At 44.4% G+C, this 72089-nt stretch overlaps 1 protein-coding gene across 1 annotated transcript; it reads right to left on the reverse strand.

Moving 5' to 3' along the window:
* Positions 1-7671: 7671 nt before the first annotated feature.
* On the reverse strand, positions 7672-11045 carry POU3F1 (POU class 3 homeobox 1). Its single transcript, XM_051987744.1, has one exon. The coding sequence runs from the start codon at positions 11040-11042 to the stop codon at positions 9699-9701; it is 1344 nt and encodes a 447-aa protein (XP_051843704.1). The 5' UTR covers positions 11043-11045; the 3' UTR covers positions 7672-9698.
* Positions 11046-72089: the final 61044 nt, after the last annotated feature.

Consider the following 72089-nt stretch of genomic DNA (forward strand, 5'->3'; position numbering starts at 1 on the left):
TACAAATATTATCTTCTCCCTTCTCCGGGCAATTGGGGTAAGTGACTTGTTCAGAGTCACACAGCTAGTGAGTACCAAGTTTCTGAGTCTGCATTTGAACTCAGGTCCTCCTGACTGCAGGGTTGGTGCTCTAACTACTATGCTACCCAGCTGCCCATATAGAAATTATTTCATTTGAAATAATAAGATATTGTGTATATAGCTGATACTTAGGAAGCACTGACTTAGTGAAGGAGGGAGTGAAGGAGCTTTAGGTGGGCTAGATGGCTGGGGTTGGAATGCAGAGAAAAATAGAAGGTAAAATATGCATCTACTTTCTTAAGCTCAAGGTGGGGGAGGGAAAGGGGGCAATTTTATATTCTTGCCTCGGGCTCAAAATTAGCTCATTATGGTGCTGAGATGAGCAGCCTCCTTCCTGGGGGCAGCTTTTTCTGTATTCTGTTGGGAAGAAGCATTCCTGGAGGACTGAGGCAGTGCTAGGGAGGTAGGGTCCTTTGTTGGGAGGGAACAATTGGGATGCCCCATGACCTACACTGGGAAGGGATCTAAGGTTGGTTGCTCACTGTTCTCAGCAAAAGATGAAGTTAAGAGGTTCCTTGATATGAAATGTTATCCTAGTGTCCCTGGGGATGTGCTTATGGGGAGACCATCCCTGAGCCTGAAATCCTGACACATCTATATGTTCTAGAGCAACAAATGGTAGCTATAGATCATCCTCTACTTCCCATTGTCCTCCTCTGCGGCCCCCTCCCCCTTCTAATCATGAACATCTTTTTTCTACTTCTTGGTATAGTTGTGTTGCCTATTTCCTTTCCAGCCATCTCTGCGTTGAATATTCCCAGGCTGTGGCCGAACAACATGCCTTGTATGTGTGTCTGTCGTAGCCTGGGAGATTTGGGTCTGGGCCAGTGTTCTGACTGACTCATAGGACGATAGATATAAGGACACTTACAGGATCCTCAAATCCAGCTCCCTGCGCTTCCCATATGAGGAAACTGAGACTGCGAGCAGTTAAACAACTCGAGGCTCATGGGTAGCCAGGGGTACCTGGTCTCGTGACTCCCAATCCAGCACCGTCTCCACACTGGCCCACGCCGTTTGATCAATAGTTTGATGGAAAGCGTCCTGGTGGAGCCCAGGAGAAATGGCCTGGGTGAGAATTCTGGCTCTCTCGTTTATTCTGTGTCTCGGTAGGGAAGGCTTCTCTGAGGCTCTGAAGCCAAACCTGTAAAATGGGAACGCTGATTCGTGTTCCTGCTGACATATTTGTGAAGGCCTAATGAGATAATGTGCCACGCAAGCAGAAAAGAGCTGCTATTAAGATGACTGCAACCCGAGAGCCTCGGGACAAGGACAAGGGCCCTGCCTGGCTGTGTTCCCCATCCTGGCTCAGCCTGAGGCGCGGCCTGGGATAGATCGCGGGGCTCTCCCCCATTCCCCATCTTGCTGTACACCAGCCCACCGCTAGCTAGCTCACCAGGCAGCAGCTTCAGCTTCAGGTCGCCTCCGTTGAAAGCCTGAATAATCAGGAGCCTTTGAAAAAGAAATTCTGAAAAGCCATCAGGAGTGAGTCATTGACTTGGGGAGGCGATGAATCAACGGGGAGTTCATGAAACGGCAAATGAATCGGGTGTGAGAGCAGAAGCAGAGGCTGCAAGTCCCCCAGCCCTCGGGGGACCAGGAGCCCAGTAAAGGGGAGGATTCAGAATGAGACACGAGCTCTTCCCTTCTCATCAACAGAAACCTACTTTCCCCCCTTGCTTGGGAGAGCCAGAGAGAAGGGCAGACACACAGACAGACAGACAGACACACACACACACACTCACGGTCAGGCAGAGAGCTTCACCATGGCCCATCCAGGGCCGCAGACACGGCAGGGAAGTCGCTGCATCCAGAGACGCGGCTCGCAGAGACAGAGACGGGGAGACATCCCCGTGGCGCTCAGGAGCGCAGAGGCCCCCTTGGCAGGGAACGTTCTCAGCTGTGTGTCCGTGCTACAGTGTGGGTAATTAGCCAACGCCTTTACCCCCCACCTCCCCATCTTTTCAGGAGAGCTTACAAGAAATAACACTGATTTTGACGAACACCCAAAATAATGTGAGATCAGGCACCAGGCGTGATGCATTATGCATGAGGTCTGATTTAACATGAACATTATTTCTTGTGTATGAGACCATATGCCTCAGTTCTTTCTCTGTAGCCTGGTAATAACCAGCCGTACCAGTGGCGGCTCGGGGAAGCAGCTCCGAAGCTGGGGGACCTGGCCCGGAGGGACCCTCACCCGGCAGGCGGGCAGGGGGCGATGGCCGCAACGCCGGGGACGTGCGAGAGCACCTGCGACCCAGCGCGTGTGCTGTGGGCGACTGTGTGAACTTGTGACTTTGAGTGAGACCGGGATCTCGATGATGGCGTGACCGAGTGTGTGAGCGGGGAGGGGTGCGGGGTGACAGTGGGCGCCCACACGTGTGTGTGTCTGTCAGGGTGAGTGTTGGTGACGGTCTGACAGGCGTGTGACTGACTGGGACAGACTGAGAGGCGATTCTGCCAGGGTGTGAGCGGGCGTGGAGGGGAGGGCTGTGTGAGATTGTGTGGCGCGGGGGGCACACCACGCTACACAAGGGCGGGCTACAACCGCGTGCTCGAGGGCCCGGCCGCGCGTGTGCTTTCAGCCTGGGCGTGTTTACGTGATTGATGTTGTAGGTAAGGCAGGGAGCTTGTGGAGACACAAACAGATAGTCCTTTGCTCTGTGTGTGTGTGTTTGCATACACACGTGCATATGGCTCTGTGGAGGTCTATGTTTAAAAAATAAGATTGCCCACATGCGCGTTTACTCGCTCTGCCAGCTATCCGAGGGGGATCAGGAGGGCCGCTGAGGGGGCTCGACATGGGCCACCAGCCCATCTAATAACGCCAAGGTCGCTGGAGGTGCTTGGAAACCTTCACAGATTGGGTCCTCGACAAGGGGATAAACACCGGAATCTCCCCATTCACGGCCTCTCTGAGAAAGTCTGGCTCTGACCCTCCATTGTTCCTGTGGGCCTTGTGCGTGCAAGGCCGACCCATGGTGTTCAAAAGGCCTGGGAAATGGGGAGAGTCGGAGGGGCTGCGAGGAGGGGGCGCGGGGGCGGGAGCCCGGCCGAGGCTGTTTCCCCTTGGGGGCAGGCTCGGAGCCGGCGAGTTTCCCCCACCACCCCGACATCTCTTTATCTCTGGAAAGCTCGGCTCCTCCATTCCCCCGGCTCAGAGACCAATAGAGGGCAGTCCTCTCCCACAAGAGCCCTGGGAGGCTGGAGGGGAGCGGATCGGTGCCGAGCGGGGAGCCCCAGAGCACGGCTGCCTCACTCCAAGAAGCACTCTCAATCCTCCCCAATCAGGATGGAGTTTGGCAGACTGAGGAGCAGCTCCAGACCCTGCGCAGAGGCCCCAGTGGGCCCAGACTGGGAAAAGGGAGCGCGGAGAACGGTGGGGGCCAAACCCATCTCCGTCCAGGGGATTCTCTCCCATCCCCCCTCCCTCAGAACCACGGCCAGGGAAAGGGGAGGGAGGGGAGGCCGGAGCAGACCCAGCCAGTCTGAATGCCTTCCGAGGCAATCATTAAACAGACCTCCAAGCAACCCTTGCCCCTCTCGGCGATGCCCCTTTGCAGACAACTTCCAGCCTGGGAAGAAGCTGCCTGGAGACAGGTGAGCCCCTGAAGGGGCCAGTCTGCTTGAATGTGGCCCCGGGGGTGAGATGAGAAACAGCAGCAAATGCAAAACCACAACGGGGCAGGCGCCCCAGCCACTGAGGGCTCGCAGCTCACCGAGCATCCCAGGCGTCTGAGCCGCCCTCGTTACTCAGGGTCCGGTGATGGGCGAGGAGACCCTCAGACAGGTCTCTCTGCTGGAATTGGCTTGGGCTCTTCGCCGGGGTTGCAGGGTCCACACACACACATAAACATGGCTACTAAACCTGCATCCCCAGTCCCACTCCTTAGTGACCGAAAGGACTCTGAGCTAATTCAGACAGCCTTATTTTGGTGAATGCTGCCTTCCCATCCTCCAAACGCCATAGCTGCAGATCCGGGAATATAATATTAACCTTTTCAAAGCCCTAAGGTTTTCCCCACTGCTTTCCTTCAGCCTCCTGCCCCGTCAGATTTGTGCTGGGGCCGGGGGACCCGTCTTCTCCTATATTCATCCACACGCACGCCACTGTTCAGAAATACATGCAAAAACATGGATGTCCATGAAGACACGCAGGCACACAGACACTCCAGGCAGACTCGTGAGCGCACACACCACTTGCCAATGTACCCCCAACCCATCGGCAGAGACACCGAGAGACCCACGCACCCGCCGAGGCTGTTTGCGCCAAGGGAGAGTTTCCTTCTTTGTACTTGTGCCCCCTCAGCACTATCTCATAGCAGGTACTTAATGAATACTTGCTGACTGATGTCTATATGGACAGAGATTCATGTACACACAAAAATTCAGATACTCACCCCCGTATCACACATGAACGCAGACTCACACCAGCAGAGGATGCATATTTACATACATGAACACTGGACTGAAGCCTCTTATTTCTTAAGCCGGCCTACCTCTTAATGGGTATAATTGATTTAAAAAAAATCTGAGAGGGAAATCTTTTTGCTGAGGAAATTTTGCTGTGTGTCAGAGCCCAGGGACATCTGAGTATTTGGGAAAGAATGAGAGGCTTCCCCCGAAGGTGAGTGTGTGCACACACAGACACATCCCTGCACAGACACGCATCCATGTGCATACCAATACCCCGGCACAGACATTGCTGGGCAGGAGGAGTAGGGGCTGGTACCTGCCTGTCTGCCTGACCCCTGATCCAAGGAAAAAAAACACCCTGTGGAAAAACAACTCCCATCTCGCTCACCCCAACGTTCAGGAAAATTCTAGTGAATTTGGTCTGCTCCCAACTGGGGAGCTGATGGGCTAAAAGGCCAACACAAGATGAGGGTCACTAGGCACACAGTGGGTGTCCGGGGGTGACGGATTGTGTCTTATTTGGAGAAATCCTCACGGTTCCCCAACCATCAGGGTATTTTCTCAGCGTCCCTTTTTTAAAAAAATCCTAACTCCAGCTTGGCTCTGACTTGGACTTTCCCTCTGGATAGTTCCCGTTCTGTTGCTTTTTTGCAGGTCGGGTTGTTCAAAAGGGTAAACCTAAACTCTTGCAAAGGACTAACTAGACAATTTAAGAAAGCAAGTGCCTTCAGAGCTATCTGCAAGAAATTGGGAGGGGAAGCTAGACCGGGGAAGTATTCTCAGTTTCTTCGTCCTCTTCAAATGAGAAGAGTCTCTATCTTCTTTTCAGCAGCGCTCTTATCCTCCCTCCAAACTGGCCTTGTGGCCCAAGAGAAGGGGATCCACTGGTAGCACCCTATTGTCCTCTCCTAAGACCCCTCTAACTCATTTCCCATCCTGGCCTAGGGATAGAGACACAAAGCAAGAGAGAAGGGAAAAAAAATCAAAAGAAAGGGGGCAAACAAAGAAATAATTTTGAGTGAAATATTCGGACCAAAGAAACCTCGGTTTGCTCTAAGGCCCTGCTGGTGCCAGGGATCTGGTACCAATTGGCCAGTGTTTTCTGGACCAAGGGAGGAAAGTCAATTTAGGGATTTCATTGTCCCATCACTGACTCGGCCTGCCTGCTCCCCCCATGCACACCAATAATTTCAGGCCTTGGGACGGCTGTTGAAGCGTCTATGCTGGTCGTCTACAAAGCCGAGACCCCAGGAGAAAAAGGACAAAAAAGAAACAGAGAGTCTGAGTTGGAAGCTTTGAAAAAACCAGCTAAGGTCTTTGTATTGAGGAGAAAGCCTCAGAACCTTTGGTGGGCGAGCATGGCCTCTTGACCTGAAACAGAGCCCAAAGGTCACTTAGGAAATACATCCCAAAGTAAGAGGAAGTATAAAAAAGGAGAAAAAGTCTTCCTCTGCCCCTATGTTAGACCTTTGCTATATCCGGGGACAGTGGAAGTTAAACAAGAATAAACTAAAACCACCCCAGTTTCAGTCATTTGTCTCAACACTCCCCCCCTCCCCACTTCTCTGGTGAAGGAATAAGTTCCAAGGCCACCCACCTGGCTACGGTTGGGAGGATGGAGCACTGTTAAGGGGCCCTGGCTGTTACTGTCACACACACACACACACACACACACACACACACACACACACACACACACTTCTTTAGGGCTAAAGATGAAAAAAAGTGACAGTAAGAAAAATATTACTGTTACTCGAGGCTTCTCCAAAAAAGAAAGACATATATTTGAAAGAATATTGAGACTGTTTATGAATTTAAGACCTTTGTCCGATCTTTGCTAAAGGGCTTTGGTGAAATTGTTTGGGGGCTCCAAATGACAGGATTTTGGACTAAGCCTTCTAATTTCCCAGCTCTGTTGAAGCCCCGGTCCCTGACCCTACATATTGTCCTTTTACAAAAATCTAAGCTTCATCAATACTCAGGCAGCTGCTCTTAAGGGCTTCCTGTGCTAAGGGCATAGGAAGGGTCTCCTAGCTTCATTAGCAAGTGTTTATGTTCCCCCTCAAATCAAATCAAATGAGATACTATTTGTAAAGTGCTCATTAGCACAATGTCTAGCACATAGGAGATTAATAAATGCTTTTTTAGTCTCCTGTCGCTTTCCCATCTCTCTATTCCTATTCCCTGGGTACCCAGAGTTTGGAGAAAAGCATCAGTGGAAACTGGGGATCTGCTCTTCAGACCTTCTCTTCAACCAGAGCGCCTGGAAAAGAACATGGGTATGAAGACACAAGTTGGCCCTTTACACTCAAATACCCCAGTAAAAAAAAAAAAATCCATTCAGATGGGAATCAAACACAGACATTTTGCTTCTAACTACAAAACTAGAAGAGAAAGACTATGAAAAGAAGAATGAAAGTCTAGGTTAGGGGTGATGGACTCTAGGAGTCTGAAGGCTTGTCAGCATTCTAACCCCTCCAGCTGAGCTGCTGAGGCATGGGAAACTCTAAGAGCCAACTTGCTTTCCATTTTAAAAAGTGGAAGTAGGCCTAGGAGAACATGAGGCTGCCAGTGGCCTGGGGGTGTGAGAATTTTTCAATTCTCCCATGACTCCCCAAAGAAGAGACTTTCCCAGGACCCGAATCAGACAAGGAAGGTGGGAGCACCATGAAGTTGCTTTTGTTTAGATTCTGGTAGGTGTGGCCTGAGGGGTTCAGAGCTGCGGGGCCAGCCAGTTGCTTGGCCCCTCAAAGTCTGTCTGCTCAGTTTTCTGGGACAGAGTGTCGAGAACTGAAGACAAATCCTTTTTAGTGCCTTCAAATCCAGAGGGGAAATTTGGTGTAGCTTTGTCTTTTTAAGCCTCCCATTTGAAACTCTGGTTTCTAATACTGTTAAGTAGGAGCTGAGCCCAACCTCCTTTCAGGAGAAGCCGGTCTGAGCAGTATTGGCTCTCTCCCGTCTCAGACCAGGCTTCCTAGCTCACGGCCTTGAGCACAAGATAGTATGAGGAGGTTGGGGGTTTTCTGGAAATAACCAGCGGAACCCCAGACTACGGGTCCTAGCGTGTGGGCCTGGGGATGACACCCCCTGTCCCAGGTTCCGATTCATGCCCATGGTACCCATGCCACCCATCCCAGCCCCTGCTACAGCAAAGAGGACAGGACACAGCCATGGGGTACATGTTTTATGAGTAATAAAATATTTACTATAACATAAATATAAAGGGGGGAACTTCCCAGTCTACAATTTTTAGAAATTAAAATACAGAATGCACCAAAATGTTGTCCAAAAATTAATAAAAATAATAAAATTAAACTTTAAACTGTAACAAACCGACCTAGAACTGGGGGAAGGGTATAGGGTGAGGAAGGGAAGGGAAGGAGGGGAAGTTCCAGACACATCCAGAAAATAAATAGGACCGGTCAGAAATCCGGAAATCATATTAAAATATCCTCTTCAGATTAGGCAGCGTACAAAATTCTCTAGGATGGAAAACCCCAAGCCCCCAAGATAAGTTCAGCACAGCAGATTCCTCCTTTTCCTCCAACCACTGGCCTGTGCATACATATCTCACATATTTACAGGGCTAGTGCCTCCCCCAAACGCCCCAAGCGGGACTGGACTTTTTTTTCCAGCTTTCCCTGGGCTCCCAAGCCCCCAGATTTGCAGCTGGGGGAGGGACTAAAGGGGGCAGAAAGGGAGTTGAGGGAAGTCTGGGGGTAGGAAGATTGGGGGGGGTGTTTCTGTCGCTGGGTTTAAAAACAATAATAAGAGGGATCTAACTTTTCCAAAAAGTGTTTTCAAAATGGGATAGGGACAAAGGGATCCCCGGGTGGTTGTGGGGATACTGAGGGGGTTGAAGGCCTTCTGTTCCCAGCCCTCAGAATCTCCCCGATGGGGTGAGGAAGGGGAATGGTAGAGCCCCCCTCCACCTGCAGGGGTGTAGAAAGATGCGGGTTCGGATAAAACGAAACAGAAAGCATCCCCGGGGTTTGGGGATTTCGATCCATCTTTTCTTGTTTTCGGTTTTCTGGGGTGAAGTGGGGGAGTGTGAGAATAGATAGGACTAGATGAAAGCTTTGGCTACTTCCTGTGTGACAGACACACAGACTCGGCTCTCCTCTCCCGGGCTCCCCCGCCGCCTGCTGCGCCCTCCTGCCCGCGCCCGTCGAGAGCCCCGATAAATACAGTAAACAGCGATTTAAATTAAGGACCCGAGCGGAGTTTGGCAAACCAAAAACGAAAAACATCTCAACGAATAAATAAAAACATAACATTAAAAAAAAACCCACCCCAAACAACACCCACCGACCAGGACGACTGGGGAGAGAGGGGTCAAGATTTGGGAAGGAAAAGAGGTGGAGGGAAAAAAATAAGGTCCCCTACCTCCACATCCCACCTCTCCGTGGGTGCAGGAGCTCCCCCAGGCATTAACTCTTTAGGGATCTCGCTGCCCCCGGGACCCCAACTGGGGAGGTTCTTCAGCATGTGTCTGACTGTGCCTGCGTAAAGCAGTGACTGTTTTGTGGAGGTTGCTGAGTGTATGTGTGTGTTTGTGATTGCAAGTGGGATTTTGTAAATATGCCTGAAAACACTGTGACAGAGTATATGTATTTGCGTGTGCAGCGAGCGCCCTCTCCTCTGCCCCTCTCCCCGGGATCCCCCTTCCCCCTAATCGCGTTACCTGTCGCTGCCGGGAGGACGCTGCCGGGATCCCGCCCGAAACAGCCGGGGGAAGGGAAAAAGGGAAGGGATGGGTGCGCGCCCGCCTGCCTGTGAGTCTGGGGGATTAGGGCTGCCGGGAGTGGGATGGATGGAGGTGGTGGTCCGTGGGTGGCGGGCTAGTTGATTAAGTCGGCTCGGGGTTTCGGTTCCTCTCTGCTCCAGCCCAGGCTGCGCCGCCAGTCCGCCATCTCCGAGACAATTTCGGGTCCTCGTTCGTCTGGTTCGGGGTCGTGTTATTTATTTATTTATTTTTAAAGTTTCTTTGCCTTTTTTTTTTTTTTAAATTGTAAAATCCAAACAAACAAAAAGTCCTGTCCGCGTGGGCTGCGGGCGAGATCAGCCCCTGACTGCCCTCTAGGTCTTGCTGTCTCGGGGGCCGCTCCCTTTTTTTTTTTTTTTGGAGGGGGGGTGTCGGCACGGTGGGCAGAAGAGAAGGAAGGGGCTCGAGTCCGGGCCCCGCAGGGTGAGGGGGGTCACTGCACGGATCCTTGCAGTGTGTGGTGGTGGTGATGGTGCAGCGGGGCGGGTGGTGGAGGCGGCGGGGCTGAGGGCGGCGAAGCGCCCCCGCCACCGGCCCCGGGGGGTCCCAGCTCACCTGGCGCATACACGTCGTCCATAGGGGGATGGCCGGCGCCAGCGGCCGGGGTCATGCGCTTCTCCTTCTGCCGCCGGTTGCAGAACCAGACGCGCACCACCTCCTTCTCCAGTTGCAGACTGTCGGCCAGGCCCGTGATCTCGTGAGCCGACGGCTTGGGGCACTTAAGGAAGTGGCTCTCCAGAGCGCCCTTGACGCCCACCTCGATGGACGTGCGCTTCTTGCGTTTGCGTCCCTGCGCTGCGATCTTGTCCAGGTTGGTGGGGCTGCCGGTGGAAGAGTCGGTCTCCTCTAGCCACTTGTTCAGCAGTGGCTTCAATTTACACATGTTCTTGAAGCTGAGCTGCAGGGCCTCGAAGCGGCAGATGGTGGTCTGAGAGAAGACATTCCCGTAGAGTGTGCCCAGCGCTAGCCCAACGTCAGCCTGCGTAAAGCCCAGTTTGATGCGCCTCTGTTTGAACTGCTTGGCGAATTGCTCCAGGTCGTCGGAGCTCGGAGCGTCCTCATCCGAGTGCTCCCCGACCGATGAGGAGCCGCCGCCACCGGCGCCCGGGTGCAGGTGACCCGCATGGAGCCCACCCGCATGTCCGTGTCCATGTCCACCCAGGTGGGGTGGCGGCGACGGCTCCAGCTGCGCCTCGTGTCCGTCTTCGTGCAGCCCATGGTGCAGGCCGGGCCCCGCGCTGCCCCCGCCAGCCGCTAGCATCCCCGCGAGGCCCCCGCCCCCGGCAGCTCCCGGATACGCGGCCGCTTGCGCGTAGAGCCCTAGAGGCTGGGGCTGGTGACCCCCGCCCGCCCCGGGTGACGGAGACATGGCCGGGCCTAGGTGGTGAGGTGTCCCGCCTTGAGCCCACGCCGCTCCCGCATGGGCCGCCCCCTGGTGCACCAGCCGCGCGTGGAAGCCTCCGCCGTCGTCCCCACGGCTGCCGCCTCCACCCTTCCCGTGGTCCAAGTGGGGGCCACTTGCCCAGTCGCTCCCGCCGCCGCCGCCGCCCGTAGGTAGCCACTGGTGATGGGCCAGGCCCACGGGGTGCCCCGCGCTTGCTCCCAGCCACTCGTGGTGCATTAGCTTCTGTACCTCGCGGTACGCGGCCCCCGCGTGGAGTCTTTCGGCCGCTGCTGCCGCGGCCGCCGCTGCAGCTGCATCCGGATGCATAAGCGGCCCGGCGCCCCCGGCCCCGCCGCCCGGGCCCCGCGGCAGGTACTGCGCGGTGGTGGCCATGCCGCCACCGCCGCCGCTGCCTCCGCTGCTGCTCCGTCTGCGGGCCCCGCCGCCCCGCTCCGCCGGCTTAAAGCCGGGACCCGCTCTGTACTCCGGAGCCCCACCCCTCCTCCTTCTCATTGGCTGGCCGCAGACACGCCTCCCGTTCCCCCCCAAAGCCCTTGGCTGACGCCCCCCTTCTTTCCTCTCGCCTGTCGGCCGGGCCCGGGCCTCCCCCTCACCATTGGTCTCCAGCTCCGGATGGTCCCGCGTGCCGGTCCCGCTGATTGGCCGCAGGGGGTTCATTCACCACCTCCCCCTTGTTTCCCACCCCCCAGTTCCCCGCACCTAACACTCACATTCACGCCCCCGGGGGCGCGGCCGCCACGTGGGAGAGAGGCGCGGGGGTGGCCTGGGGACCGCGCCCCGCTTTTCTCTCCCTACTCTTAGCGTGGGCCCTGCTTGCCACAGGCAGTGGAGACCCCGGGATAGGCCCACGGCCATGAGCAACGAACCCGGGAGAGTACAGATAACTCTTTCTGGGCAAGACCGGAGAAGGAGGTTCAGTCTCTCCTTCCGTTCCTCTGTCCAGGGGATCAGGGCTGGCTCTGGGAGGCGCTTAGGTTCCCCCAGAAGCTGCTCAGCCCCGCGGCTCCTCCTCTTCGAGAGGCCATTGCTCTGCTCCGGGACTGGCCCTCCCCATGCATCTTGAGTCCCTGCAGTGCCGAGATGAAAGGTAGAATCGCGGTCCGGTTCCTGCGCCCCCGGCTCGGGATTCGGGGTCGTTATGGGCTCCACTCGGCTTTGCCCGTCCCCGATTTGACCCGCACTCTCCTTTCCTGAGGGTCCACCCGTCTCGATCCTCGGCCGCTCGGGTTTCGATTTGGGTCCTCTGACTCCCCGGAAAAGGGGCGGCAGGCAGACTGGGAGGGTGCAAAGCGCAGGGAATCGGAGCTTTGTGCCAGACAGAGACAGAATCGGGGTTTCCAGGCCCGGCCGCTTTGGGCTGGAGCTCGGTCTCCTCCGTCTCTCGACGAAGTCAGCCCCAGTGCTGCAGCCCAGGTGAGTACCGAGCAGTGGCTGAGGGGCTTTGTTCCTAACTAAAGTAGCCACTGTCCCAGGCCTCTCTGGTCCCCTTTCAGCCTTTTCCCACTTACTTTCTGCTAGCGGGAAAGTAACTGGTGTCAGGGAGGGGCTCGGGCTAGAGCCCAGCCCCCGGGTTTTCCCCTGGGATAATGTCATTGGGCCCTGTGAAGGGGCAAGTTGCGAGGGGGGGGTGTTGGGGGGAAAGGGGGGAGCTCGTTGCCATGGGAAGGGGCCAGGTACTTAAACTTCTCCCTCTCTGGCCGGGCCCTGTCGGGGCTCTCTGGAGGCTGCCCCCAGCTTCACTTCCCCACTGGGCCTGACAGGCTCAGTGACTGGGGTCACAGTCAGGTCACTGCCCCCTCCCCCTTCCCCACGGAGACATTGTATAGCCTGGCAGGAGAGAAGGCTTGAGCTGGGGGCTTTTTGGTTGGGCAAATCTGCTGGGGTGGGGAGCTGTCCAGCCTGGGAGTCAGGCTGGGGGCCCAGCTCTGTCAGAGAAGCCTTGGAAACCTCACTTTTGTTCCTAGCATTTCTGTGAGTCCGAGGTCCTAGGTCTTCAGCGGGCTATGTCCTTCGAGCAGGACAAGAAAGGAAGGAAAAGGACCGACATCTTCATACACCTTCCCCTCAACCCCCATCAGGGTCAGACAGTTACAGCTAGGCCCAGATTCAGGTACCCAGACTAAGCCTACAGAGACTGGGGGGCTTTAGCACCTTTGACTTCAGGGTAAGTGAAGGGCTCTGGCCAGAGCTTGGCCATAGCAGAGTCCTTGGAAGTTTTATTGTATTCTCATTTCATGGAAGGGAGCAGAGGCTTAAGGGAGGGGCTCAGACTCCCAGGAACACAAGTTTCCTAGCTGCCTCTCATCCATCTTTTCCCTAACTGCTTCATCCGCTAGCCTTCTGTCTTTTCCTAGCTCGGAGATTATAGCCAGAGAAATCTCTGATCCCTAGGGATCCCAGGCTGGTTGCCGTATGTATGCTATAGGGACTGGCAGAGGGGACTTCATTGAAATTCTCATTCTCTTTCTCCTTTCCTTTCCCACCTCTCCCCTTTCCTTCCTCTTTCTCTTTCTCCTTCCTCCTTTTCTTCCCTCATTACTTCTTCCCTCTCTTATGAATTGATGTTAAGTCTCAGAGTGAGGTGAATGCGGGCTTTCTATGAACAGTCTATCAGATATCCTGCAGTTGCTATCCAAACAGGTGGTCAGTGCGTCATCTAAAGTGGTCAAATAAGCTTTGATAAGGTCTCAACTTCATGTCATGTTGGTAGAATGAGTATAGACCTTGAGTCAGGAGATCTAAATTGAGATTCCCCTCTGCTACTTGCTACTGTGGTGATCTTGGGCAAACTCCTTCCCCTCTCCCAGCCAGCTTTTTCAGCTATAAGCTTCATAATGTCTCAGATCATCTCATGAATCTGAGGATTTGAGTTTAAGTTATTCTCTCTGGGTGTAGTTTTCTCATCCTTAAAATGGGTATAACAATTTTTACGCTGTCTATCTTTCATGGTTTTCTGAAAAGCTTTTTGTAAACATAAAATGCTGTAGATGCAGTAGCTATTATTATGATTTTCTCTGTAGAATCCAAAGTGGGCTGGGGAAACTGACCATTCTGAGAGTCATCCACGACCCAAGTGGATTTGTCAGATGACGAATGAATCCTATGAAGGCCCTCAAAGGAGTCTCTTATGCTTCTCTAGTTACTGTGTAGGGGACAGTACTTTGGCTACTCCCTCTCCCTTGGAAGATGGATTTCCAGTCCTCTCCTGTCACCACCCCATAGTTGCAGGATTATTCTCTTTGACTCTATCTTAGACTCTTAACTGTGGCTAAGTCTGGGGAACTTGAGATCTCCTGGATAGCCATGAAATGCCTCCAAAATGTCTTCTCGCTCCAGGCCGTCAGATGGCTTTGCTCCTGAGGCCATGTCCTTTTGATGATATGAGGCAGAAACCTTCTGTGGGGTAAGTTTCTTCTTTTCATCTTTCAAAAGGCTTCTCCCCTCCACCCCAATTCATTTCCTTGGGACCAGGAGATCAAGATTCTCAATCTAAGTAATAGAAAAGAGCCTGGTCTTTGGGGACAGGAGTTATAAGTCCTAGGCCTAGCCTTGACACTAACTTCCCAGGCTAGGGTGAACTTGAACTATTGATTTGAGGGCATAAGCTTCCCCATTAGGAGAACAAAGAAGCTAGATTTTCAGATGGTGTCCCAAGAAAAACATTTCAGTGACAGGAAAATATAGGCAGTAAACCCATCCAGCCCACCTTGGTCTAGGGGAAAAAATCCCAACCCCAAATATTGAATCAGTAAATTGACAGTGATCATCATTTTGTCTATATGGAATCTGTGAGTTCCGCTTGAATCTAATTTAAAGTACTTAAATCATAGTAGTTAGAACCAAAAGGACTAACCTCCTTATTCCTACAGATGAGTAAATTAAGGCCCAGAGAGGTTATCATTCAAGGTCACCCAGGAAGCACCAGTGATGGGATGAAAAATCAAATCCTTTGAGGAGTACATTGGGGAGCTAAGAACCACTGGCTAGGGAGGTCTCTAATATTTTTTCCAGTTATAAATGCACATGAAAGCTCAGTCTCACTCATAACTCTGAACCCAGCCTTCATGCTTTTAATGGGAACACTATACTGTTGACCATGTACCCTCAACACCGATTTCTTATTGGAGTAGAACTCTGGTAATATGACAAATGTTTTAAAAGCAGGGTAGTACTTACTTGTCTTTGGTAAAGAGCAAATGTAGTTCTCAGTCCATGGACCTTTGAGCTAGAGCCTGTTGTGACCTGATGGTCACTCTTGGGGGCTGATGCTCTCAGCTGTTGTGGACAAAGGTTGGGGAGAGGAAACAATCACCCCTGAAATGTCTCTATGGGTTTTGGACAGCAATCTAGATTCAGGCTCCGCCATCAGTGAACACCTAGGCTGTGACTCAGCATCTGACACTAGCTCTGCTATTTCCATTCTCTGGGGCAAAAATGAAACCTTTGGGAACTGGGTGGGAGTTATAAGAGAAATAAGTCCCTAATGGAAATTGCTAGAACACAGAATGTAGGACTTCCAGGAAAAAGTCACATTTTCTTTCTCTGTTTTAGTATGTCAAGATCTGGACAATGGTTCACATTTATTTTGGGGGGCCTTATTTTTTCCCATCTGCCAAATCAGAGGGTTAAACTAGGCATCTCTAGGATCTCTTCCAATTCTGAAATTCACAGGCACCTTCCAGCTCACATTCTCTGTTCTCCGGGCTAGAATTCTGTAGTCTAATGTCCTTTCCAGCTCTGACATTTATTTTTTGATGTTCTTGGGTCCCCTCTTATTCTAGCAGTCTATGTATTCTGTTCTAAGCTATTGGGCTATTCTAATTGGATAGCGTTTTCCCGAGTTGCCTGTGGAAGCTGATGATATATGGGGAAGAGCAGTATTTAAGCTGTACTCTCTCCCCTGATCTCACCCAGCTACCCTAGCCGAGCTTCGGTCTGGTTAAACATCAACCACAGATCATTAGAGCTAGAGGAGACATAGAAGATAGAATATAGTATCTCCCTTTCAGGAAAAAAAGTCAAATTCATCCTTCTGTTTTGAAATTTCAAGATTTGGTGCATTAATGGTTAAAATTTATTTTTTAAGTCAAAATTCCCTCCAGTTTGGGAGTGGAGGTCTTTGCACTGAAGGGTATCTGACATTTGAACCCAAATCAGCAAGGACTTAACCATTGCAAGTTTGGGTCAAAGTGTCTCACCTGTTCAAAGAGAAAGGGGCAGGAATGTCATAATACCCCCAGCTTCCATCTTCAGGAGTACTTCATGGTTACAACACAATTTCCCATCCATTTTCAATCAAATGAGGTCACTGGACTGAATGAGTTCTCAGCGTCTTCGGATCTCATCAGACCCTCCCAGCAGCTCTGGGAGACAGTCAGGGCAGAATATTGTTCTTGTTTGGCACATGAGGAAACTAAGGGAAGGTGACTTGCCTAAGGTTACTGACCCACGGAGCCAAGGATGGAGCTGGGAATCAAATCCAGGGCTTTGGCTGTGTTTCTCCTCTCCCTTCCCCCAGCTGACTTCTTTTTTCCTCCTGCACAACACTAGCCCTCAGGCAGGCAGGCAGGCAGGCAGCTCCATGCCAAGGAGTACACAGACCCCAAAGATGCAGTGGCAAATAGATACACAAGCAGACACACAAAGATCAGACTCGGATACGTGCACACCCCTGCCCAGGAACCCACGGATGCAAGCATCCTCACAGTCAGTCTCCCTGCAGCACAGAGCCAGAGCAGGAGCAGAATTCCTCTCAATGCGCCCAGGAGTGGAGACAGATAGAGACACAGATAGATCCCCAGACACACACACACACGAGCATACCAGAGTGAGGGCAGACTGGCTCTGGAATGTCTGACAGGCTACCAGATCCGGACACTGAGAGTCCAAAGTTGTATCCCCAGGGAGGGAAACAAGCAGTCCCCCTCCTCCCTCCCCAGATGCTTTTTGTTTCCATAGAGTGTTTCTGCCAGGGCAGCTCTGGCCTGCCCCCCCCCACTCCCCCCTCACCTCAGTCTCTTTTTTTAGGGCTCCCCTTCAAAAGTGTGAATCAGTCCCCCTCCCCCTCCCGTGCTGGGGGCTTTCCCAGCATAGCCGCCCGCCTGTTCTGGCCCAGAATGAGTCCGGCCTACCCAAACTCCTGCCTCATTTGACACAGGTCACTGATCGTCCAGCAGATGGGTTTGTCTCTGTGGGGGGTCCCGGGAGGGAGGAGGGGCTGTCTGGGGAAGGGGCAGGATGGGGAGGGGCTGACAAGAAGGAGGGCTTGGAAGTAGGGTAGCAGAGGGGAGGGGAGTCCTGCAGGCCTCTGGCAGGGTTGTAGAGGGCAGTGTATTCACACAGTTCCACACACATAGTAGAACGACGCAAACACAACGTGCTGAGCTCTGTTCATTATCCCAGAGGTCAGACGGAGCCACACACATACAAGTCACGCTGACTTCCACATGCTAAGATCATAGACTGGGCCATAGCCACTAAGCACAAACCCAGAAATATCACACAGGGCAACCCGCCTGAGAGCAGTTACACACACAAACCGCATAAACACACTGATCTAGTTCTGCGCCCCAAGGTCCAGACACAGGCCAGGGACACCCCCACTCCACAGGCACAGAAAACGGCGGGGCTCTGGCGGGGGGACTTACTGAGGATGGAAGACCAGGAGCTCTCCATTGTTCCAGGCTTGTCCCAGGGAGCTGGGTTAGGGGGGATTTTGATTTTATAACTGCTTGTCCTGGACTAAAGCGGGGGCTATCGTTTTGTCTCAGACACTTCAGCCAGGAGATCTTGGCTGGCTACTTACAAGACCTGACTTCCTGGGGCTGAGAGAGAAAGAGATGGAAGTCCTGGCCAGAGAAGGCCGGAGTGGGAGTAGATATCATTGACATCATCGAGCCCACTTCTGCCCATCTCCATCCCCTTTTATAGAAAGAGACACTGAAGTTCAGAAAGAAGAGAAGTGCTGATATAATAGATGTGTCCATGCCCCGTGACCTCGAGGTCACTTATAAAATGGCAGAGTAGAGATTCAAACTCCTCACCTCACCAGTCTATAACGGAACCAGATAATCTCCAAAGCTCCTTTTCATCTTAGATATTTCAAGTTGGAAGGGACCCTTAGATGCCGCTGAGCAAAATTTCCTCATTTTACAAATAGGGAAATTGAAACACAAGTTAAGTAAATTGCCTGGGGTCCCATACATGGTAAGTATATGAAGTAGATTTGAACCCAGGCTTCTGAAGTAATTCCAAGCCCCCTGCCCGATCCAAGGAATTGCTTCTTCTCATTCTGTCATTTTGCTTCTTAATTCTGAATTCTAGGACTTCTCCCCACATTGCTGATCACAAAGTCTGCCTCTTTCAGGGCTCTTGGAAGGCATCAGTGTATGTGTGTGTGTGTGTAGAATGGGAATAAAAAATGATCAAATTCAGAATAGGTCCATTTGGAAACGCTTCCTGAGAAGCTCTGAGATCCTGGCCCTGGATCTCTTCTCTTTACTGTCCAAGGATGATCTATCTGAGAATTCTCTGCAGTCCCAGAAGCATGGAAGAGTTTAGGATTAAGCTAGCGAAGGCCCCGAGTGCCCTTTAAAATGACGGTGCTTTTTCTGGCCAGGGGCCCCATTTTTCAAACACCCATTTTGTGTCTAAGGGCAGGTGCTGACCTGTTCATTTGTTTCTGCATCCATCCATTCTCCTTTATGTTCCTCGCTATAGAGGAGCCTTAAGTCTATTTCTTAACAGACTCTTAAGGCAAGAGACTTGGTGCTAGAATCCAAAGTGCTAGAATCAGAGACCCGAGTTCAAATCTAATCTTATATATTTACTAGCTTTGTGACTTCAGATAGGTCACTCTCTGTTTGCCTCAGTTTCCTCAAGTAAAATAAAGTTAAAAATAGTACTTATCTACCAGGGTGGTTGTGAGGATGAAGTGAGAGAGTATTTGTAAGGCACTTAGCCTCTATAGCACATAGCACCATAGTGCCTTTTTTGGGTTATTTTTGTTATTATTATTCCTAGTTTGCTGCTAATTTTCTGTGTGTGACCTCAGGGTAAATAAAAGTTGTTGAATCTCAGTTTTTTTAATTGCAAAATGGGTGGAATTATTTCTGCCCTGCCTTTCCAGTTTGTTAAAGAGATTAAAAAGAGAGGGGGGGGGATATTCCCACATTGGGACTGAAGAGTAGTAGTAGTTTCTCTTCTCTCTCTCTTCCTTCTTCCTCCCGGCCTCAGGCTGATGACAAAGAGGCCATTTGGTCCAGAGGGAGAGCCCCTCCTTCGGAAGCCCCCTCTGCTTACCTGCCCCTCTGGGCTGCCCTAGTCTCTGCCTCTTGCTAAATCTTTTCAGGAATGACTTCACCAGCCACAGCTGTTTACATGCCCAACACCTGAGCTGCCCCTCCCTGCCTGGCTCACTCAGCATGTCTGGGTTGGAATTCGAATCAGTTTTGACCCGAGGGGAACCTGGCATCACCCCAGCTGTCTCAGAGGATCACAGACTCCTAGCTTAAAAAGGGGCATGTCAGAGGTCATCTCTCCCACCTGCCACCTCCCATTTTTCCGGGGTCCCCCTTGTGCTTGAAAGTTTCCCCACCAGGAAAGCAAAGGCATCTTGTTTCTGAACTCGGGACCTTCCACTTTCCTTCTGGGGAGATTTTTTTTTTCTTTTTTTGCTGAGGCAGTTGGGGTTAAGTGACTTGCCCAGGGTCACCCAGCTAGGAAGTGTTAAGTGTCTGAGACTTGAACCCGGGTCCTCCTGACTTCAGGGCCGATGCTCTGTCCACTGCACCACCTGGCTGCCCCACGGAGAGATTTTTCCAAACCTAACAACAAGACTCTTCCTTCTGCAGCGTTCTAACAGAACGTTAGCCGTAGAAGCGACCTTAGAACGTCCCATTTTACACTCGAGGAAACCAAGGCTGGCGGAGACAGAGGGACAACGCAGATGACAGGAAGGAAATGGCCTAGCCAAGTATTGAGTCCAAGTCTCTTTTCCATGGCACGGCCCCTTTGCTTCATTCTGTTGTTTTACCTGAGCAGGGAGTCACTTTATAAATCACCCCGGGTCAGGGTCAATCAGTAATATTAATAATTAAAAAGTAATAATAATAATAATTTCCATTTCTATGTACTCCTTTACAGTTAGAAAGGGCAGTGACCACATAGTATCACATGTTGATCCTGAAATCAACCCTGTGAGCTTAGCAGGACTGGGGCTTGTATCCCTATATTGCAGGTTGAGGTTCAGAACAAGGAAATCGTGTGCCCGCCCTGGTCAGTGGCTGCCCCCAGGAGGATAATTTCCCTAGGGGTGGGGGGTGATGGGGGAGGGAGGGGTTGGGGTAGGCAGCTTTTATTTATTGATTCTGTTGAACCCGGTTCCAAGCTGGGATGGGGGAATGGAGGGGTGGAGCTCTGGGCTGATGGAGGGCATGAAATATTGCCCTGGAATAAGCATTTCCATGGGTTTTTTTTTTCCCCTGACCTGGCCTGTCAGTTCCCCCATGATGCACTGGCAGAATATTCAAATTGGGGATGGTCAATTGCTTGGGATATTTATATCCATTTTTAGGGGAATTGCACTGGCTGAATGTATCTCCCTGCTCTCTCGATATGCAAAGCAGGCTCTTTGCAAATCAGTAAATCATTAGGGGGATTAATCACCCCGCCAGGCTGAGGGCTAGATTTCATTTCTCACAAAGCAAACTTTTTCTCTGGCTGGTTTCAGTTTCCACCCCACTAGGGGAAGAAGGGAGGGAGAGGTAGGTTGGAAGGAGAGTGGGTAGGGGACTTTGAGATAATTTAAATCCTTAGTCCAGTCAGCCCTTCAGTCTTGATTTTCTCTGCTGATGAGTTATATAGCTCGTCCCCCCCTACTCCCTAGGCCTGGTGAGCTCATCTGACAAGAATGGGGGTTATGCCTTATCCCATTAGAAGGACCTCTGGGAGAAGAGTGGACAGAGCCCTAAGGTCCCAGGGGAGAACCTCCATCAAGGCTGGTTGCAGTAGGAAGGTTTCTGTTTGGGGATTTCTGGGATTTAATTTCCATATTCATGAGCCATCCTTCTGTACTTGCTGGGGCTAGCTCTCTAGAAGGCACCTGTAATGTGGGCTCAGTCTGTGTGTTTCAGCTAGTCTGTGGGCAATCAAATCCGGAACAATCCTCTTCCTCCTCCTCCTCTCTTTCTCCTCCTCCTGTCTGTCTCTCTGCCTATATCTCTGTCTCTCCGTTTCTTTCCTTTCTTTTCCTCCCGTCCTCTTTCCTCTTCTGTCTCTTTCTCTCTTACTCTCCGTGTCTCTGTGTCTGTCTCTCTCATTTGTGCCTGTGTTCTAGACCAGGATTTCTTAAACTTTCTCTACTCAAGACCTATTTTTGCTCAAGAAATTTTTATTCAACCTAGATATATAGGTGTATAAAACGGGTATATTAATCAAACATTTACTAACAATAAATCATAATTTCACACCCCCCACATTCAATTATGTAACCCCATATAAGGTCGAGACCCACAGTTTAAGAAGTTTTTTTTCTAGAATACTTCACTTCCCCTATGGCCTGTATTGTAAGGGTTAGTGAGGAGGGAGAATCCGGATGGTGGGGAGTAGGACCATGCTCTCAAAATCATCTGTCCTCTGAATGTGAGAACTGAATGTAAAGCTGGATGGGGTGGATGGAGGTGGAGGTGAGAACCTCAAAATTTCAGAGCTGGAAGTGCCCTGAAGATCACGAAGTAGAATTCTCTCATTTTTTCCCAGGAGAGAACTAAAACCAGGAGAGAACTTACCCAATTCTTTGCAGAACTAGGAGCAGAACGCCAGGCTCTTTCTACCACACTATGGATTAAGACACCTATTTCTCCCTTCACCCCCACCTCCAACAGTGTTTGCGTTGTGTGTGGGTGGGGAGAAATGCCCTCTTCTTTGTTTGCTCTTTATCTCACTTACACTCCCTGGGTGAATCTGCCTTGCTCTGGGGCAGTAGTTACCCAATAAAGGCCCCATAATTATATGGCTTTCATTTTGTATAGTTTTAAAGTGGGATGAAGTCACATTACTCTTCTTCTTTCTGGTGCTCTGCAAAGTTTCAGTGAGTCTAAGGTCGGATAGTCTAGACCTTCAAGTGTCTCTCTCCTAGCTTCCTACAATCCCTCGGTGGGACCCCTCTTACTGTCTGAATACTAGACCTTTAAGAGGCCTGAGAAATGGTCTAATATAGGCACTTTTAACTTTTTTTTGGGTATGTTATGAACCCTTTTAGCAGTGCATTGAAACTAGGAAATACTTATCCCTTCCTTTTCAGAATCATATTTTTAAATGCATAAACTGCATAAGATTATCAAGGAAACCAATTAGATTTAAACAGTGATATAAACATATGTCTGTCTATCTATGTATCTATCATTATGTAATCCTGGGCCTTGATTTCCTAATTTATAAAATGAGGCTAATAATAGCACCTGCCCTTCAGGATTATTGTGAGGATAAGATGAGTTGGCATGTAAAGTATTTTTTAATGTGTTGCATAGTATTTATTAATATAATATTAATATAATTTATGTTATTTAGAAAATAATTAAATTTCTATATTAATTATAATATGACTTTATTAATATACTATAATAATAATTATTATTATGTCTCTTATTGTTCCTAGTTTAGTTCTCAGGGGTCCAGCCAAACAAATATAATCCCTCATCTCCAAGACAACTCTTTATAGACTTGCCAATGGACATTCTTTCCCCTTCCTGCACTGAAGTCTTTATCATTTTTTCTTTTTCTTTCTTCCTTCCTTGCTTCCTTCCTTCTTTCCTTCCTTTCTTCCTTCCCTCCCTCCCTCCCTCTTTCCCTCTCTTTTTTCTTTCTTTTTTTGTTTCTTTGTTTCTTTCTTTCTTCCTTCCTTCTTTCCTTCCTTTCTTCCTTCCCTCCCTCCCTCCCTCCCTCCCTCCCTCTTTCCCTCTCTTTTTTCTTTCTTTCTTTCTTTCTTTCTTTCTTTCTTTCTTTCTTCTTTCTTTCTTTCTTTCTTTCTTTCTTTCTTTCTTTCTTTCTTTCTTTCTTTCTTTCTTCCTTCCTTCTTTCCTTCCTTTCTTCCTTCCTTCCTTCCTTCCTTCCTTCCTTCCTTCTTTCTTTCTTTCAGACTGGGCCTCCTCGTCTTGGTTCCCTCCCTTGTAAGTACAGCAGATATTTAGGGGCCTAATCCCACTGTTGGTCAGCGTGGGAGCTTTAACCTGCTCTGCTTTTGATCCGGGTAGGATAGTGTCCTTCCTCAGCCCTGATGGGGACTCATCATTTTGGTGCCAAACTTATTCTGGACAACTTATGTGTTGTTAGCTCTGTTTTATTTATTTATTTTTAATAGTATTTTATTTTTCCAAATGCATACAAAAATAGCCTTACATTCACTCCTGGAAATGTAAGTTGGGTTCCAAATTTTTCTCCTTCCTTTTCCCTTCTTTCCCTTCCCCAAGACAGCAAACCATTCGATATAGATTAAAGTTGCAATTCTTTATATATCTTTAAATTTGTCATGTTTTAGCCCTATTTTAGCTCAGTAATCCTGAGCTCAAATCATTCACCAATCTCAGCCTTCCCAATAAGTGCTATCATGGCACCTTCTATGATTTTTTTTAATTCTTTGAAAAAATGTTTTTTTTATCTACTATGGTATTTTATGTATTTTTATTTTTCTCATAGACTTAAACATCCCCAGTTCTTTCACTTGATGCTCACATAGCATATAGTTCAGTCTTCTTGTAATCTTTCTATTTAAAATCATAAAACCAGAGGTGAATGGATCAGTGAAGTCATGTAGTTGTAGACAATCAATGAAGGCTCAGGCAGCTTATGTGTACTTGCCCAAGGTCAAATGAGAACTGAATATGAATATTCAAGATATGAATAAGGATATGAACTCAGGTCTTCTGAGCCAAATTCTCCTTCTTTCTGCTGTCTCATTTGGCCTTCTTTACAACATCATTCCTAAAATCCGTGGCCTAGATTGCCATGTTCCCCAGCAATGATTGGCTCAGGTACAGGGTAACTCTTTTTGCTCTGGCCACCAGGTCTCTGTGGATGCAGCCAGAGCCCAAATCATCGACTTTTACTTCTGAATCATGCATATGGAGGGCAGCCTGGCCCAGTGAGCTGTTTCTTCCTGAGGTTGAGCAGTGGCTACTTTTCTCTCCTCTGGCCTTTCTTCCCACTCCAGGCCAAACCTGGACAGCTCTTCTGGGAAAACCCCAAGCCAGGGATTCTCTGAGTTGTGGTGGGCTAGTGTATCAGAATTCTCCCTAATTCAGGGTCAGGATCATAGGACTGGGAGCTTAGAGAGATCTTAGAAATCAACCGTGCAACCCGTTTATTTTATAGGGCAGGGGTGGAACTTGAGCTCATGTTTTTCGACTTGGAATTTGGTGCTCTTGCTTTTGGTCCCCTATCTGAATTGTTATACTCACTGCTTCTTCTTTTTGCAGAATTTAACTCCACACTTCTCTGATGCTCTCAAGATGCCACATGAACAAGACTTCACTGAAAACAGACCTGCAAAGGGATTGCAGTCAGCAGTACAAATCTGAAGGTTGGGGAGTCCCACGGCCTGGCAGGGGGTTTTTGATTTTTGTGTTTTTTTTTTCAGGGTTTATCCAATGTCTTCTCTAGACGTACATTCCTACTCTAGGAATGACTGATTCAGGAATCCTATTGGGAGTATCCCTGGCAGTTAGATGGTGAAATGGATAGAATGCTGTATTTGGAGTGGGGAAGACCTGACCTGAAATCCAACCTCAATCATTTATTTGTGTGATCCTGGGCAACTTATTTAACATCTATCTGTCTCAGTTTTCTCATCCATAAATTGGGGATAAAAATAGTATCTACCTCCCTTGGCTGTTGTGAGGATCAAATGAGATATTATTTATAAAGCATTTAGCTTAGTGCCTGGAACACAGTAGGTGCTTAATAAATGTTTATTTTCCTCTTTTGCTTGCCCTTCTGAAAAATAGGGATAATAATAACACCCATCTCTAAAAGTTGTTGTAAGGGTCAAGTGAAATAATATATGCAAAGGGCTTTGTAACCCTGGAATGCTAAATTTTAAATGCTAGATATTATTAATTTTAAAATTATTTTTGTAGTAACTTTTTATTTTTAAAAATACATGCAAAGATAATTTCAACATTTATCCTTGCAAAATCTTGCATTCCAATTTTTTCTCCTTACCTCCTTCCTTCTCCCTTCTTCTAGACAGCACATAATCCAATATAGGTTAAATGTGCAGCTTTTCTATACATATTTCCACATTTATCATGCAGCACACACACACACAAAATCAGATCAAAAGGGGGAAAAATGAGAAAGAAAAAACAAGCAAGCAACAACCACAAAAAGATGAAAATAATATGTTGGGATCCACATTCAGTCCCCACAGTCCTCTCCCTGGATGCTCCATCACAAGTCTATTGGAAATAGCCTGAATCAGTTCACTATTGAAAAGAGCCACGTCCATGACAGTAGATTATGACATAATCTTGTTGTTGCTGTGTACAATAATCTCCTGATTCTGCTCATTTTACTAAGTATCAGTTCACATAAGTCTCTCCAGGCCTCTCTGTATTCAACCTGCTGATCATTTCTTACAAAACAATAATATTCCATAACATTCATATACCACAATTTACCCAGCCATTCTCCAGTTGATGGGCATCCATTCAATTTCCAGTTTCTGGCCACTACAAATAGGGCTGCCACAAACATTCTTACACATACAGGTCCCTTTCCCTTTTTTAGTATTTCTTTGGGATATAAGCCCAGTAGTGAGACTGCTGAATCAAAGGGTATGCACAGTTTGGCAGTCCTTTGGGCATAATTCCAAATGGCTTTCCAAAATGGCTAGATCTAGCTATTATTATTGTTATCTTCGGTTTCATTCCCTGGATCTGCCTGTCCTCCCATTATCTTTGTGTCCTTTTCAATTCAACAACTATATTAAGAAGGAATAAGCATTTATTAGGTGTGCAAAGCATGGGGCTTTGGGGGAGAGCAATGACAATGGAGAGGACAATCAGGAAAGGTGTGTGTGGGAAGGGCTTCATTAGAGCTGAAAGAGTTGGTTTTATGAGAGAAATGGGACATCATTCCAGGCATGGGCAACCTGGACAAAGGCACTGCAGTGGGAAATGAAATATCACATTTGGGTAACCGAGCACAGTTTGGCTGCAACACAGAGCATGTGAAGGGCAGTAATATGAAATCAGCTTCCAAAGCTAGACTGGACCCATATCCTGAAGGGCTTAAAATGCCCAAGAGGGAAGTTGCTATTTTACTCCAAGAGACAAAGGGAGGTATGAAGCTGGTTGGTTGGGGGAGTGACCTGATTAAGACTATGTATTAGCAATATCAATTTAGCAACTTTATGGAAGATGAATGAGGAAGAGGAGACTGGGAATAGAAAAGCTGTTCTAACAGTTTAGACATACATTAGGGAGGTGACCAGGGGAATGGACCTAAACTCTAAAGAATTCTTATTATCATTAAATTATTGATATATAATATATCTTAATATAATATATAATAATATATCTTAATATTATGTTTTAAGATATATTATTAACATAATAATATCTTATTATTTCTTTCTCTCTCTCTCCCCTCTCTTTCTCTCTCTTTCTCTCCCTCCCTCTCTCTCTCTCTCCTCTTCTTTTGTCTTCTGCCTCCCACTCCCTCTCCTTCTCTTTTTCCTTTTCCTTCTCACTCTATCTTTCTCTCACTTTGTGAGATGTGCAGCATGGTCTCAAGCTCTATCTTTTAAACTTTTAGATTTAGACACAAGTACTTAACCAACAATATCTATGTCTACCCTCCTCTGTGACTTAGGGCATGAGATGTACGGGGGAGCTTCAGTCTCCCACCTTGTTGGTGGGAATATAAGCTCCGTGAGATCAGAAATGATTTCCTTTTTGTCTTTGTTTACCCAGGGCCTAAAACATGCTGTTGTTTCTTCATTTTTCAGTCACGTCTGACTCTTTGTAACTCTGTTTAGGTTTTCTTGGCAATGGTACTGAAGTGTTTTGACATTTCTTTCTCCAGCTCATTTTATAGATGAGGAAACTGAGGCAGACGGGCAGGGTTAAGTGACTTGCCCAGCCTCCCCCCTCGCCCCCCATAAAAATCTGAAGCCAAATTTGAACTCAGGAAAATGAGTTTTCCTGACTTCAGGCCTAGCACTTTATGCACTATGGTGCCCCCTCCTCTCCCCCCCAGCTACTCTAATTCCTAGAATACAGTAGGTGCTTAATGAGTGTTTTTGAATTGAAGCCCAAGAGTGGAGATATGACCCTTATGGGATATTCCAACTAGGTCTAGGAGGCAGACAGACAGTTCTACTGGAAGGGGTGAGTGTATTTAAAAATATGATGCCTATTATAATTATGTCAAAAATATCACTGACGTCTTAACTCATCTTAAGTCTGTAGAATCTTACTTTCTGAGATCTCTAGAAGCTGTCCCAAAACCTGCAGGCATCTTTCAAATACCTTGACACCTTGTGATATAGACTCATTGATTTTTAAATATTAAAATTAAATTGATTTGCATCTGATTTACATGTATTAATTAATATGAGTAATTAATTAATTTGTTAAGTTATTAATATCAACTTTTCCTTTCCCTGGCCACCTATAAGGCTTTACAAGAGAGTAAGGTGTGTGTGTGTGTGTGTGTGTGTGTGTGTAGGGACAACTATGTGGTTCAGTGGATAGGGTGCAGGGCCTGGAGTTAGAAAACTCTGAGTTCAGATCCTGCCTCAGATACTTATTAACTGTGTGACTCTGAGTAAGTTATTTGAACTCTGAACCTTTCTTTCCTCATGTTAAAAGAGTGGATTGGACGTGATGAATGGTGAATCTTTTTCAGTTCTAAATCTGTAATCCCATTACTATCTATTCTAGCCATCTTCTTCCTTCCTTTTCCTCCCTGTCAGTAATTATAATTTTTTGGTTCTTTTTTTTCCTCTCCATTCAGCATCACCACTGAGACATCTGAAAATATATTTTGAATATCGCTAGTTTCTAGATCTTCACCAGTGGCTGTCTCTGTTTCTGTCTATCTGTCTCTGTCTTTGTATGTCTTTCATAAAAAGCCTCAGGTCCTCAAAAACTTTCCCACTGGAGTCTTTGAGTTAAGGCATTGTCTCCAGAAGGCCTCAATGTTGCTGTGTTCACTGGGAAGAGTAATATATTCACTCATTGTAATCTTCATTCATTAGTATTTTAATATGCACCATGATGGGAGGAGATATAAGACTCAGGATTTTTTTTTTTGCTTTAAAAAAGTTATTTTTTAAAATTTAAATTTATTTAGCATTTTATTTTCCCCCAGTTATATATAAAAACTTTTTTTTTTTAAAAAGATCCAGATATTGAAGAGGAAGGAGAAAGAAGAAACTGGGAAAGGTCTTGGGACACTCCTGGGGATGGGAAGGGCATTAGGATAGTGGTCTAGGACTGGGAAAATGCTGCTGTAGGGGTATAGAAGGCAAGGACAGGAGTAGCCAGAAGAGAGATATGTAGGGAAAGGCAGAGAACAGGAGAAAAAGAAGAAAATTGTCAGAAATAAGAAAAAGGAGAAATAAAAAACAGGGGAATAGACTGGGATAGAGAGCTAATGAGAAGGGAGAGAGAGCAGAGTCCTGATGGTTGGGGTTCTGGGAAGGAAGCCCCTCATTTTAGACAATGGTTGAGGACTTGAAGATGCCTTGAATGTATCCATCCAAGTAAAGAGTAAGCCATTATTGACTGGTCACTAGTTGTTTGAAGTAGGAGATCTTGGGGCATACCCAAACTGCTACTCATCTTGACTCCCTCAAGGGAAACCTCAGTGGAGGGAGACCATTACCCCTCATCTTCCCTTAGTGATTTTTCAGTCACGTTTTGACTCTCTGTGACCCCATTTGGAGTTTTCTTGGCAAAGATATTGGAGTGATTTGCCATTTCCTTCTCATTTTGTGGATGAGGAAACTGAAGCAAATAAGGTTAAATGACTTACTTAGGGTCATACAGCTAGGAAGTATCTGAAGCTGGATTTGAATTCAGGTCCTAATTATCTTTTATTCTACTCTTCCCTTCCCTTTTCTTTTTCTCTTTTGGTTGTAAGGACTAGTGTGTGATGATAAAATCAGCATTGGGTTTGGAGAGAAAAGACATTGCTTCAAATCTTAACTCTCCCACTTCCAATCTGTGTGACCTTAAATTAGTTTATATCTTCTGTTTTTTCTTCTGTAAAATGAGGGAGGATGGATTAGATTATCTCTAAATTCTAAATCTTCTAGTTCTAAATCTTATGAAAAAAAAAAACATTTCTAGCTACAAAGACATGAACTGATCTCCCAGGTGTTGGCTCCTTTTTCTGAGAGCAGCCATACTAGTATTGAAACTGGAAGGAGGTATTTGCCTGGGCTCCTGTCTTCCCTCTTGGTCTTTTTTTGGCTGGGCAATTGGGGTTAAGTGACTTGTCCAAGGTCACACAGCTAGTAAGCATTAAGTCTCTGAAGCCAAATTTGAACTCAGGGCTGCCTGACTTAGGATTGATGTGCCATTTAGCTGCCTCTTCCCTTTTGGTCTTGTTCTCTGCCTCAGTCTCTCCTTCTCTGCCATAGCTTTTTTTCTGGAGATACACTTGGCTGCTCTATCTTTTAGTAGACAACATAGATCTTGCCCCTGAATAGAGAAGGTGGCAAGGATCCAGGTTATCTCTGTGGAGAAAGTGATGCTTTAAAGGACTGAGAGAGGCAAAGAAATACAGAGGCAAGGGGGAAAGGATGGGAAGAAGGAAGGAGGAAAAAGGCAAGGGAGATAGTGATGGATGAGTGGAAGAGAGGGAAAAACAGACAGAGACACGGAAACAGAATCAGACAGAGAGCCAGACCCAGAGAAATGGGGAGAGAGATAATGACTTGGGCAAGTCCTTTTCTTCTTCTGGTCTACAGAGGGAAGGCACTAATCAGATGATTTCTAAGTCTTTTCCAGACAGGGATATGTTGGAATCAGCTTTAATAGAAGACCTAGTTGTTTAATGTCTAGAGTGAGCATGTCTACTTTGAAAATCACATCTACAAATCAGGACTAGATCCATTGTTTTGTTGATAGTCTAGACTGAAGAAAGTATCAATAATGCAGATTAAATTAAGAAGTATGTGGGCATTTCCCCCCCTTCTGAATAGTCAGGTTGTTAAACATTTACCAGCAAACCCCTGAACTACTCTATAAACATTGCTTGAATACAGCAGGAGATTAGTAGAAGATACAGGGAATGAAGCCATCACCGACTTGGAGGTCCTGGTAACTTGGCCTAACACCACCAGCACCAACACGAGCACCAGTACCAGTACCAGTACCAATACCAGCACCACCTGCCACCATCAACCACTACCATTACCATCACCAGCAGCAGGCAGTTACATAATTTTAAGTTTTTTTTCCCCAAAAGTATTTTATTTTTCCAAATACATATAAAGATAATTTTCAACATTCATTTTGGTAAAACTTTGTGTTCTAAATTTTTCTCCCTTTCCTCCCCTCCCCAAGACAACAAGCAATCTGATGTAGGTTAAATATGTGCAATCCTTTTAAACATATTTCCATATTTGTCACATTGTGCAAGAAAAATCAGACTAAAAGGGAAAAAAAACCACGAGAAAGAAAAAGTGAACAAACAAAAAGAAGATCCATGTTCAGTCTCCATAGTTCTCTCTCTGGATACAGTTGGCATTTCCCATCCTAAGTCCCTTAAATCAACACATAGCTTTAAGGTTTTTGAAGTTTTTAATATTCTTTTTCTCATTTGAGACTCACAACAGTTCTGTTTCCAGATCTGGTCTTTTGCAAAAATTCATTGGAGCTCAAGAAGGAGAGTAGAATGCCTGTGGAGAAGGCATTCTTCCTTGGGGAAAGTATCAGAGCCTGGGTACAGTGGGAAGGTCTCCTTATGGGTTAGAAGCAAGCTTTGAGTATCAAGGATAGGAGCAGACAGACAATGAACATACAGAAGTGGCTCATCTGAACCAGTGTGGCCGATAAGTGGAAAAAACAGACCCCAGAGACCCCAGGTGTCCGGCTCCTGTGCTAGGTGAGCAGGAAGGGCTTGAGGCAACAGCTAGTGTCCATTTTTCCTTTTCTAGCAGTGGCTGAGCTTCCCTTCTGGCTGTGATCCTGACCTCTCCCAGCCATGGTACCGCTGCTGAGTCCTCCCTGTAGCTGGGTCCTTCCTGTAGCTGGGGCATCCCTGTAGCTGGGGCCTCCAGTTGGGTCCTTCTGGTACACCCAGAGGATACTGCTCAGGTCCCATCATCAGGGTCTGGCCTCCTTCTATTTTGGGGCAGAAAATCTTTTTTTCACCATTTCCCAGGCCATGATTGGCTTTTTTCTTTGAGGTCGCAGATGAAGCCACAGATGAAGCCCCCTAGGAGTCCCAAAGGCTTCCTCTTTCCCTGCTGGGTTACCTTAGTGGGCCTGATCCTAATTAGGTTCCCAAGCCAAGTTAAAGCCAAGAGCAGAAAGCAGCTTAGAGATCTTGCAGGGAGCTTCGGGGCTAATCCAGACTTGGCTGACAGTACCACTTCTCCCTTTTCCCTTGGCCCATATCTCAGTCACTGGAAGCCATAGGCACAGATATGGGTTCCTCTCTATAATTTTATAGAGAGGGAAACTGAGTAACAGAGTGGTCAAGAGTTACAAGCCAAGGCTTGAGCTAGAAATGGAGTCTGAGCTCCTAGTCTAGTGCCCTATTCACCGGGCCATACCATCAACTCCCTCATATTGGCAATCTACCATAATGGTTCTCATGCATATGGTTCTGTAAAGTTGAGAAGCACCTGACATGATGTGTCCCCTTTGATCCTCACAGTGTCTCAGTGAGCCAGGTGCTATTTAACAAAGAAGGAAACTGAGTCTCAGGGAGGTTAAGTGATACCCAGGGTGGTGCTCTTAGTAAATGAGTAAGATTATTTTCTAGATTCCAGGTCCACCATTTTATCTGCTATGCTGGCCCTTTAATTCTGGAATATTTGATCATTTCTAAATGATCAGATCAGAGCATGAAAGGGACTTTAAAAGTCATTTAATCCAACTCATTCATTTGAAGAAGCTGAGACCCAGAATCTTAAGACCCTGCAAGGATAGTAAATGGAAGAGCTAAGGTTTGAATTTAAGGCCTCTGCTCCAGAATCCCATGCTTTCCCACTGGGATTGCCCTGCCTCTTTGAGTTGGGGAAAACCAGTCTCAGGATTTGTGGGTGAGTGTGGGGGGCATCTCCACTGAGCCTTTGCTAGCCCCAGCCTTCACCCCTTACCAGTGAATTGTCCCCAGGGCCAGAAAAGGGTCTTTCTCTTCTCCCTTTTTCTGCATCCCCCAGCCCCCACCATAAGACTGAAAATGAGTATTTCTGATCTCTGAAGGTCACAGACAATCCAGGGCCAGAAGGCCTGCAGGTAGCTCTGAATCCAGGAGGCTTTCAGAAAAGAGAAGGAGAAGGGTGGGATGAGGGTTTAGTGGGGCTTGGCTGTTCTGATCCCCTACCTTCCCCCATGCTCGCTTGCTCCATGAAGGAGGAGGAGGGAGCCGCCTGCCTGCCTGCCTGCCCTGCCTGACTGCCAGGGGAGAGGCTTCATGTTTTATTCATGGTGCTGCCATCCTTCCTGTTTTCATGCTGATAACCTGCTGGGGGAGGGAGAGAACTCAGGTGGCAAAGCCTAGAGCCTCTTCCCCCACACCCCCAGGCAGCAGAGCAGCCCTGGGTGGGAGGCCAGGGCTGGCCTCAAGTCACCCAGGTTTGAATCGGCTACACACACTCTCCCCCTCCCCAGGCACCACACTTCCCTCTCCCCAGGACCAAGAGTCCACCCTTATCTCTGTCTCTGGGTCTTGTTGTCCTGCCCAAGGTGTCAGAGCTGAGAGGGCTCTTCGGACACAGAATGTCAGAGCTGGAAGGGACCTTAGAACAAAGAATATTAGAGCTGGGAGTACTCTTAGAACATACCAAGTCTGAGCTGGGAGGGGCCTTTGAAGAAAGGTCAAATTGTAGGGACTTTAGAACCCAGAAAGTCAGAGCTGAGGAGGACTTTAGAACAAAGAACATTACAAACGAGAAGGACCTTAGGCTACAGAATGTCAGAACTGGAAGGCTCCTTAGAACAAAGAATATTAGAGTTGGGAGTACTCTTAGAACATACCAAGTCTGAGCTGGGAGGGGCCTTTAGAGTTGAAAATAATCTTAGAACATAGTACAAGGGGTATCAGAAGATAGAATAACAAATTGAGTAGGTATTTTAGAACCCAGAATGTCAGAGCTGAGGGGGACTTTAGAACAAAGAACATTAGAAACGAGAAGGACCTTAGGCTACAGAATGTCAGAGCTGGAAGGGACCTTAGAACAAAGAATATTAGAGCTGGGAGTACTCTTAGAACATAGTATGTCTGAGCTGAGAGAGGTATTAGAAGATAGAATATCAAATTGATAGGGACTTTAGAACCCAGAATGTCAGAGCTGAGATAGACTTTAGAACAAAGAACATTAGAGATGAGAAGGACCTTAGACTATAGAATGTTAAAGCTAGAAGGAACTTTACAATAAATATTAGATCTGAAAGGGGACCTTTGAACACAAGGTATCAGAGTTTGTAGGAACCCAAGAAATGAATATTAGAACTGCAGTGGCCCTTGGGGAATCCAACATTAGGGCAGGAAGTGACTTTGGATGATCTGATCCACCTCCTTATCCCCTCTGCATGTTATAGATGGAAGAAATTGAAGCTGTGATTTATTTGCTTGATTCATTAATTCCTAACACTGGGCCAGGAGGGAGTTTGGTATGGCCACTTTTGTAGGGCCTGGCCAGGTGAGGTTTGACAGGCTCTGGTCATTGATCTGTAAATGGTATTTATTTGCCCAGATCTCCACCCTTTCCTGGGGCTTCTGTGCTGGCTTTATCTTTAAGATCCCTCCCACTAAATCCCCAGGCTGCTATTTTCTGGTCTTTTAGCTTTTGTTTAATATAGATTGCTCTAATATAGGCTTGTTTGCCTAAATCCTTACCCATTTCCAGAGTCTTAGAAGTGCTGACTGAGAGGTCTGAGAGGCAGTGACAAGAAGTGATTAGGACCTCCCTTCTACAGAGCCACCTCTTGCTTCTGACCCTAAGTTTCCAAAGCCAGACTTAGGCATATTGACAGAAGACAGAATGGGCAGCTGTCTATACCATCTTTATGGCCTGCTTGTTTTGTAAGTTCAAATCCAGCCTCTGACACTTACTAGCAAGAGACAGTGGACAAGTCACTTCAGTTGTGATTGAAAATGACTGAAAACAAAATGGCCTGTTCACATCTCCCTGATTCCCTCCTTCCGCTTTTTTCTTCATTCCCAAATCTCTATTTATTATTTTCAGAAATGGTGATCAAGAAGGAGAAGACCATGCCATTTATGAATTAGTTGAAAGAAACAGGGATCTTTAACCTGGAGATTGGGGAGAATATTTAAGGGTGATGTGATAGCTGTGTGTATCTAAGTGTTATTATCATCTAGGGTTGTGACTAGAACACACTGAATCACAGAATTAGACATTAGAAGAGTCTCTAGTGACTATCTGGTCTGACCTACCCACGCAAAGGATCCCCACAGTAACATACCTGACAAGTGGTCAGTCAGCCTCTGCTTGAAGATCTCAAAAGAGAGTGAACCCCCTACTTCTCAAGAAAGTCCATTTCACTTTTGGTTGTTTTTCAATGATTTTTCAGACTTTTTTGTAACCCCATTTGGGGTTTTTTTTTTAGCAAAGATACTGGAATGTTTTGTCATGTCTTTCTTCAGCTCATTTTTATTGTTGAGGAAACTGAGGCATACAGGATTATGGGACTTGCCTAGGACCACAGAGCTAGTGAGTGTGTGAGCCAGAATTGAATTCAGGAAGCTGCCCCACTTTTGGAATATCTTAATTCTGCGGAAAGTTTTTTTTTTCTTGATATCAAGCCTAAATATGTGTCTTTGATTATATTTCTGCCCTCTGAGGCTAAAGAGAACAATTCATGTCCTTCCTCCACAGGGTAGCCCTTCAAATAATTGAAAGCAAGCATCATATCAACTTTGGTAATCATTCTCTATTCCTTCAGCTGATCCCCGTGACATGGAGGTTGCTCTGCATGAACAGAGTAGTAGAAGCGGTAACATTTTAGTAGTAGATTTCAACTTAATGTAAAGAAAAACTTTCTAATTAATTATTGGAACTGCCCATAAATTGAATCGGGATTCAGCACATTTACTAGCACTGACATTTGTCCAACAAGTCTGGTGACCTCTTGTTGAGGGTGTGGTGGTGAGGATTATTGTTTTGGTTTGGGTGGTAGTAGATGTTTTCTGAAGTCCTTTCCTTCCCTGAGGCTGTGGACTTCTGTAACTTTTTAGGAAAAGAGGGGATGGTAAAAGCTGTAACTGGTCCTTGGAAAGTCAAGCAGATAGGCTGGATGAGAATCCCAATAGTCAAGGAGAGCAGGGGCATCCACAGAGTCTTTGATTAAAAAACTAGAACCTCAAATCACTTTGCCTTGCAACCTGTCACACTTCTCTGTGCGTTGTGAGTCTATCCCCTCACCCTGGAGCTATAGTTTACTGGATCTTTTGAACTGATTAGGTGCAGATGATGTAGCCAGAGCTGGGTCAAAGTGGAACTCCTGGAAGATCTCTAGAGAGAAGGGCAACATCCCAGGAACTAGGGAAACAGTATTGATGGCTATCTCCTTGTTTATACACCCAGGTAAAATGTACCCTTCCTAGTATCTGGCACATAATAGGCATTTATTCATTGTTTCTTTATTTGTTGAATGAATGAATGAATGAGTGGGTGGGTGGTGAAGAAGGAACCTGACTTTGCTTGACAATTTTAAAGGAAAGGGCTCTGTTAGTGTTATGGATCTGAGTATTTTTCAGGAAATGTCCATCAAGCAAAAGCGAAAGGTTTAAGTTAAGATGGAAAAAACCAAACCAAAACAAAAAACCCAAGGATCAGAGAAAGAAAACAGTTTGGTATGCAAAATCCCAGGAGTGCAAATGAGGAGACCTGGGCTTCTCCACTGCCTCTGACTCATTGTGTGATCATGGACAGTTTGCTGCCCCAAGGGCAGCTTCAGTTTTTCCCTTGCATAAGATGAGGGTGCACTAAGTTGTAAAGTCCCTTCTATCTTAAGACTGATTTCTCAGGGGCAAGATAGAATGCTATTTTTCATTTTGTTACTTTGTCTTTTGGCAGAACAAATAGAGATCTGCAGCTTCATGTACAATTCTCTGATTTCTGTTCTTTTATGCATTGGACAATTCCCATTTTATTTGATGTTTGTTAAGTTTAGAATAAAAATGAATAAAAATACTGTCTTCTGCAGAACTCACAGAAAGAGGGAGAAAGGAAGAGGAAAAAATGGGAGAGATAAAGAGACAGACTCAGAAATAGAGACACAGAAAGATATACAGAGAGAGAATCAGAGGCAGATAAGGCAGATAAAGAGACAAAGAAATTGAGAAGGACAAAAGAGGAGAGGAAAGAAGAAGGAAAGGGACAAACAGAAATGGAAAGGCTGTATGAGAAAGTTCTCTATTTGGATGGACAAATTTACTGATAATCATTTGCTTATCCTGCTCAAATAAATACTCAAGAAAGCAGTCTGAATTCTGGCAAGCCACAGAGGTCAGTAAATACATGCACAAGAAATTCTTTGTTATTAGTCTTTTAGGAGTTTTTGATATTAGCCTTTTAGGGAAACACCCAAATGTTCTCCTTAGGGAAGAAACAAACAGCTCTTCAGTATTAGGCTGGGATATTCATAATGGGTGTGTCAAAGATCCAAAAGGTCTTTGGGCTTTAGAGGCATGGAAGCTTCTAACTACATTTGAGTTTTGTCCTGCCATTGATAGTATCTCCTAGGTGGGCTATGAGTGCCTCTGTCCCAGGTGCTTGACTTACTGATACCATATTAAGGATGGTTCATTGAGTCATGGGTAATTAGACTCATCATTCCACTTGACCTTTAAAAAACTCAGGGACATGTACCTCAAACTGTCTCTGATAAAGAATTTTCCCTATAATGTCTTTAACAGATGGTCACTTAAGGTCCAATTGAATGTATTCAGTTATACATGGGAAACTTATTTCCTTAGGTAGAAGTCCATTCTACTTTGGGAGAGCTCTTATTGTAACGAATTCTTTTTTATATTGAATGAATGTCTGCCTTGCCATAATTGCACGTTTATCCCTAGGCCATCAGCAAAGTCATATACAAAGATGTATAGCATCACTGTGTCTATGTATGGTTGTGAGGTCGTAGTGGGAATGCCAGGAACTGTTCAGGTATTTAGGTATTCTAGGTGTTCAAGTTCAAGTTCAAAGTCTGGAGAGGAATACTATTTAGGCTTGTTGGTGAGGGGATTTATGTTCCAATCTCTTCAAGCACTGAAAGCCTGGGATTCTGGGTTTTTATTATTTGTCTCTTGTCAGGAGCAGGAGGAGATATTGAGGGATGCTCAGAAGGAAGGAGGAAACTAAGCAGACGTGAAAAAAAATAAAAAAGTTAGGAGCAAGAACAGCTTAGGGAGAGGTTGAAAGGAAGAACTGGACAAAGAAAAACATTATAGTGTAGGAGAAGTCAGGAAATAATAGACTTCCAGATTGAATTTTGAATCAACTATCTATATCTGTATGGTGGGTACAACTGGAGGATCCTGGTTTACAAGGTTGAAGCAGGGGGCCTTCTTCCTGAATTTGAAAGATTCTTCTGGAAGTTGTAAATTCAAACATCCACATTAATGCCAAATTTGAGACTTTGTTCTACATTGTCCCCTTGTTGGGGTATGCCCATGGATATCTCTGTCCTACTTGCCCTATTTTTATCATACTAAGGATGGTTGATTGAATCATAGTTGGTATACAACAAAAGAAATTTTATATATATATATATATATATATATATATATGTATATATATATATATATATATATATATCTGTCTGAGAGATGGAGAAAGACAGAACTGAGAAGGGGAGACTCTAGTTCCCTTGAGAGAATTTTGCAACTCTATGGCCCTGTGGTTCTCCAGGAAAAGAACTAATTCCCAGTATTGTCCCAGAATAGGAGTCCTAAGAATACAAATATATCAGTGTATATTCTAATGTATATTGGACATGGTGTAGAAAGAATAGGCATTTGTGGAGAAGCTGAAGGAGTTCTGAGACCAGGTCTTCTAGATAAAAAGAAGAGGAATTCCTGGATCAGAGGAAGAGTTCTGGGTTGAAACTGGATATGACACCATAGTAAAAGACAAAGTAAGAAATATGGAGGAACAAACTCAGGCTTTACTCTTCATTACTTCTGTGAGTTCTGTGGACCCTGCAGGTCCAGGATAAAGGAAGTATGCTCTGTAGTTATTCTCAATTGTTTCTCTGAACAGTGAAATCTTACTGGGATGTGCTGTAAATCTGGACTGTTTAGGTCTCTAAGAGAGGCGTACCTGGAAGGGATAAATAATATGCTTATTTCTCTAAACAGTGAGTAGGAATTAGGAAGGGACAATTTAAAGATGGAGCTATAGATAAATAGATAGCTAGATAAAGCACTTTATATTTCTTAAACATCTATTATATTTCAGGTAATAAATTTTGGGAATGCATCAACAGCAAAAAGACAATCTTAGGGTTCAAGAAGGTTTGAGAAAAGATTCACCAGTAGGAGGAAGAAGGATGCTTGAGTACAGGTGGAAAGATTGTCTGGGGCAGCATGGGCTGGTCTGGGATTGAAGATGAAGGTAAAACTCTAGGTCTCTGTATGTTCTTGGAGGTAGCAGAGCTCCTAGAATGAGGAGGGTTGTCTTGACTGTTTATGGGGCCAATAACAAATTTTTACAATTTTCTCTCATGTGAGACAAAAAGCTTGTTCTTAGCTTGAGGGCTTATATGAGAGCAGAGATCTCTTAAACTTCTCCTGGAGAGATCCTGACATGACCAAATTCTGATATTTGAAGAAGAGAGTCTGGATGGAGACAAAATGAGCCAAGGAGAGATCATATCTGAGATTGAGTCCAAGCAATGTAAATGCAGAATTTTGGTCCTGGGCTGTGATTTGGATCAGCGATTTTTGGACGTATAAATAGTTTATTTCACGAGGACCCTCACCATCTAACTGGCACAGGGTAGGCAGGACTTGAGTGTAGCCTGCTGGAGAGGCTTCTTACTCTTAGGAGGAGTGAGATTTTTAGAGGGCATCATACCCTTGAAATCTTTAGACCTCTGTCTAAAGAAAAGGCTTATAGATCTCTTATCAGAATGTTTTTAAAAGCATAAGATAAAATATAGAATTATATTATAATAAGATTACCAAAATAATAAAGAACTAAATCCACAGAAACCCTGCCCTCAGCCTTTAAGGTGAAGTTGGTAAAGGGACCAGGCCTGCCATCTGACTGCCACCCCTGTATATTTGTATTGTATAGTCAGTACAATTCTGACAGTATCCTTGTGCCCTGCCATTCATGGCCTGGGTGGGACAGCATTGCCATGCCATCTCTTTAGTCACAGTCTGACTCTTTGTGGTACGAGTGATGGGGTTTTCTTTAACAAAACATAATATTTTGTGTTTGTGAAGATGTGAGGCAAATTCTCTGAAAAAGCTGGAGCTCTAAGAAGATGCTCCTTGTCTTCCTTCCTATTTTCTACAGGACATGGGAGAACTTAACTCTGTAGGTTCAGAGATCAGAGAAACTGCAGCAGATCCCTGACCCCTGGCAGTAATCTCAGTCCAAGATAGAGGCCTGATCCTTGCACTTAATTATTCCTCCTCTGGCCATAATGATTTTCAGATGGCTTCTGAGTTGTGTCAAGTCAGATTTGGGATGGGGAAGCCAAGCATAGCAAAAGTATAGAACAGAACCTTGGTCTGGGCCCCAGACTGGTCCTTTTCATTGACTGAAACTCTAACCTTAATGTTAGAATGAGATTTAATTCTAGACTACCTCTGATCTTATCCTGAGTTCTTTTTTTTATTTTTATTTTAATAGCCTTTTATTTACAGGTTATATGTATGGGTAACTTTACAGCACCGACAATTGCCAAACCTCTTGTTCCAATTTTTCCCCTCCTTCCCCCCCTCCCCCAGATGGCAGGATGAAGAGTAGATGTTAAATATATTAAAGTATAAATTAAATACAAACTAAGTATACATGACCAAACCGTTATTTTGCTGTACAAAAAGAATCAGACTCTGAAATATTGTACAATTATCCTGTGAAGGAAATCAAAAATGCAGGTGGGCAAAAGTATAGGGATTGGGAATTCTATGTAATGGTTCTTAGTCATCTCCCAGAGTTCTTTTGCTGGGCATAGCTGGTTCAGTTCATTACTGCTCCATTGGAACTGATTTGGTTCCTCTCATTGCTGGAGATGGCCAGGTCCATCAGAATTGATCATCATATAGTATTGTTGTTGAAGTATATAATGATATCCTAGCCTTGTTTGTTTCACTCAGCATCAGTTTGTGTAAGTCTCTCCAGCTTAGCCTGAGTTTTAATCCTAATTCTAGGCTTAACTTTAACCCTGATTCCAGACACAGAGCACAAATTGTGTCTGCCCTCAGACTGAGCCCCAACTCTTGACTGAATGCAAATTGAGCCCTAATTCTCTACTGATCCATGTGCCTGGCCCCATTCCAAGCCTAGCCATTCTCCAAAAACATGGTTCCCAGGTCTCTCTCCATCCTGTTTGCCATGCTCATCACACGGTCTGGTTTATGAAACTCCTTCCTAATATGGGATTTCATGACTGCACGGGGTACTCCAGAGTCCTCTGTCTAGGGCAGAGAACAGTGAACCTTAATCATGCTACACACATCCTTCAATGCTGCTTTGATGTCCACCTCCTACCATAAGATCAATGTGTGGTCTTTAAGCCTTCTTTCTGTTTTCTGAAGGAGGAAGATTATTTGCTATTTGGGCTCCAAGTCTTTTCTCCCCTTCTAAGCAAAAGTGCCACCTGTCTTAGGAGCTCTTGGCTCTTACCTTTGTATCTTTCCTCTTCTCTTTCTGTTCCCTTTCAGTGAACTTGGCTCTCCCCTCCCCATTTATCCTCTTCTTCTGCTTTTATTCTACCTTTTACCATATTGATGGACTCTGGCTATCTTCCTGCAATTGACATCCATCATGGTGAGTCTATCTTCCCTTCTTTTTAGCCAAACAGTCAACAAGCATTTATTAAACGCTTACCATTTGTAGGCACTGTACCAAGTGCCAGGAATATAAAGAAAGGTCCCTACCCTGAACACACTTACATTTTAATAAGGGTGATAGCTTGGAAATGACTGTGTATATATAGGTCATATACAATGCAAACAAATAATAACAATGCTAAAAATAATATACCAACAGAATTAGTAATTGTAACATATTTTTGCGTTGCTTTAAGAGCTATGAAATGCTGCTATTTTTCTGTAATTTTCATATCTTTCCTCTCTGTCTTTTTTTTTTCCCCTGATCTTCACTCCCTTTTCCTGGGGCTTCTGCTGATGCATCTCCATCTAAGAACCTCCCGACCTTGCTGCAACTAGTCACAGGGCCATCTTCTGGCTTCACTACATCCATTTGCATTTCAAAAGTAACTCTACTTTGCTCTCTTCATTACAGAATCTCAAATGATATAGGAAGTTTCACTGGTAGGGGGTGTGCCAAAAAAAAAATCATTACTTGGTAGCCAACTTTCTGTTATTCTGTTTTAAGCAGCTCAACTGGTTCTAGGATGGCATTTACTGAGCTCTTCAAGGTTCACAGTTGAAGAATTTCCAGCTTAATAGGCCCCAGTAGTTTGTATTCCATTGGTATAACCTTCAGTTGGCCAAGATCACTTCCTTCTTAGGGTGAGGCATTGTAGTAGGGAGTTTGTGAAGGTTAACTTTCATTGTACTTTTTTTTTTTTTTTTGGCTGAGGGAATTGGGGTTAAGTGACTTTCCCAGGGTTACACAGCTAGGAAGTGTTAAATGTTTGAGGTCAAATTTGAACTCAGGTTCTCTTGACTTCAAGGCTGGTACTCTATCCTTTGTGCCACCTAGCTGCCCCTTCCATTGTTTAAAATATTTAAGACTTTGAATTTTTGTTTTATTTTTATTAATGCTTTTGGTTTTTACAGTGCCAATTTCCCAATATTTCCATCCCTCTCCTTTACCTAATGAATGTTCACTAGTACCATGATAAGAATAGGGATTAGATCAATGATTTCTTGGTATGGGGATCTCTGAAGTAAGAAAGCTCCTGCTACCAATGCAGTTGAACTTTGTAATTTTTAGTCCTAGAGAGTTGCTTGGGGCACTGAGAGATTAAATGATTCACCCAGAGTCACGCAGTCAGCATTGTGTTGGAGGCAGGGCTTGAATCCATGTGTACCTTGTTTCAAGGCCAGTTCTCTTTCCACTAGTAACCAACACATTGAGAGTTTATGTAATTTTCTCCACCCCCAGACTCTGCAGTAGAGGGGGATAGATGTGTGAGGAGCACTTTCTCAACTCTTCTCTGGGGCCAAGCTTTTTTTATTATAATTATGAGGCATTCAATTTTGGTTTATTACAGAGTTTATATTTCAACAGAGATTACCCTCGCCTCTTTTCTGGGCTTAGGTTCAGAATCATATTTTAGGGAAAAGATTTAGAAATAGGAAAGGAAGCTTAGAGATCATCCAGCTCAATCCTCTCATTTTGCAGGCAAAGAAATGAGGGGAGGAAAGTAATATAGTTGAGGTCATACAGGTGGTAACTGGCACCAGAGCTGGGCATTGAATGTAAGTTCTGTGACTCCAAATTTGGTGCACTAAGAACAGTTCCTTCTTGTTTGAAAGGATAAGGGGATGCAAAAAACTAGAATCACCTGCATCATAATTGTGAAATCCTGGTCTTGATGAAAATGTCTTTACCATCCCTAAACTGAGATGTCAGAGAGAAGATTCTTTTTACTTTAAAATCATATACAAATCAGTTGTATAGAAAGACATGAAGTTATCACACACCTGTGCAAATGACACCTCTGTTCAGTTCATGCCCCTATATGTTATGTGTCCATAATTTTACATATATGTGCAAACCACTCTGTTGCTTCCTGTTTGTGTGACATTGGGCAAAAATTCCCCTTCTGTTGTTCTCAGTTTCTTCTTCTGTAAATGGGGAAGATATATCACAATATCTGTATATTTCACCTAGCATCCCTGTGCCATGCTCATTACACATGGAAAACACAAAATGTATATTATATAATCCATGCATATTCTGCAATGTATCCCCAGCCCACCTGTAGTCTATCTCTATATGTGACATACATGCACATATCTCCATATGTACTACATATGTGCATGTAGGAATAATATTCATGTTATATGAGTGCATATACTTCAGTCTGGGGTATGTTGTGCACAAACATACTTAACATACAGCCATGTCCCGACTGGTGCTAACAACGAATCCCATGAAGTTGTTAGATTACTTGAAATCACAAAGTCTCACAATCACAAAGTCTGTTAGATTACTTGAAATCATCACGGTCTCAAAGTTATAGATTCAAAATTAGAAATCTGAAGTAATGAAATATGACAAATAAGAAAACTGTTTCCAGTGCAATGGAAATATGCAATGTGAATTCAAATAATGTGGCTGCTTAATGGGATTTATTACCCTCACTAATTCAGTCCTATTTGTAATACCTGATATTACACACAATTATAATAACAGATACAAACAGTAACATTTATGTTACAAAAGGATACACATGTGCATGTTATATGTCATAATGTATATTATGTAACTGTACATATATTGTTATATAACAAGGATAAACTGAAAGGATAATTCTTTTTCCTTCCATAGTGTCTATTAGAATTCTTGGCAAACAGAGTGTCAATAAATATTTATTGCCGGATCCTCTTCTGGTCTCCCTTCCTTCTCCATTCTTAATAAAATGGTGTTAGTCCCTGTCTCAGATCCCGGAAATCTTTCCCCAATAGGGTGGTAATGGTGGGAGGGGGATTTTGAAGATCAATTATTTTGACTCCAAAGTGTGGCTGCTGCTTGATGCTTCGTCCTTTGCTCATCACCTCCTCAGCAATCCCCTCTTTCCTTGCCCTTTCCTAGTGTCCCCAACCCACCCTCAATAAGGGACATCACTGGCCATGGTGCTGAAAATTCCAGAGTCCACAGTCTAGTGCATGACAGGAAACAGCTGTCTTTTACCTGGGCTTTACTTAGGCTAATTACATAAGAACTTTGGGGATGGGAAGAAGGAAAGAAAAAGATTTTCCTACTGGCCATGTTGGAGCCCCAGTCTTCTTCAGAGAGCAACTTCTAAGAACTTTGATCGGGAAAGTAGCCCCATCTTCCTACACATCCAGGTTTCTGGGGATTGTCTGAGAGCCACAGAAATCACAGGGATAAATTGGGAAGAGACTATCTGTTGCTATCTATTTTGAGGAAGTAGTAACTAGAGCTGAATGATTAAGGTGCATTACCTGGTTTGTTGAAGGCTTTCCTTCACCTTTGCTTCCCTCCCCTGGGCTGCTGCTGAATAAGGTTTAGTTAGAGGGAGGCTAGCAATTAGTTAATTGATATTTAATTAACCATCAAAGACAGCATAACTACATTCCTTAGGAAAGGGATTCAAAATTCTTGCTATACTCTAGCGGGATTCCTAAACCTCACTCAGAGCTGCAAGCTCAGGATGCCAGCTTCTAAAGGCTTTCTGATTACTCCTTCTTCAAAGATAATGGGGTCATTCATGGTGGGGTTTTAGGTATTACTTATCCTTTCCTTCCATTTACTTCCACTCTCCTACCCCAAAGGAAGAAGCTAGGAGGTGAAAGGGGAGGCCAGGATTTAATACTGAACAGGAAAAGGAAAGGAACCAACAAATCATAAAAAAAAAAGGATTTAAAAGCGACTATGTGCAAGAATACCAGGGATTCAAAGAAAAGCAAAAGACAGTTCCTGCCTTCAAGGCACTTACAGTTTATTAGAAAACATACAACATGACTGATTTACTGTCAGAGTAATTTTTGCATATGGGATTCATTGGCTAAGAGACTTTTATTTAGAGGTGTCCTTTGGGAGGTTTTTGGAAAAGAAGACTTCTAGCTAGGGGTTTCTTGGGGTCATTTCATCCTGGAATCAGTAAAGAAATAAACTTTTGTCCTGTTCAGAACCAGTTTTGTTTTCAGTCTGGGAGAGACAGATGTCACAATATCACAGAGGGCCTGAATGTGGAAACTTTCTGTAAAATAGCAGCTCTCTGAATCACAGACATAATGAATGTGATATACATGGAATTGAATAATCTAGGGAAGGTATATAGTTTTGTGAAAGAGAGGTTAGTAGTAAGAGCTTTGTTCGTAAGGGAGGCCAAAATCCTTATCCTATGAATCTGATAAGTGCAATGGGCTTCAAAACTGGGCTAAGGAGCCATTGATTTATTGCAGGATTTTTCCTCTTGAGATCTTAGCTTCCCCTTTTGTAAAAGGAGGGCTTAGACTAGTTGGTCTCCAAGATTGCTTTCAACTCAAATGTTCTATGCTCTTTCAGTTCTGAAATTTTATTTTTTGTATTCAAAGGGTCCTCCAAATAGGGCAGCTGGGTAACACAGTGGCTGGAGTGCCATGCCTGAAGTAAGAAAGATCTGAATTAAAATTTGACTTCAGACAATTATTAGCTGTGTGATCCTGGATAAGTCACTTAGCCATGTTTACCTCAGTTTCCTCATCTGTAAAATGATCTGGAGAAGAAAGTGGTAAATCACTCTAGTACCTTTGCTAGGAAAATCCCAAATGAAGTCACACAGAATCAGACATGATTAAAATGACTGAACAACCTTACAAAAAAGGTTCCTTTAAGCTCTGAATTTTATATTCTAAGGTCCTTTCCTGAACTGACCTTTTATGTTCACATCTCAACTTTGACATTCTATGTTTTAAGGTTGCTTCTGGCTCTGACATTGTACATTCTAAGGTCACTTCCAGTGTTGATATTCTGTGTTCCAAGATCTCTGCCAGTTCTTCTATGTTCTGAAGTACTTTCTAGTTTTGACATTCCAAGAATTCCCTAATTAATCACATATAAGCCTTTAACTCTACAATTTTGAATTCAGTTTATATTTGTACTTGCATATGTCACTCTACAGATGTTATTATATTGTTTTTGACACATCTGTATAATTTCTATTTTACTGGATGCCTACGAAGGGCAGGGACTATATCTTTTTCTTCGACCAAGTGCCCTTCCCCCACCTTGTTCAAAGCCTTCTCCCACAGCTTCATTGAAGGAGGGAAATAGAGAGAATGTACCACATTCTATGGGAGAACAACGATTGAGACAGGTCTGATACCTTGTGTGTTGACACCCAGACTGAGACTCTGTCCCTAACTGCTATCTTTTTTGTTTTGGTGGCCTCTGGCCGGGATGGATGCTTTTCCTCAGCTTTCTCTGCTTACAGGTGCTTACCTCCTCTCTGAGGTGATGATTAGCACGATGATGAGCTAAGGAAGGCCAGGCAGGACCTGAAAGCATTGTGGGAAGAGGTTAGAAGAAAGACAATGTGGGATAGTGGAAGGAACATGGGGCCAAGATTAGGGATGCCTGGATATCAGGCATACTTCTGCCTTTTCCTAACTATGTCACCTTCACAAGTCTCTCTTTTCTCTTGGTCTTAATTCCTTATTTTGTAAAATAGGTAGGGAATTGGATTATAGAGTCTCTGAGATCTCAAAAACATTCTAAGAATCTAAAACCAGAAGATACTGAATGAGAACAGCCCATGATGGAGGGGAAGCAGCTTTATTCAGCAGGTACAGAGATCAAAGAGACACCCATTGGCTGGGTTCCAGACAGCCTGGAGGCCATTGCTATGATTGGATACTTCAGATGCATTAGCAGCAACCTCTTTACAAGCAAGAGACATGCACCTAACCTTTCTTCCCCCTTTTCCTAGGCCTCCCTATGCCTTTACTTGCACAGCAGAAGAAACAGATGTGTCTGGCCTCAGGTACAAACATCTGGTTTTCAAGAGGTCACATCCTGCTTCAGGGATCCTCTTGAGACTAGCAGAAGCCTAGGCAAAATACCACCGCCAGGAAAGTCACACAAGGGATAGGCAGAGTGCTATGGATGGATTTTCCCCTGGGTACAGATGTCATACTAGGACAGACGTGCTTCTGTTGACAGACTTCACTAGGGCAGATGTCTTCTCTTCCCCTTCCCCCCTAGTAGATAGATGTCACACTGCATACAGAAATCATTTTAAAGATAGATAACCCCTAACAGATAGTTGTCACACTCTGGACAGATGTTCCCCTGTAGACAGATGTCATACCTTGTAGACACATGTTCCCTTGCAGACAGATGTCATACTGTAGACAGATGTTCCCCTGTGGACAGATGTCACAATGTGGATGGACATCCTTCTGAAGACACACATCTCCAAGGGTGGATATTCTCCCTGCAGAAAGATGTCACACAACAAACACAAGCCACCGTGTGGACAGATGTTTCCCTGAAGATAGAAAACACATTGAAGTACAAGTCCACACCGCAGATAGACCTCATTCTGTGGACAGATGCTGTTATAGACATATGTTACTCTGCAAATGGACATCACTGTGAACAGATGTGAGACTGCAGATGGATGATGGCAGTCATTCTGTGCTGCAAGATTGGGTTGGGTTTGATTGCATCAATCTATACCCTGGCAGTTTGTCACTCTCATCATGAAAACCAAGGATTGAGCTGACCAAGTATCAAATTCTCTGGACCATGAGTCCGCTCAGTCCCAATTCTAAAGACTAGGGCCCAGGTGCACCTGCTCATCAACACCTCTTCCTGCATGTGAGTCAGGTGCTTACTCCGTGGGCATCTTGTGGACGCCATAAGGCATTATGCCAAATACCATCTTAGCCTGGCACAATGGAAAGAACCTTGGATTTGGGGACAGGACACCTGTGTTGGAGCTTGGGTTCTCCTTCTTATTAGTTGTCATTTATACGAGTTTCAGTTTTCTCATGTTTTAAATGGAGATATCAATATTTACAGAATCTATTTCACAGGGATGCTGGGAAAAAAGTGGTTTGCAAAATGCTATAAATGAATTGCAACTGCTTCCTCAAAGATATATGATTTCATCAGGGTGGGAGCTCCAGCCACTGCTATGGCTCATGATTCCTTAATATCTTAGTAAATGATTTTCACTAATGAGTCCCTTTGCATCTAGCTAGGCTAGCTCTTGGACAAAGGGCATACATTTCCTTAGTTCTAGTTAACAAGGTGATATGATAGTTAGAAGAGTTCATTGTCAGAGTCTATTAAGAGAGATTGTGATTCAGAATGTGTGGTGATAATCTTGCTTTCCATTTCCCTGGCCAGATCATGTCTGTATTATAGTGCTCCATTTTAACCATCACATTTTAAGAAGGACCTTGGCAAACAAGGCCATCCTATATATGAAGGTCCCTTCCACTTCCAGCTTTGATAGTTTATGCTAAATGTTTGAAAATCTAGTCTAACTCAGATATTCTGTGTGTTAAGGTTTCTTCCAGCTCTAACAATCTATCTTCAGTTTGCCAAAATCCTTTCCAATTCTAATATTTTGTGTTCTATGTTCTAGAATCTAGTCTAGTTCTCTATATTTAATGTTCCAAGATCTTATCTAACTGAAGCTTCAAGTTTTTTTTTTATTATTATAGCTTTTTATTTACAAGATATATGCATGGGTAATTTTTCAGCATTGACCCTTGTAAAACTTTCTGTTCCAACTTTTCCCCTCTTTCCCCCCATTCCCTCCCCCAGATAGCAGGTAGATCAATACATGTTAAATATGTTAAAGTATATGTTAAATACAATATATGTATACATATCCATACAGTTATTTTGCTGCACAAGAAGAATTGGACTTTGAAATAAAGTAAAATTAACCTGAGAAGGAAATCAAAATGCAAGCGGACAAAAACAGAGGGATTAGAAATGCTATGTAATGGTTCACACTCATTTCCCAGAGTTCTTTCGCTGAGTGTAGCTGGTTCTATTTATTATTGAACAAATGGAACTGATTTGGGTTATTTCATTGTTGAAGAGAGCCATGTCCATCAGAATTGATCATCATATATAGTATTGTTGTTGAAGTACATAATGATCTCCTGGTCCTGCTCATTTCACTCAGCATCAGTTCATGTAAGTCTCTCCAGGCTCCTCTGAAATCATCCTGCTGGTCATTTCTTACAGAACAATAATATTCCATAACATTCATATACCACAATTTACCCAGCCATTCTCCAATTGATGGGCATCCACTCAATTTCCAGTTTCTAGCTACTACAAACAGGGCTGCCATAAACATTTTTGCAAATACAGGTTCCTTTCCCTTCTTTAAGATCTCTTTTGGGATATAAGCCTAGTAGTAACACTGCTGTATCAAAGGGTATGCACAATTTGATAACTTTTTGAGCATAGTTCCAAATCACTCTCCAGAATGGCTGGATGTATTTACAATTCCACCAACAATGTATCAGTGTCCCTGTTTTCCCACATCCCCTCCAACATTCCGCATTATCTTTCCCTGTCACTCTAGCCAATCTGACAGATGTGTAGTGGTATCTCAGAGTTGTCTTAATTTGCATTTCTCTGATTAATAATGACTTGGAACATCTTTTCATATGGCTGGAAATAGTTTCAATTTCTTCATCTGAGAATTGTCTGTTCATATCCTTTGGCCATTTATCAATTGGAAAATGGCTTGATTTCTTATAAATTAGAATCAATTCTCTATATATTTTGGAAATGAGGCCTTTATCAGAACCTTTGACTGTAAAAATGTTTTCCCAGTTTATTGTTTCCCTTCTAATCTTGTCTGCATTAGTTTTGTTTGTACAAAAGCTTTTTAATTTGATATAATCAAACCTTTCTATTTTGTGATCAATAATGATCTCTAGTTCTTCTTTGGTCTCAAATTCCTTCCTCCTCCATAGGTCTGAGAGGTAAACTAATCCTGTGTTCTTCTAATTGATTTATAATTTCATTCTTTATGCCTAAACCATGAATCCATTTTGTCCTTATCTATGGTGTTAAGTGTGGGTCAATGCCTAATTTCTGCCACACTAATTTCCAAATTTCCCAGCAGTTTTTGTCAAACAGTGAATTCTTATCCCCAAAACTGGAGTCTTTGGGTTTGTCAAACACTAGATTACTAAAGTTATTGACTACTTTGTCCTGTGAACTTAACCTATTCCTAATAACTAGTCTATTTCTTAGCCAATACCAAATGGTTTTGGTAACTGCTGCTTTATAACATAGTTTTAGATCTGGTACACCTAGGCCACTGAAGCTTCAAATTTGGTAATCTAAGATCCCTTTTAGCTAACTATTCTTTTTCTAAGCTATCTGATATCATAATGTTCTGTTTTATGTTTCCCTCAATCTTATACATTCTATGTTCTATGAGCCCTCCTTGCTTTCCAGCATCTCAGGAAGGGCTCAGGCAGTAAGGATTTGCAGAAGGGCAAGGCCTAAATTTAGGACATACCAAGATTGAAGCTAAAGTTTCTATTTTTCCACCATAATCCAGTTTCATTTTAGCCATGGTTTTCTGACTTAGTTTGTAAAGTGGTGAGCATGCTATATGAAGACTGATTGAAAAACGAGGGGATGGTTAGTTTGGAGAAGAGACATCATGTGCAAGAGAGGTATTCAGCTTGGCTCAGGGAGCAGAACTAGGAAAAGAAGGAGGGGGGAGAAGTATTGATATGATTTAAGGAAAAACTTCTGGTCAAGTGGAGCTCTTCTAGAGTGGAAAAAGCTTTGTTAAGAGGTAGTGAGATGCTTCCATCAAATGAGTTATTCAAGGGAAGTGAATGATCATTTGCTAAAGATGCTGTAGGGATGGTTTCCTGCTCAGATAGAAATTGGATTTGATGGTTCCCATTCCCTAGATTCTGTGATTTTGTGGTAGATAGGCCATGTAGTCAACCAATCAAAAAACATTTACCAAGTGCTTATTATATGCTAGGCACTGGGTAGCCAAAGAGAAAAATGACAGTCCCTGTCCTCAAGAAACTCCTACTCTATCAAAGCAATATTATGAGGCAGCAGATTGGAAGCTCATGTGTTATATGAAATCCTAAAAGAATTAGAGGGAAGTCTTTGGTACACTGAGTGGGTTCTGTTTGGATGGTTTCTTTTTGTTCTGGGTATCATATTTTTGAAAGGATAAGCTGGCCATTGTCCAGAAGAGGGGACCAGAATGTCAAAGAGCCTTGAGGCCATTTCATATGAAGCTTTAAGGATTAGGGGATGTTTAGTCTGAAGAAAAAAGAAAATATGATGCATATAATAACTATATTCAAGTATTTATGTTTTACACATAGCAGGTGCTTAACAAATGTTGAATTGGAAGGAATTGAATGGATTCCTTTGGAAGTACTGACATGTGGAAGAACTATTGGATATTCTCTGCTTGGTCCCAGAAGGAAGTAGTGGGAGTCATAAGAGGCAAAGTTAGGATTGAAGGCAGGGAAAACTTCCTAACAATGAGAGCTTGTCCTGAAGCAGAATGGTCTACTTTGAGACTGGTGGATGCTCTCACTGAAGGCCTTCAAGAAAAGACTAGATAACTTCTTGTTAGATTATTGAAAGGGGAATTCTTGGTCAGATATGGGCTATCTGACCAAGATTAGACTCCTTCACCTATTCTGAAATTATGTGATTTTTAGAATCTCCACAAAAATACAGGCATGATTCATGGGGGCCATAAAAATATGGAGGAGTTAAGATGGACACAAGAGTAGGAAACTGGGGATCTGATCAAGTTTGAAAATATATGTAAGTCACTGTGCCGGTGATAGACAGAGAGCAAATGACAGAGAGGAACCATTGCACAGAGACAAAGGACCTCTCACAACCCATCCACTTGAATTCCTCCTCCACTCCACCCAATTCCTCTAGGATGAAGGAGACACTGATGAGACATGTAAATTATTCATCCTGACCAGAAACAAAAGTGGAGATGTCATTTTATTTCATTCATTAAGGCTATAGGAACTCAGATTAGAGAACCCTAGCCAATATCTGACTTTACCTTCCTGAACTGAGCCCTTGTAGCGAACTACAGGTTTAAGTGACTCTCTTTGGAGCTTTCCCCGAGACTGTACTCCTTTGGAAGCCTTTAAGGACAGCCTTAGGAGTAGAGGTTTTCTTTTTTTTTCTTTGGAACTATTTGAAACTTTAATATTGGCTAATAACCATTCAGAAAATCCAATTAAGGCACTATCTGTGTGACCTTAAGCAGGTGTTTTCCCTTCTCTGAGTATTGGTATTCTCCTATATAAAATAAGTTTAAATTGAGGATTCTCTAATAGTCCATGACTGTTTGAGGTTTTTTGGGAAGGGGGTGCTCTTGGCATCCTAAGGAATCTTTGAAGTGGCAAGATTTGGAAAAATCTCAACTTCCTCATTGGTAGATGGCATGCATGTGTATATACATGTACACATATAAAACATATACATATATGCATGCAAATACATACAAACAAATACACATACACATATACATATACACAAATACATATATCCATGCAAATACATACACAAAATACACACACATACATGTAAATATATACATACATGCAGCAAATACATGTTTGTATACAAATATATACATGTATATGCAAATACATCTATTTATATATGTAAATATGTGTGTATAACACATGTAAATATATAATATTAGAATGAACATTGGCATGGAAATTGGGAGACTCCAGATCTGTTGTTAATATTTTGTGTAAGCTTTGGCAAATTGTATTCCTATTCTGGATCTTAAGATTCCTTGTCAGTAAAAGGAATGGGTTGGATAAGATGATCCCTGAAGTACTTTTTTAATTCTGACAATCTATGCTAAGTCTCTTCTGAGTTCTGGCATTCTCTGTAGTAAGGTCCCTTCCATTTCCGATATTCTGTGTTCTAAAGATCAATTCTATGTTCTGTGTTCTAAGATCTCTCTCAAATCCGACATTCTATGAGTGTCTTTACTGACTCCCAGTAGAAGAGGTGACAGTTGGGACATGCTATCTCTCATTACTAAATAAGTATGGTTATCCCCTAAATCAGATGTGACTTGCACCACAACATGGATAATTAAATTAAATATTGATGTGTGGGGGCTGGAGGGAGAGGCTGAGTAACAGGATTGCCATTTCTAATGAACATCCTGCAGCAATGGTCCCATTAGGGCTATAAGCTACCCTTCCAAATAGCAATACCAACAGCAGAGAATAGCTTTGAACAAGACTGATTCATAGGGACCTTCTTCACCATGTTGTCCTTTTGGAGAGAGAGGTTCCTCTTTCTGTTGGGTTGATGACCTGATGAGCTGCTAGAGGTGGCAATGGTTGCTCTTATATCAGAAGTCAAGGGGAACTATTGGCAAATTTCCAGGAGGGTATATATAACCTTATCCTCATCCTCTGCCCATGGTGATATGAGGCAGGGCATGCTGGTGGGAGAGGAATCTCTTTCTCATCTTCAAGTGCAGTCTTGGCCAGAGCAGAATTTAGCAGCCTGGAACTTAGAATGTTTGAGCTGGAAGATCCTTGAGATTATAAAATATTAGTGCTAGGAAAGCTCTTAAAACATAAAATGGGAGAGCTGAGAGAAAGAAACCTTAGAATATACAACATCATAGTTGGGAGGGATATTAGAACAGAGAATATTACCGCTGAAAAGGACTTTAGGACCTAGAATATTTGATTTAGGATTATCCTCAGAACGTATTATGTCTGACTTTAAGAAACTTTTAATTATAAAATATTAGCTCTAGAAGGAACTTAGAACATAGAATGCTTGTTGTAAGCGCACTTAGATTATTTTCTGTCCAATGGCTAATGCAGAAATTTGTTTTGCATGACTTCATATTTGCAATAAAAAAAAAGCCTTCTCAATGGTAGGGAATAGGGGAAGGGAAAGAATTAGGAAGTGAAAAAAAAAGAATAAATAAGGCTCTGCTTAAAAAAATAAAAAAAATATAGACATCAAACCCAAAGGGATTTTATAGGTCATAAAAGTTACAGATGGAAGGACCCTTAGAATACAGAAAGTGCTTTGTAGAAGCTTAGACCAATACATAAATGTAAACTATTATTATTTTGATATGTCAGACTAGAGAATGTTAGGGTGGAAGAGACTTTGAAGATCATTGGATTTTGTGCTTCATTTTACAGATTTGGAGATTAAGGTCTAGAGAGAGAGAAAGTAATTCCTCCAGGGTCATAAAGAGAGTTACTGTAGTGGCTGGGTGGGGACTAGAATCAAGCTTTTCTCATTCCCAATATTGAACTTTTTTTTTTTTTCTTTTTCCTCACTAAGTCATCTACTGAAATGATAAGACGTGGGCATTGGGAGAAAGGAGAGGCAGAGAAACTAGGAATCATGAGAAAGAAAGTGAGGAGGGGAAAAGAAAGAGGAGAAAAAGATAAGTGGCAAGAAAAGAGAGAGAGGAGTGTATTCATCACGAGGCCAGAGAGAGCCTGCGGCTCCTTTACCTGGAAGACCTCAGTCCTGGCATCTTGGTTTCCCGGGTTTCTACATCCAGAGAGACCCTTGCCCTGCATTTTCAGGGCAGCTTTGGAGTGTTTCCTGGATGCAGGCCCTGCCCGGGTGGCTGCAATCGACTCTCAGGAAAAGATTGCAGCAGAAGGGGCAGCTTAGCTCAGCTTTCTCCTCCTCCTGTCTCTTTTCCCTCTTCCGTTTGACAGCAGGGCCCAACCCCTCCTTCTTCCCGCTTCTCCACCCCCACCTTCGCCTTCTTTGGTCGCTCTTTGCTTCTCTAGAAATCTCCCTCCGCCAAACCCTAATGCCTTCAGTGAACTCTGGGGGTTCACGGATTGGTGGTGCGGGAAAACTGCTATGTCCCGAGCTGGGGTGCGGGCGTTGGGAGAGAAGGAGATGTTGGGGCCTCTGGAGAGAACTGAGAGAAGGGAGAGGGAGTGGAGCGGGAACGGCCTATGGAGAGGGCCACTGAAAGGGGAAGAGGGGTGGATCAGGAGAGGAGCTGGTGGGTAGAGAGAAGGGGTGAAGTGGGGTGGGAGGAGGGAGGGAGGAGTTGGGATGCGAGTGGAGCGAGGAACTGGAAGGAATGGGGAGAGAGGGGTAAGTGTGGGGCGGGAAGGAGACGAGGAAGAGAAAGAAAGGAGACCTGGAGGGGAAGAGGGAGGAGATGAAACTGAGTGGGGAAGAAAGATCTGGAGGGGGGACTTGGGGAACTGAATAGAGAAGGAGAGGTGGGGCGAGCCCCAACCTTGACTCCCGAAGAAGTAGGGAGAGAGGTAGCAGAGGGAGGCTCTGAGACACCCTGTCTGCAGCACCCCCACCCTCCAACCAAGCTCTGCCTCCGCCCAGTCTTCTTAGGCTCCTTTCCTCTCCAACCCCCTACCCCATTCTCCCGCTTCTAGCCCACTGGTAGGAGGAGTGGAGGGGCTTGCTGCCAGCGTTGCCCGGCCCGAGGTGGGGGTCTCGGAAGGCAAACTCTCTCCTTACAAATGACTGGATGATAATACGCCTCTCCCTTCCCCCTCCCCCTCCAATGTATGGAGCCGCGCGGGCCGCCGCAGACCCTCTTCATCTGGAAATGCTTTTTAATTAATTCCATTCATTAATACTGCTTGTCATGGCTAAACTCCTGAGACTTCACAAAAACTTGGCTTCTGCAGTTGTCAACACATTTCGGCGAAACATATGTTTTTGAAATGCTTTCTGATAACACTGCGGTTTCTCATATGCAGAGTGCACTACTTAGGGTATTAAATGGAGAAGTGGATTCATGGCCCGCCCGGGGTGGGGGACTCTGAGGCTTGGGGGCCGGGGCTGGGCAGAGGAGGGGGTGGCTCCCCTTCCCACAGGTCCCGCCCTGCCTGGAAGACCCGGATTCCAGAGCTTTGGCGAGAGGGCTCCAGATTCTGGCGGGCTGGTGGGAGGGTGGCAGTCTTTGGGGGTGGGGGTGGGGGTGGGATATTGCGTCAGTTTAGGCCTCTAGGTTAGGAGGAGAAAGTCTCCTCCCTCTACCTCTTGAGGCCCCTAACAAACTGCTTCATAGGAAGAGCGCATCTTTTACCCGAGCCCTTGGCACCCATGAGCTCATTCGATCCTCCCAGGCGCCATGTGGGGTAAATATTACAGATAGCGTTATCGTCCTGTCAGAATAAAAACCTGGGGCTCAGATTGGTGCAGAAACTTGCCTGTGCCTTGAGCAGACAATGAGCCGAACCCAGATTCTCCTCACTTCAGGTTTGGCTTCCTGTAAGTTTGTGGGGGAAGAAGAGGGTCGAAACTCTCGCTATCGATAGGGAACTCAGCTCCTTCAATAACTTAATAGACGTTGTTGTTGTTCAGTGTCTGAATCTAAGGAAACCCATGGAGTTTATTCATGGGGTTTTCTTGGTAAAGAACCTGGAATGATTTGCCGTTTCTTTCTCCAGTGTGTTCCCATTTTACAGATGAACAACTGAGGCAAATAGGAACTACACGACTTGCCCAGAGTCACACAGTTGGCAAATATCTGAGATCACATATGATTTCAGATATTCCAGATTCCAGGACTGGTGCTCTATTCAGGGTACCACTTACCTGCTTAGTTAGACAGATGCCCTTTATCAACTGCTGTGGTTAAAATGTGAAATCACATGGTCGTTTTTGACCACAAGCCTCACTTAGTTTAGCTAGGTTGCTTCTCACTGAAGACTTTGCACCTTATCAAAACCTTCCAGAGCTTCCTTTTGGCTTTGCTTTCTGTCAACTCAGGGTCATCAAAAGACAATGTTAGTGGACAGAAAATAGTATTGTCTAATATTTAGATAGCTCCTTACATCTAAAAAATGCTATATTTACTACGTTTCAGGTGGTTCCTGTAATGGCTTTTAAGGAAGACATAGCAGGTATTATTTTATCCTTATTTTGACAAATAAAGAAACTGAAGCTTGGAAGGTAAGATGACTTGTTGCACAGCTAGTAAGTGGTGGAGCTGGGATTTAAACATCTCTCTTGACTTCAAATTCAATGCTCTTTCTAGAACAGAATAACTAAAACCTAAGTTCATTTTTCCTGAACAACAGCTGTCTAGCCTACTTTAATCTATAGAGGATTCTTTATTCCTTGAGGAGGTCAGAAACAAATGAAATTAAAAGCTTCTTCTTATAAGAGATCTGCCACTCCTTCCCTTCCTGTTTAGTTTAGTTCATTTCAACAACATTTTTTAAAAAGGGGGTAAGTCTAAAATACTGTCATTGGTGCTGGGGATATAAAGATTAAAAAACAAACAAACAAAAACTCTGACCCTCAAAGAGTTAATATTCTATTTGGAGGTAGTGGAAAATGTATGTACGTAAAATTATCACTCCTACAAAAGAGGATATATGAGAGAGCAAAAGAAAGACTGAGGTAAGCTCCTCTAGGAAAATATGGAAGGGAGATATTTTTCAGCTAATGGAAGAGAGGGCACCTGGGCTGAGTCTCCAAAAAAAGAGAATTTTGAAAGATGGAGACAAGGAAGGAAAGCATGTTTGAGACATAGCTTATGCAAAAGTATAGAGGTTGGAAGTTATAACATGAAACTGGTCATCAGGGAATATTTCTGGAATGCCGTTCATGAGACCAAAATGGTCTAAGGAAATTTGAAGAGATCACTTTCAGCTGGGAGGAATGGTGAGAAACTCATGGAAAACTTCATGAAGGAATCAGCTTTCAAGCTGGGCCTTACAGGAAAGGAAGGGCTGAAATGGGAAGAAGTATGGGGGGAGGACTGCTACAAGCAGAAATGGAAAGGATTCTGGGTATAAGGGAGATAGTATGTGCAAGTTTTTGGAAGTGGAATATGTCAGGTAGTACTCAGGGATATAATAGATAGTTCAATTTGACTGGTACAATCTGGAAAGGCAGTTTAAAACCATATTGGGGAGGGCCTTAAAGACAGAGTTAAAGAGTTTACTTCTTAAGCTAGAGGAAATAGGGAGTCACTAAAGGTTTCCGAATGAGGGAGTGGTATGGTACTCCTTGTAGCTTGGAAGGTTAATTTGGAAATTGTTATAGAAGATGAATTGGCAAGGAAAATGGCTAGAGATAGGGCAGGAGTATGCTGGTAAATGTTTAACAATCAGGTTTTCCAGGGCAAACCATGTATGCACACACACTTTTACATTTAACTGTCAGTATTAGCATTTTTTGAAGCCTAGACGATTGAAAAAGTAATAAACCAAGCCCAGTTTGTAGTGATTGTTTGTTTCTTAATTGCTCACTAAGATTTTAACAAACTGGTTAGTTCTGGCTCCAGCATACTCCTGAAACAGGGAGATATTGTAATATATTATTATAGATATTATAATAGATCAGGGAAGAGATAATGATTTGGCTGCTGGTCTTGAATATGGAATAAATGGAATGGAGATGTGAAAGTGGGATGGACAGGACTTTTTACAGGATTAGACAATGGAGATGAGGGAGAAGGAAAGTCAAAGATGACTCCAGACAGGACTCCAAGGTTGAGAACTTTGTAACTGAGAAGTTGATAGTGACTTAACAAAAAAAGAAGTTGGAAGAAGAAGATATTCACAAAAGAATCACATTTTCATTCAAATTTACCAGATATTGCCAAAAATTCTTCTTAATCCACCAGAGATATGTTTAGAGCGAAAAAGCTTTACTAAGGAATGAAGGATAAAGATAAAATAAGACAAACCAATATGAAAGAACATAGAATTGTTGGGTTCTGTGCTTAGCACAGTGCCTGGCACATGGTGTGTACTTAATAAATAAATAAATATTGATTGATTGATTCTATAAGCACAGTGCCTCTGGTCCTTGTACTACCTTGTTCAAAAAACAAAATAATCATCTGTGACATTCTTTTCTCTGGATCTTGCACTCCCTTGTTCAAAAAACAAAATAATCATCTGTGACTTCCTTTTCTTCCTTTCTTCCTTCCTTCCTTCCTTCCTTCCTTCCTTCCTTCCTTCCTTCCTTCCTTCCTTCCTTCCTTCCTTCCTTCCTTCCTTCCTTCCTCCTTCCTTCCTTCCTTCCTTCCTTCTTTCCTTCCTTCCTTCCTTCCTTCCTTCCTTCCTTCCTTCCTTCCTTCCTTCCTTCCTTCCTTCCTTCCTTCCTTCTTTCTTTCTTTCTTTCTTTCTTTCTTTCTTTCTTTCTTTCTTCTTTCTTTCTTTCTTTCTTTCTTGCTTTCTTTCTTTCTTTCTTTTTTCTTGCTTTCTTTCTTGCTTTCTTTCTTGCTTTCTTTCTTTTTTCTTTTTTTGCTGAGGCAAATGGGGTTAAGTGACTTGCCCAGGGTCACACAGCTAGGATTTCCTATTATTTTCAAGATAAAATATTTCTCCCTTAGCCTGTTATTCAAAGTGTTCCACAATCTGGTTCCAACCTACCTTTCTAGTCTGACCCTATCTATATACCATGCGCACTTTGTTTCAGTCCAACAGAACTGATTCACTATCTCCTAGTCAAGTTCTTCTTTTCCATACAGATTCACAGGTCAAGCTCCCCACGTCCCTTCTTTCCCCTCATTCCAGGAAATCATCAGCAGCAATAAGAAACATTTATGAAGCACCTGCTCTGTGTAAAACACTGTGTATGTCTGCCCAGTCCTTCATGCAGCTCATGGTCTATCAACATAACTATGATACATAGTATTAAAGGATAAGTTTCTGAGAGAATGGCCAAGTAGAGACTAAGTGAGATCTGAATGGAAAGATCCTTACTGTGGAGATGGGAGAGGGGGAGGATTGAGATCAGAGAAGACTTCTTGGAAAAGGAGGCTTTCGGCTTGCGATTTTCAGGAGCTGTTCAGCAGTTTTAGAAAGGGAGGAAGACTGTACTAATACTCCCTTCTTCCAACATCTTAGTTCCACCTATAGAAATCTTCCTTCAAGGTTCAGGTAATAACAAGCTTTCCATGTTCCTCAAATTTCTCTAGAATATTTTATCCCCATCACACCTCTTATTTGTTGTATTCCTCAGTAGAAGGTAAGCTCCTTGAGGTCAGGGATTTGTGTTAGCTTTCATATGTGTGTGTGTGTGTGTGTGTGTGTGTGTGTGTATGTGTGTGTGTGTCCCTAACACTGAAGGAACTAAAGACCCAACATATAGCAAGAGCTTAAGCAATGTTGAATTAAATCTGCCACTGTGAGCTCATCTGACCCCTTCTTCAATACCCTGCCCCATTTCTATATATGTCTTTGCCCCTTTCATGAACAAATTTTCTCAAACACTGATGGAGAGGGGATGTATAAACTGGAAGTTCCTGATTCTGTTTAGTCCATGGGTTTGTTGAATGAAAAGTGTACTGTGCCTGTATCTGACTTAGGTTTGGCTTTATACACTTTCTACATATAAGTGCTGGGCCCATAGTCAAGAAGACACATCTTCATGAGTTCATATTCAGGCTCAGACACTCACTAGTTATGTGACTCTGGGCAAGTCACTTTAACCATGTTTGCCTCAGTTTCTTTGTATGTAAAATGAGCTGGAGAAGGAAATGGCAAACTACTAGAGTATCTTTACGAAGAAAACTCCAAATGGAATCGAAGAGTCAGACAGGAATTAAAAATGATTGAACAAATGCATATAGCTAGGGCTGATTCTTTCCATAAGAAAAATTCAGCAATATCAGCTACCCAAGCTAGAATCTTTTAGTCCCTTAGAATCATTCCTCCTGTGATTCTCAGGCCAATTTGGAGAACTTTTTTTGCTTTCAAAACTTCTCTCTTGGTCAAGTCAGAAATGATAGCTCTTCAGATTTGTTGAAGGTAGTGATCATGTTCCTTTAGTCTTTTCCCCTTTTTAGATCATTCTCCAATAAGAGAAGAAAGTTTATAAACTCACATCTGTGGTGAGTCTTGTGGCCAAGAGTAGTGATGTGGAAGACTGGTGTAAGTTGGTCCAAGAGGCCAGGAGGGAAGATAAGTGCACTGGCCTTGGAAAGTAGGAGACCTGAGGTCTAATTCAAGATTCAGTGCTTATAAATGTATGATTTTGGGCATAAGCAAGGCACTTAACTATCCCAAATTAAGGCAATGTGATTCAGTGGAATGGTGTGCTGAATCTGGAGTGAGAGAACCTGTTTCAAATTCCAGATTTTCCATGTATAACTTTGAGCAAATTATTTTATCTTTCTAGGCCCTGGTTTTCTCCTTTGTAAAAGAAACATGGCAGACTGGATGGCCTCTAAGGTTCTTTCCCACTCTAAATTTATGATTGTGTCCTCAGTATCCTCATTTGTAAAAATAATTTTTATTTCTATAGAGCTTTAAGTTTTATAAAGGACTTCTCTCCCCACTGGGAGGTAGGTAATACAAGAATGCTTCCTCTGTTTTGTAACTTCCCTGTAGAGCCTCAGACAAACAAAGTTCTTTGCTCTGGATCTGGTAGCCAACAAGTGGTCCAACCAGGCCTCCTGAGTACTAGTCTAATGTTGTTGTTTTTTCTTTTAGGATAACTCCTTTTTTTTTTTTTTTTTTTTTTTTTTAAGAATAGCTCTTGTTTTTTACTTTACATATGTTGGTTTAATTTTTTTCTCTTTTTATTCTACATATATGTTTGTTTAATTTTTTATCATTAGCTTGTTTTCATTCAATACATTTGTTTAATTTTTAATCAAAATAAAAATCTATTTTTTTGAAGTTTTTTGAAGTTAAATTTAAAATTGAAATAAAGATCTATTTCCTCTGTTTCCTATCTCCCGACCTCCTACTAGAAAAAGCAAAGCAAAACAAAACCCTCATAACAAATATGAATAGTCAAGCAAAGCAAATTCCCTCATTGACCATGTCTAAAAAATATATGTCTCATTCTGTCTAACGTTCTTTGTGCTATTCCACAAATTTGTATTCCTTCCTTCACTGGGTGGTTGGGCACAAAGCACTTTGTAAACTTTAAAAGATTCTAGAAATGGGAACTGTTATTATTCTTTCATTAAGGCAAGACCATGCCTCCAGACTCAAGAGCTCAGCCTCATTGCTGTTTCCTTCTAACAGAGGTAAACGAGCCAAAGCATAACCCAGGCTAGAGCCCATTCGGTTTCCCAGATCTCTCATCATGGAAGGAGCAGGGAGAAAATGATGGGCCACTGATATCTACAGTATGTTGAAGGAGGCCTATGGGATATCACTCATAGAATATATCTAAAAAGGGCATTTTTCATTCAACAAACTCATGGACTAAGCAGAATCAGAAACCTGAAAAGTAAGAGTCTTTCGAGACTTCTAATTTACACTTCCCCTCTCCATCGATCTTTCAGAGGACCTCTTTCTATAGTGTCCATCACAGAGTTACTCAGTCTTTGCTGAAACACTTCCAGCAACGGGAAGCTCATTACTTCCACAACATTTTTGGGAAATTGTTGAGGCAGCTAGGTCATAGAATAGATAGAACTCTGGGCTTGAATCTTGCCTCCGATATGTATCAGTTGTGTGACTCTGAGCAAGTCACTTAACAAATCTCAGCTTCAGTTTCCCATCTGTCAACTGGCAGTAATAACAGCCCTTACCCCACAAGGTTATTGTAAGAAGTATTTGTTATTGTAAAGTGCTATTATTATCATTATAGTAAGTTCAGTGTGACCCTGGAATTTTGGTCCTAGCTTGGACACTTTAGCCAAGTGCCTTTGAATAAAAATTGCATCTTTCTGACTATCAGTTTGGGGAAATACTACTATTTCTATAGGCCTTATAACACAATTGTAGAGGATGCTATTTATAGATGTTAAATAATATAAATGACGGTTGTAATTGATATTATTGTTATTAATGAATACATTAAGCCCACATTTTTTTCTTTGTGATTTTCAACTCTAGGCCATGGCTCATTTAATGTATTGCAAAAATGGACTTGCTGAGAGTCAAGAGTTCAAATTCTGTGTTCAAATTCTCCCTTAGCTTCTTCATTTGATATGTGTCTTTGGGTAAGCCCCATTCTCTTCTCTGTATTTCAGTTTCCTTCTCCATAAAATGATGCAAATAGAAATTTCTGCACCTGGGACAAGTGGCAAGTGAGGTGGAGGGAGGCTCCTTTGGAAGTATCTCCATATTGGAAGAGGGGAGGAGAAGTGTTTCTGGGACTCGGTGACATTTTTAATGTGTTGGAAGGGAAGGTAGGATATTCTATATTTAAAGGCTACTGTTACCGTAGGGTAGGATAGGGTATGCAGGGAAGGAAGAGCTCCTGGGACAACATGTTGATGTCCTTTAAAAATTTGCCCTTGGGACAAAGTACCAGTTGCCCTGCTCCGGTTTTAGTTTGGACTAGCTGATTGCTAATCATCTGGTTTTTGTGGATATATGATTCTCTCTCTTCCTCTGGAGTTGATGCTAGAAAGACCTAAATCTGAATCCTATTTCAGGCACTACTAGCTTGGTGACTTTGGGCAAACTACTTAGTTTTCCTGGGACTCACTTTCTTGATCTGTAAAATGTGTTTCCCATGGAAGGGAGAGGCAGCTCTAATGAAAGGGAAAGTTAGAGAGCCTGGGGGAGCAGGTTTCCATCCATCCAGTGGCAGTAGCATTCCTGGATGTGTGTCATGGAGTCGGGCGGGCCGGGCATGGGGGTGTGGGGAGGAGACCGACAGCCGGTCCACAAGCCCCGCTTTCATGTGCTTAACAAGGCCCCCTCAGTATACCCCATCGGCTGTGCAAACACGCACATCTGGGCCGTGGGCTGGGGGAGGGGGGAAGCGGAACTCCCCCACAGCTGGCTGGGTGCTCCTGACCTTTGGGACAAAGGGAGCTTTGGTCACTGTGGGGACCCACTGCTCCCTTCTGACGACTTCAGAGCCCCTGAAGTCCCTGGTGAGTCCCTCCCCAGACCCAAAGACCCTCTACTTCCTCTGGCCATTCCTTCCCCACCCCCTCACCAGGGGTAACTGTGGCTTCTGCAGAACATTTTCCTGAGGGACACAGGCTCCTGAGCCTCCCCTAGCTATCAGTTTTCCTGAGTCCAATGGAATTAAGGTAGTGAGCTAAAAAAGAAATAAAAAAGAAAAGAAAAAAGAAATAATCAGGCAATTAGAAAGGGCAGCCAGCAACAAAGTGTGTCCTCAACACCAGTCCTGCCCTTCCTTGGTTCCTGCTATACTGGGCTCCATTGGAGGAGTGGAAATGGGGTGGGTCAGGGGGAAAGACTCCTTGACCATAGATTATAAAGAAGGAAATAAGCAGGTATTAAGAGCCTACTATGTGTCACATACTAAGGGCTTTATAAATATCTTATTTGATCCTTACAGCAATCCTGGGAGATAGGTGTTATTAATATAACCATTCTACAGTTGAGAAACAGAAATTAAGCGGCTTGGCTAATAGCTAGTGTCAGGCTGGATTTGAACTTAGGCTTCCAGACTCCAGGCACGGCATTCTGTGCGCTACGGTGCCACCTAGATTCCCTGGAGTCAATAACACAATAAGACTCGAATTCAAATCTTGCCTCAGACATTAGTCCTGAGGCCCTGAACAAGCCACCTAGGTTCCCCATGGCTCAGTTTTCTCTTCTGTAAAATGGGGGTAATAATAACACCTACTTACCAAGGTGGTTGTAAGGATCAAATGAAAGAACATATATAAAAGTGCTTTAAAAAACCTTAAAACATTATCTAAATCTTGGCTATTATTATTGGAAGAGATCTTGGCACAAAGAAGATAGAATGTTCGTAGAATGAGAGTGAGAAGAGATGTTAGCATATTGAACAAAGGATGTCAGAGGCAAAAGATAACTTAGAACAATGTCAGATCTAAGCTTTAGATGGATAAATATATATATCCAGAACCTCAGAATCCAGCTGCAGTGATGTCAGCAAGTGCTGGCAACTTCCTAATCTTTGGCTACGTGCAAAATAAATAAGCTTCAGTCCCACACTCCAAAAATTCAGGGGCTTCTGGTGCAGTTTTTCTGCTATTGGACCAAGAAAGCAGGGAAATGTGGATAGCAGGAACTGCCCCCTCCAGCCCTGTTGCAGGTTTTCTCTTCATTGCTTTTTGTATTTCTCTAGGTTTAAATCACAGTCAGATAAAAAGTTGACTCTTCTACAAGCGGATGAATTGCTTTTCAGCAATCAGTCTCATGCCTTCTGCAGGCATTTTTTTTTTTAGGGGAGGAGAGGTAGAGTGCTCTCAAGTCCTTTGCTGACTTTGTGAGTTTCCCTTCTTTAATGCAGAGATTTGGAGAGCCTTTGGGGTGTCTGGAGGCCCTTTCAGTCATGCTGGATCTATCTGACCATGTCTATTGTTCCTTTTCCTCACCCAAGTCTCCATAGTCACAAATGGCAGTTAAAAATCTACCTCCTCCCCCCTCCCATCCCCATTTGCCCTACCTGAGCATTTTGTTTGAACCTCTTCTTGGCTCTTATCCCATTCTACTAATTGTGTGTATATGTGACTTGGTTTCCTTCATGAATGAGATCGAACTTTTTGTGGGTATCAATCAACAAGCATTATTAAGCACTTACTATGTGCCAAGCACTGGAAATACAAAAAGAAGGTGAAAACCTGTTCACATAAGCTGAAAGTCACTTTAAGATCATTTAGTCTCTCACTCTCATTTGACAAGGGAGGGAATTGAGACAAGGGAGGGAACTGAAAGAGGAAGGGGCTTTTCCACAATTACCCATCAGGCCAGGGGCAGCCTTAGAATCTGACCCTTGGTTTCCAGACTCCCAGCCAAGCACCTATTCATCAGACTAAGATGCTTCTCCTCAGGTGCTCTATTTCTGACCTCAGATGAGTGGTGGGAACATGGGGTTCATGGCAGCTTCCCGGCTAGACTACCCATTTGTGACAGACTGGAGGGGGGGGGGGCATCTGCTTCACGAATTCTGAAGCAAAAAATTTTAACTTTTTTTAATTGCATCTCTTCGTAAATGGTAATTAATAAATTAGCATTTATGCAAAACACCGTCATAGCTTGGCTAACATGTCAACTTCCTTCCCTAGCTGCAAAAATGTGAACGCTCCGAGGGACTGTAGACAGGCCCCCCCCACCCCAACAGACAGTTCCATTTGACCCACGTCACAATGTGTGTGTGTGTGTGTGTGTGTGTGTGTGTGTGTGTGTGTCTGTGAAATGCCTGGCAGCTCTGGGACTGTGGGACAGGCTCCCCTGGAAGACCAAATTTTTTCTCTTTCAGAGATGGGTCTAAAACTCCTCAAGAATGGCCTCAGGGCTCAGAAATCTAGGTTAGACCTCTGTAAAGACACTCGAGCAAGATAGGTCAGGTAGAAAAAATCCTGAACTTAGATACAGATAATCTAGGTTTGATTTCTGGCTGTGCTATTTACTAACTGTAAGACTTTAGGCAAGTCTGTATTCGGAATTTCAGAATCCAACTGCAATGGTGTTAACAGACACCTGAATCTTGCAGCTCTTGGCAATTCACAAAATACATAGATCTCCCTTCCAGTCTCCAAAAACCCTCTGGATTGCTGTTGCAATAGGTTCTGCTAATGGACAAAAGAAGTTGAGATAGCAGGCCTCGGTTTTCTCATCTGTAGAATGGAGATGATACTAGTATCTAAAACGTGGGATTGTCCATGGGATTAAATGAGATAATATTTGGAAAGTGTCTTGCACACAGTAGGTACTGTTCCCCTTTCCCCTAATTTTCCACACTCTCAGTCCCCTGTCAGCTTGAAACCCTACAGACTTTATTCTAATATGTGTTCTAGGGTTCTCCTAGCCCCGACATCCTGTTTCAAGGGCCCCCCGACATCCCGTGTCCCAAGCCCTGGCCTTGTCTCTCCCATATTCTCTGCCTTCTCCCATTCTGGCATTCTTTGTTCTGATTTTCAAATCCCAAGAGTGTCCCTGGCGGGGCGACCCCATGGAGGTGGGCTCTCGGGAGTGCTTTGTTCCCAGCTTCCCGAGCCGCCGGCCGGCCCTTCCGCCCCTAGCCGGCCTTCCCAGCGGCGCTGGCGGCAGCGCTGGGGACGAGCAGGACGAGCTCATGTTTTTTCATCCTGGCTCCTGCGCTCGCTCGTTGCTGTCTGCCGCGGGTCGCGGAGGCACCCCCGCCTTGCCGGGCCCCGCCGCCTCTCCAGTGTACCATTCCCCTATTCCTCTGCTCACGCGGCTATTGTTCAAGATTGAATTGGTCCCAGGAAGCAGCGGAGCATGTGAAAGCCGCGATGAATTTTGCAAAGTGGCTTCAGGGCAGTAAAGCATGTCAGAAGAATAAGGTGCAAAATCCGAAAGTCCCAATTTAGAAATCGCAGCCAATGCTGCGGGCTCAGCCGAGGAAGGCAATACCCCGAGACGCAGGCTGGGCCTCCAGCGCGGGCTGCGGCGCTTACCAATCCTATTCATAACAAAAGCATTTCACTTTGTGATTATATCCATTCTCTTGCTTGACCCTCCTGAGAACCCTGGGAGGGAAGTGGGTCCCGTGGGTGTGGATGACAGCCCCCATTTTACAGATGAGGAACGTGAGGCTACACACAGGGGCAAGGTCCCGTGGCTGCTAAATTGGCAAGAGCTGAGATTTGAACCCCGGGACTCTGGTGGTCTAGTGGCCTTTGTGCTCCCACTCGAGGCGTTCTCCGTCAGACCCATCTACTAGAGTAGGAAACAATGACACGGAGGCTTGCAAAGTCAAATAAGTCCCCTTATTAAATCGGTTTATGTGCAATTAACCTGTTAGCCATCCTCTTATTACTCCCCGAAATTGACAGGCTGGTGAGAAGAGTGATGTCATTAACAGGTCTTTCTTTGCATTCTGCTTTTATTTAATAAGTGGCTCCCTCCCCCCTCTCACTTCTATCACACAACGTGTCTTTTATTGACTCTTCAGGAAATTAGGGCCTTTGGGGAAAATATAATGTTTCTTCTACTTGAGCTATCTCAGTTGGAAACCTTCAAATGTAACTTGGAGCCACTTCTGTCGCACTAGTGGAAATCAGAGGATTTAGAGCTTGGGGGGTAGTTCCACTGCCTTAATTTACAGATAAGGAAACCGAGGCTCTGAGGTAGTAAAGAACAGACCAGCCCAAGGCCATCAGAAGAGTGTCAGAGAAACGTTTCAGAGACGGTCTTCTAATAATTGGCGCAAGGCCCATTCCACTCCACTGTGCTCCTGAGAACAACTTTATTTTATTTTAATAGAGTGTGGGGGGGAAACTGAGTCACAGAGAAGGGCAAGACCTTTTCCAAAGTTTCACCAGTTGGAAAGAGAGGAAAGCCAGTCATTTAACTCCAAATGGAGGTTCTGTTCATTGCATCGCACTGCTACATGAGGAAAAAGCTGTATCACAGCTGAGGGAACAAATAAATGCCCCTGGCTCTGCCTCTCCCATCCCCCAACCTCCTCTGTGATAAAACTCCATGGATTTAGGCAGTCACAATCCAGGCTTTGCTTTGGCCTGAGAAAATCATAGGATCATAGATTTAGAACTGGAAGAGACTCGGGAGAATCACAGAACACAGAAACAGCGATGGAAAGGGCCTTAGAAAACCCCAAGGGACCAATCCCTCCCTCCTCTCCCCCCCCCCACCTGTTTTGGCAGGTGGGGAAACTGAGACCCAGAGAAAGAGAGTGACTTGCTGCAAATCACATAGGAAGTCAGTGCCCGAGTGAGGATTGCAACCTAGGGGTCCTGACTTCTTGTCTGGGACGATATACCATCCTCTGGACAGCCACAGACAAAAGCATAAAGGGGATGGCAGATTTGGAAGATGGACAACAACAGTGTAGTTTAGGGTACAGGCAAGCCGTCCAAGAGGGTTGAAATACCTAATTATATGCATAATTAGAAGTGCTTTGAGATCTCAGCATTCCTTAATGATATTAATCCAATTATGTGAATATTTACGGGATCCACCATTAATATTAATGACAACAATAAACAAGTGTGAGTGTTCTTTTCAAAGCTGCTGGCTGTTCCAGAAGCTGCCTCCTTTCATTACAGGCTGGTGTGACTCTATGCGGGAGAAGCCACGGCATTGTGTCTGACAAATGACTCTTGTCATACTTCTCTCTCCTTGGTCCCTGGCAGAAGTTGGACGGTATCCCCGACGACCGTCAGCCTAGGCAGGGGGTGGGGGGTGGGGAGTTGTTGTGGAGAGGGATAGGAGAGGGAAAAGGGCATTTCCAGGGCTGGGGATTGAAAAAGGATCCATAGAAGAACAAAAATGGGATTTTAGTCCCTGAGGCTGTGGGCCATGGAGGAGGCTTGGGGCATGGGCGGGGAATACAGCTTTTGCCCCAGTCCTGGGATGTGATCCAGACCTGAGAAAGATGAGCTGTCCTTTGGAAGAAGAGACAGGTTGGATTCTTTCGGAAGGACCTGGTTCTCAATGAGGTAGATGGGAAAAAATATTATCTTGATGGAATCAGAGTATGGAACGTTAGAACTTAGAACAGACAGAAACTGAGAGTTGGAAGGCATATTAAGCACAGAGAATATGAGGGCTGAGAGGGACTTTAGGACACAAAAGGCTCGATCTAGAAGGAATCTTAGAAGAGAAAATATTAGGATATAAAAGATTACAACTGGAAAGGTTAAAACAGAATTCGAGAACCTAGAACAAAGACTACTAGAACTAGAAGGGACTTGAGAATAGTGTTAGAACATATAATTTTAAAGCTGAAAAGAAAGTAGATTTTTGTTAATTGAAAAATTAAAATAGAATTTTAAAAAGATTAGAAAATGGAGTGTTAGAACATAGAGTTAAAGTTGGGAGGGACCTCAAAAGAACTTTTAAAGATAGTACGTCAGAATATAGAATATTAGTGCTAGATGGGGTCTCAGAAATTATTTAGTCCAGCAGCCAACATTCTCATTATAAAAGAGAGGACACTGAGGGTCAGGGAAGGGATGATCATCTCGACCAAGGCTGCGTAGCAAGGGAAAGGCAAGGTCATTATGCATCTAAGTCTTCTGACTCTTTTCCATAACTGTGACTATAAAAAACATGGTTGGGGAGGGGGGAAGCCTGAGAGGGGCAGCAGGGATATAATATGGGTAAATAAGCATAAGCAATAACAAACATAAAAGTCAGTTACCAGAATCTTGCCCCCCAATTCTCCCGCCTGGTGCCAAGATCCACGGTAGCAATATTGAGAGATAGGTTCCGTAGTCCTTCCTTCTTCAAAGGATTTGTTAATAAGTCAATGACGGAATATCTAAAGGGAGGAAAATATTTCTTTTTATAGTTGGAGATAATTGTCCCTGGAAAAAAAACAACAACAAACCTTTAATTACAACTCACATGGAGAAAGCTTGATTTGTGCCCTGCGCCCAAATGCTGAGGAGCCGGATGTAAAATATTTGTAATATTTAGGGAACCTAGAGTTTTACATAAAAGTAAACAGCTTTGCCGGAAGGCACAATTTCTAGCAACACAATAAAATGTGCTGTGAATTTATGGCGGCCATCCATTAGCTCTTACCAAGGCAACGTCGCCCATATCTGTCGTCCATCATTATAATAGAGGGTTAATGCACCGAATTTACATAAAAAAGTCATATTGTCTGCATGAATTATTTACACCCTCAGCTGTTTTTACAGCTCGGCTTCAAGCTGTATTCTGAGAGAGATTCTGCTAGTAAATTACTCTGTGGAGGCCCAGCTCTATAACTACAAACGGCGGGCGGGCAGGCACAGGGCTATGAAAAGGAAGAAGAAATGGGGAGGCCCCAGAGTGGTTGGTGAGGGAAGCGGGTACCTCCCTTCTCCTGTGCATGAGGGGGAGGAGGCAGCTCCCTCAGTCCCCCAAGATCCGGCACAGAGGATTCTATTGGGTGAGGGGCTTAGAGCTGAGATAACATGGCAGTGATTTCCTCCCCACCCCGAGATTTTCATAGGATTTAGAGTTGGTGGGGGGACCCTCAGAGAGGATCTAGCTCAACTTTTTTTATTTTTTTAAAAGAGGAAACTGAGTTCTGGACTGAGAAAGAGATTTCTCCAAGTCATACAGAGAACCTAGGCTCTCTGACTTCCAATCCTGTGCTTTTACCAGGATGTTCTTTTCCAAAATGATATTCCAGGCTGGAAATAGACACACACACACACACACACACACACACACACACACACACACACACCCCTAGCTGAATCCTGAGGAAACAAAAATCATCAGTGTGGAGGTCTCTTCCTCCATTCCCTTAGTTATTTTGTAGACTCTATACAGTTTAAGCCTATCTTTGTAATAGGCTAAGGATACAGAAAAAGCTCATTCCAGAGACTCTGAGCTTTCAGCCCAAGGGAACTGTGGATCCCCTAAAAGAGGGCCAAGGTGATGACATGAATCATGGAACTTTAGACACCATCTTAGAAGTAACTTGTTTAGGGTCACAAATAGGGGCCCAGTTGGGATTAAACCTGATTCCTGGTTCCAAATCCAAGGTTCTTTGCACAAGATTCTGGGGACTCATGGAACTAAGGGCTTCTGATCATTGCTACCTGACCATGATCATGGCCGTGGGGGAGGAGGTATAGGGTGGGGAAGGATGGTACTGTTAGTATGCTCCTTTATAGTTTGGTCCAGCTCTGCTCTGTGACATTGGTCAGATCCCTCCCCCTCTCTGGGCATCTGCACACACACACACACACACACACACACACACACACTGTATAAATGATGAGTGATGAGATGCGGGGAGTCTGGGGGGGGCTCCGGGAGGAGGCATAAGTGTATGGACATATGCAATGTACACACACCCAACACACATGCAGAGATGCACTTCGTGAGTGTGAGATCAAGGGCAGGATCCAATGTTGCTGACTGGGTGTGTTATTAGCACAGAGTGACAGTGACCCAGGGAGACAGAGAGGCAAAGACAGAGGCAGAGATCTGTGAAAAGGCAGAGAAAGACAGACAAAGAAACAGGACAGAGAGGCAGAGAGGAAAAAAAGACATAAGGCAGACCCACATCAAGAGGTGGAGAGGAGGGAGGGAGCATTATTGCAAAGTTGGGACAGGCAAACCCTCTGGTCTCCTGACAGACAATGTCCAAGGGCCACAGGGGTCTGGAGAAGCCCCTTTGGGAGAGACAATTCCTAGCCAGGGTCTGAGATTTTCAATGCTTTCTGATTTCTCTAAATTTGTCTGACTCTCCTCCCCATCCCTATTTCTTCCCCTCCACTCTACCCCAGCACAGGGCTCCTGTAGAGCCAGCCTTTGCAAACGGAGGCATATCCTGGACACCAACCCCCCTCAGCCCTGCCATCACAGCCCCTTCCCCCACCCCCTTCCTCCCAGTACAAAGGAAACTGCGGAGGGTGAGGGTGAGATTCCCTGCACTGGGTGGCCATCCGTCACAAGGCCCCTGCAAAGCCCCAGTAATGTTCTCCTGGCTGGAAGACTCCTAATGAGTCCCTGCTG

The sequence above is a fragment of the Antechinus flavipes genome, chromosome 3, assembly GCF_016432865.1.
Source record: "Antechinus flavipes isolate AdamAnt ecotype Samford, QLD, Australia chromosome 3, AdamAnt_v2, whole genome shotgun sequence".
Lineage (NCBI taxonomy): Eukaryota > Metazoa > Chordata > Mammalia > Dasyuromorphia > Dasyuridae > Antechinus > Antechinus flavipes.

Excerpts from the sequence above, each read along its gene's own strand:
- POU3F1 (XM_051987744.1), bottom strand. The coding sequence starts at position 11,042 with ATGGCCACCACCGCGCAGTACCTGCCGCGGGGCCCGGGCGGCGGGGCC.